We start from the raw sequence: 72,089 nt of genomic DNA on the forward strand, positions 1-72,089 counted from the left end.
CACTGTCGTTTGAAATAATCCAAGTTCACTCTGTATTCCCTTGTGGGGAAGGAAGAATGTCAGAATAATCAATGTGAAAAGTGGAACAAAGAATCTTAGACATTGGGGTGGGGGTGGGAAATCATTCAGCTTGGCTTAAGAAGATCTATCATATGATTGAGACTAAGTTTTCTGAGTCATTCTGTTAAAGGCAGAAGTTGAACTAGATGACCCAAGGCAGTGCTTCACAAGCACAACTGATTTTCAGAAAATATTGGGAAGTTGCTGAAGTGATTCTGATGGCCAACTGGGTTTGGAAATCCTTTGATCCAAGGTAAATTTTACATTAAAAATATTGATTTAAGCAGGATTATAACAACATTCATTTCAGCGATAATGTTCCTAACTAACAACCAATTAATTGAAAAACTGTGAGGGTTTTTAAACCAATCCATACATGCATTTTCAAAACTTAGAGGAATAGTTATTCTTATTTAAAAATTGTTTTTTATCCATTAGAAATTCTGGATCACGTTCAAATCTTCATTCTCAAATGAAGAATGTATTTGACTGAAATACATACTAAATAGCAGCTTTAGTACAATGAGGTCAAAATTCTCTTTGATATATTACAAAGTACTGTGAGTAATTCATTACTCAAGATTTGAATAGTGTCACTACCAAAAAAGGAGGAAATACTTTGTCATAGGATAAAGCTTCTATATGACTTTATAAGCGATTACACATTTCTTGCTTAATATAAGTTTTATTTTATATTCTCATTTATTTTATATTCTCATTGCTTAATTTTCAAAATTGACTGAGAATTTTTTTCCATTAAAATATGTTTTAAATTGTTTAGGTAGAACAATTTTAACTTGTTTGGGTAGAAGTATCTACCTTTATGGGGCTAACTGCTTTAAATCCTGACTTTTCAATCTATATTACTGTATGCTTCAGTTAAAAAAAAGTTTACCTTCAGACTGTTTTTTCTTTAATACTAATTTTTACACTTTAAGCTATTGACATATTTTTAAAACAGAAACCAAGAACTGTTTCTTCAAATATTCCTAAGAGGAACATTACAAGAGAGATAATAGGCAGGATAATGAGAGATGTTGCCCACACTTGCCCATCTTCTCCCATTAAGGTTCTAGGGTGTCACTCTTAGTTCAAGGCCCACACTTGCACTCTCATCACTGCCCTGTGGGAAGGACTGGGATCTGCACTGACAGAGAATGGCTTTTTTTCCTCCCAAGAAGTACCTGTAAGCTTGGACAGAGAAGACATCTATATCGTACAGAGTTAGGCTCCATGGGGAAAAGATTTCAAAGCACAATGGCCACAGTCTTCTTCCTTCTTAGGAAATTATGAAGGGCCCAGGTACTACTCTGGGAATTAACCAAACAACAGCTCATTCAGTGCAGCATCACGGGTTAGAGCTCTGTCATTTGGCGATGGCGTAGAGCTGATCTCTTGGTTGAATACCAAACTGAGCTCTGCCTGATTTCAACATGGTCCTGTATCTTCTTCATAAATACATTTATATAATTCCTCAAGTTCTACCAAACAGATGGAGGCACAAATTGACAAAATGCCCACCCTGTTCTTGGTGTTCTAAGCCTGTCTGACCCGAACAAGTGACAATCGGGGGTTGAGGACACCACCAACACCTGCACCGTCACCACCACCTTGGTCTCTCTGAATCTACAAAACCCAAATCTTTCAGCTCTTTGTCCTTAATCTTTATCCTCTAGTCCTTTTGAACTTGAGTTTTAATGTCTTTGACATTGGCTTTCCTTCCATCTTTGATTTGAATCAGACGTTCATCTATCAATGTTTCTTTGCCTCTGTCAGCTCATCCTCTCACCTCGCTGGTAGACAATTCTCCCTAGATCTCTCATGTTTCTGCCTGTCTTGTGACATATTTTGTTCTGCACTAGCTTTTCAAAGATGTTTGTTTAGCAAACAACCTTGGAGATAGACTATCTCCTTCCAGTTCAGAGGGCAGATTCTTTGCAGCCCAAAATAATAAAGACAATGGCTCTCTCCGGGGTAAGGATTGGGCAAGTTTGCTAGCAGCCCCTTTATAAGAATGAGGGTTTCCCAGCCTCTGAGTTCCTTAGCTTTGATGTACAACCACTGTGCATGTAGAATCTTTCTGGACCTGCCTCCCTATCATCCCTGTAGAGCTTAGGGACAGGGAGAACCAAAGCAAACATGAAGCTCATGCTGCCTGCTGTGGTATGTGTAATAAAGTCTTTTGTCTCTGATCCAGAAGTCTTGTGTCTTCTGCTGGCATCTGTGAAACTGTGGCAGGCTTGTGACTTGTGAGCTTGCAAGTAGAGTAAAACCTCAGAGCTTTCACAGTTCTTGATACATCTCAGTTTACATAAGCAGTATAACTGGCATTTTCTAGTTGGGGTTTCCTAGCACTTATTTCCCTTTCCTAATAACACCCTGATTCCCTCTTGAGAATTCTGTATTTGCTATTGGATACTATCTTCAAAAATATAATTAGATGTCCATCTTCTCCCTCTTAAGAGACGGGGATGTGACCCAGGCTAACCTCACTGGAACTTAAACAGAGTAACAAAGACAATGAAAGCAATTGGCATTTATTCATCCCTGCAGTGGCTCCCTAAACAAATATTTCCTGCTATTTCTAAACATCCTTTTTCTAGAATCTAGGGATAACTTGAACTCTGCCTATGTCCAGGCCAGGTTCTTCACATTTCTCATGAATTTTTTTAGTTTCTAATTTCCCCCAAATACATTTCCTTTGGCTTAAGTTGACACATTTTCTTTTACTTTCCACCTTGATACACATTTTCTTCTTCTATTTCACCAATTTTATTTCATTTTTAATGGGCTATATTCCCCACTGATTCAACTATTTCCATTTTAGCTTCTATTGGAATTTACATCAAATGACTTATTACCAGGTCTCAGATCGAATGCCTATATTATTGCACCAAAAGAACTTATGGTGGATTCTCAGAGAAAGGGGTGGTTAGCTGGGGGAAGTCATGTGTTGGCGACGTGGAATGGGGCTGACAACCCACACTTTTTTTTTTTTTTAATATTTTACATAACAAATATCAGGTGAAAATGTAATCTCAGTTCAAAAGTTTAACAATACTAAATTGATATAGTACCAAATAGAATTTTTAAAAATTTTTTTCTGTTAAAAATATAATCTCATATCCAAATTTCACAAGGAACCACTGTAATACGGAGAAAGGATTCCTAGGAGAAGGAGGCAATTTTGCTTGATGGAAAGTATCTGGGTTCTGAGGTTAGCAAGAGCTAAGTTCAAATCTGAATCAACTGTCCACACTTATTCTTTTGAATCCATGAAAACTGCTGGGTTTCCATGTTTGCTGAATAATTAAAAGGCACATGTATGTTTTCTTGACTTTAGTGACAGCTATTAAGTTCTTCTTAAAATAATTAACTGAATTCAACTTAATAGTCTCCAATACAAAGAGGTCAGGTCAGGTTATCAGCTAAAAGCAATCAAGCAGTCAATCACATATGTTCAAACTAGTAAGTGATGAATAATTGGCTTGTTCTTCTGTGGTATTCAATACAAACTGAGCGACTATAATACAAACAGATGGGAAAGCAGGAATAAGAAAATGCATACTATTTTGTACTGAGTTTGATCCCTCTTTGAGCTTGGTTAAGCCAAGAGTGTGTTTTAACAAGTGGCCTAAAATAGCAGGATTAAAATGTTTCTCAATACCATGCAGCTGTTTCTGAATAAAAAGAAACTGCAATAAAAAGAATAGTAATTGAACGCTTACTATGTACAAGACAATCTAAAAGGCACAAAGATGAGTAAGACTCAAGTCCTATCAAAAAGAAGATTACAGTGGGAGAAAAGAAGACAATTTGTTTAGCATAACGAAGAAAAAGAACAATAAAAAACAAAAAATAAAATACAACAGTAATGAAAAAGAAGTGTTTCCTGGGGCTTCCCTGGTAGCGCAGTGATTGAGAGTCCGCCTGCCGATGGAGGGGACGCGGGTCCAGGAAGATCCCACATGCTGTGGAGCGGCTGGGCCCGTGAGCCATGGCCGCTGAGCCTGCGCGTCTGGAGCCTGTGCTCCACAATGGGAGAGGCCACAACAGTGAGAGGCCCGTGTACTGCAAAAAAAAAAAAAAAAAAGTTTGACACCATTGCTAAGTAGTAGTATCATATTAGAAGTTTTCCCTAAAGGAAATTGAGTTTTCCACTTACTTGGAACAAACCAGCCAGCTTCTCAAAATGATTTGAATCTCCTTGAGTGTTAATGATTTGTGTGAGTGGATATATGAGTTTGATCTATCGTTATTGTACCTATGTGGATATACCCTCATGTTGAATGCATGTTTTGTGCACACCATGTATTATTTTCTGAAGTCCATGTATTGAGTTGAACATTCATGCACATATAACTAACTTGTGGTTTTTCTTCATATATAGTTAATCAAAGTAAAGAAAATTACAAAATTCAACTTATCTTGGAAATTCTGATAAAAATGTAATATTAGTATGAGAAATTCTCTTAATTATTATGGCTAATTTATCTCCTTTATCATGTTCTTGAATTCAATTTTTTAAAAAAATGTACCATATTAGTCAGTATACTTTAGAGAAACAGAATAATAAGAGAAAGACAGACAGAGAGATACAGAGTATTTTAATAAATTGGCTTATACGATTGTGGGACTGGCAAGTTTGAATTCTGCAGATCAGGCCAGCAGGGTAGAGAACAGGAAAGACTGATGTTTCATCTTGAGTCCGGAGGCATCTGGAGGCAGAAATTCTTCTTTCTCAGACGACCTCAGTCTTTTTCTCTTAAAGTCTTCAACTGATTGAATGAGGTCCACCCACATTATGAAGGGTAATCTGCTTTACTCAAAGTCCACTGATTTAAATGTTAATCACATTTTAAAAATATCTTCACAGCAACATCTAAACAGGTGTTTGACCAAACATCTGGGCACTATAGCCTAGCCCAGTTGATACATAAAGTTAATATCATATGTAATAATGGTGCTGTATGTGTCTAATATAAAACTCATCCTCAAATTCTTAAGAGAAAATGTTCAAAGTAATGTGCAAATACCCACTATGCTCCAATTCCTAAACTATTGAACTAGGCTAGGTCACAAAGGCTAGGTGTGGTTAAGAGACTGACAAGAATGATGAGTCATCTGTTTACCATTGTTTCCGCTTAGATTTATTACCAAATCAGTAAATAAGCAGTTCTGGAAGTACTCAAATCAAATATGTGAACAGACATGACTCCCAGCATCTCCCTTCCCTCCTACAAAAGCATGACTGATGTGATTTCAGCGAGTAGTGTGTTTGCATGCTCAGTGCTGCTCGGAGCCACACACTCACCTTTCACAATATTGGCCTTGGAGAAAGCCACATCCACATTCAGTGGTCCACCTTATTATAAGGAATTTCTTGCTGTGCCATTTCCATGTGATAATTCTTATAATGTCTGGCCATGGCTGATCTTTACATTTAAAAAGAAATAGTTCGAGATTCAGAGTGGTGATAATAGTCAAAACCTAAGAATCTGTTAATGTTAGATACATATCTAACACTATTATCACTAATGGGATTTTGAATAAGTCCACAAACACTCTTTAAAATTTCCTCCCCCAAATTATGTTATTGTTTTAACATAGTACATTATTAAATAGCAGATTTAAATATAAGTATTTTCATAGAGGTTAAAATTAGGTTCAGAGTGTTGAGTAAAGATAATCAGATGACTGAATGGAATCTTTAGGAAATTTTAAATAGGTTGAAGCAAGCAGGTTATTAGAGAATTATTTATTAAGAATTTTAGCCTAATACACTGAGAAAACATACAATATTCCATTTGCCATAATGATGCATTTATCAAGTGTTCATTGCAGCACTATTTATAATAACCAGCACATGGAAGCAACCTAAATGTCCATCAACAGATGAATGGATAAAGGAGATGCGACACATATATACAATGGAATATTACTCAGCCATAAAAAGAATTGAAATTGAGTTATTTGTAGTGAGGTGGATGGACCTAGAGTCTGTCATACAGAGTGAAGTAAGTCAGAAAGAGAAAAACAAATACCATATATTAACGCATATATATGGAATTTTAAAAAGTGGTACTGATGAACCTAGTAGCAGGGCAGGAATAAAGACGCAGACATAGAGAACAGACTTGAGGGCATGTGGGGGAAGGGGAAGCTGGTATGAAGTGAGAGAGTAGCATTGACAGATATACACTACCAAATGTAAAATGGATGGCTAGTGGGAAGCAGCTGCATAGCACAAGGAGATCAACTCAATGCTTTGTGACCACCTAGAGAGATGGGATAGGGAGTGTGAGAGGGAGGTCAGGGGAGGGGGGGATATGGGGATATATGTATATGTATAGCTGATTCACTTTGTTGCACAGCAGAAACTAACACAACATTGTAAAGCATTTATACTCCAATAAAGATGTGAAAAAAATAAAACAAAGAAATGAAGAGTGCCAGAAATGGTAAAAAATGGGTAAATACAAAGTTTTGGGTTTCTTTTAATCTTTAAAAATAGCTGAATTTCTAGAGCAAAAATAGTAAGAATACATTGTGGGGTTTAAGTCATGTGTAGATATAAAATATATGATAACAATAACACAAAGTGTGGGAAAGAGAAAATGGAAACATATTATTATAAGATTGTTAAACTATATGTAAAGTGTAATCTTATCTGAAGGAACACAGTGATAAGTTAATGATGTATACAGTAGACCCTAGAGCAATCATTAAAAAACAAAATTAAGAGCTATAAATAATAACTAATAGTTGGAATAACATGGAACCATAAAATGATACTCCAAAATAAAACAGGAAAACAGAGAATAAAGGAACAAAGAACAAAGGAGACAAACATAAAACAAGTAGCAAGACAGTAGACAAACTCAGTTATATTGGCTATATTAAATGTAAATGATCAAATATTCCAATCAGAAGACAGATTGTTAATTGGATAAAAAGAAGCAAGGACCAGCTACATACCATGTATAAGAAACCCACTTCAAATATAAATAAATAAATAGGTTAAAAGTAAAGGAGATTAGGATTGACATATATACACTACCATGTGTAAAATAGATAGCTAGTGGGAACCTGCTGTATAGCACAGGGAGCTCAGTTTGGTGCTCTGTGATGACCTAGATGGGTGGGATGGTGGGAGAGATCCAAGAGGTAGGGGATATATGTACACATTTAGCTGATTCACTTCATTGTACAGCAGAAACTAACACAACATCGTAAAGCAATTATACTCCAATAATAAAAAAGCAGAAAGTAAAAGGATGGAAGAATATACCAGGAAAAAAGACTTTGAAGAAAGTTGTAATGGCTGCATTAATATCAGACAAAAGAGACTTCAGAATAAGGAATTTTGCCAAGGATAAAGGGGTACATTGAATAAGGATAAAGGGGCCAATTCATCAAGAGGGCACAATGGTTTTAAATTCATATACAAAATCTGAAAGATCTGAAAGGAGAAAGACAAATCTGCAATTATAATTAAAGATTTTAGTACTCCTTGTTCATTCAATAGAACAAGTAAACAAGAAAACGTAAGAGCTGAACAATACTTAACCAACTTGACATAATTGATATATATAAACATTTCATCCAACAACAGTATAAGTGTTTTTTCAACTGTACATACGTGAAACATTACTAAGATAGGTGTATTCTGGGCCATGGAACAACCTCAACAAATGTAAAAAGATTGAAGTCATAAAAAGTATGTTCTCTAATGCCAATGGAGTAGCCAAGAATGAGTAATCAAAATGTATCTTTCCAGAAAAATCTGAAAGTATACCCAAATATTTAGAAAGCAAACAATACATATCTAAATACACTTGGGTCAAAAAGAGAAATCACAGGGTAATCAGAAGATACTTTTGACTGGATACAAAAGAAAAACAATACGCCATTTGTAGAATGTGGTTAAAGCAGTGCTTAGAGGAAATTTTGTAGCATTAAATTATTATATTTGAAAGAAGATCTCAAATAAATAATGCAAATTTTTTTTCTGTAAATGGAAAGATAGTGAGTAATTTTGGCTTAATGGGTCATACATACAATTTCTGTTGCAACTATTTAACTATATTTTCATAGTGTGAGAGCAGCCATAAGGAATATGTAAAACATGGGTATGACTATGTTCCACCTTATTGGAATCGAAAGTTCTTTGTCAGCCTTTAAAAAATTTTAGCCATTCTTGTGGATAGATAGTTAAATCTCATTGTGATTTTAAATTGGTTTCTCCTGCAAATTAATGTTGAGCCTCTTTTCACATGTTTATTTGCCATCTTTATATCTTCTTTAATGTAGTATTTTTGAATATTTTGCCCATTCTTTCAACTAGGATGAAATTAGGTTTTCTTATTATTGTGTAGTACAAGTTCTTTATTTTAGACACAAATATTCATTTGATGAAAATACTATCCTTTCACTATTGAATTACTTTGGCATTTTGTTGACAGTCAGTGGAACAAATATGTGTAGATCTGTTCATGAACTCATTTCTGTTCCATTGATCTATCTCTATCATTATGCCAATACCATACTATCTTGATTACTTTTACAGTAAATCCAATTTTTTTCTTTTTCAACGATATTTTGACTACCCTAAGTCCTTTGCATTTCCATGTAAATTTTCAAATCATTTTGTTAATATCCACACAAATACCCTGCTGGAACCTTGATTGAATCTATAGATAATTTGGGGAGAATGCACTTCTTATGAATATTGAGTTCTCTGATTCATGAAGACAATATATCACTCTATTTCTCTCAGCAATGTTTTGTAGTTTTCAGTGTATATTTGTTGCACATATTTTGTTAAATTTATCCCTAAGTATTTCAATTTTTTTCTGATGCTTTTGTAAATAGTATTTTTAAATTTTCTTTTTCCAGTTTGTTGCTAGTATAAATAATATTTTTGTGTTTGTGTACTGACCTTGCTAAATTCACTTAAATGAAAATGAGTGAATTCTGCAAGATTACCCATAAAAATTAGTACACTAACAAAGAACATGTGTAAACTGAAATTAAAAGCTCAATCTATAATTGCTTCAAAGAACATGAATTTCTTAGATATATACTTAACAAAACATTTACAGGATCTGTAAATGAAAAATTACAAAAGCTGATGAAAGAAATCAAAGATATAAATACATTTACTTAGCTCTAGACTAGCTAAAATTTCCACTGAGAGGCACAGGCCCTAGAAAATCTGAAAAAAAGTAATATGGGAGGAATCATGATACTTTATATTAAGGCTTACTGTATATCTACTGCAATCAAGATAGAGCAGTATTGGCAGAGTAAGAGACACACAATCAAATTCAATCAAATTGAATTCAATCAAATTGACACAATTCAATCAAAAGAACAGAATAGAGAACCCAGAAATAGACCCACACAAAGATGCTGAACTGATTTTTGACAAAGGTGCCAAAGCAAATCAGTGAAGGAAGAATAAACTTTTCAACAAAAGTTGCTGAAAGTAATTGGACTTTCATAGCCAAAAAAAAATGAACTCAACCTAAACCTAAATGTAAAATGTAAAAACTGTAAAACGTTTAGAAAAAAAGGACAAAAGTCTTCAGGGTCTAGGGCTAAGAAAAGAGTTCTTAGATTTGACAGAAAAAGCACAGTCCATATTGAAAAAAATTGATAAATTGGAGTGCACCAAAACTTAAAACTTTTGCTCTGTAAAAGAGTATACGAAAAAAATGAAGACAAGCTACTGACTGTGAGAAAATATTGCAAACCATGTATCTGACAAAGGATTAGTATCTAGAACAAATAAAAAACTCTAAAAACTCTACATTAAAAAACCCCAAAAAATCCAATTGGAAAATAGGCAAACAACACAAACGTTTCACTGAACAGAATATATAGATGGCAAATAGACACATGAAGAGATGTTCCACATCATTAGTCATTAGAGAAATTCAAATTGAAACATGAGCTACTACTATATATTTATCGGAATGGCTGAAATAAAAAACAGTGACAACAAATTCTGGCAAGGATGTGAGGAAATTGGAGCACTCGCACATTGCTGATGAAAATGTAAAATGATATAGTTACTCTGGAAAAGTGTGGCTGTTTCTTAAAAAATTAAACATGCAATTACCATGTGACTCAGCAATTGAAGTCTGGGCATTTATTCTAGAGAAATGAAACCTTATATTCACAAAAAAAATCTATACACAGATATTGATAGCAGCTTTATTCGTAACAGCTCAAAACTGGAAACAGTCCACATGCCCATCAATAGGTGAATCGTCAACTAAACTGTGGCATGTACACACCATGAAATATTCAGCAGTAAAAAGAAAAACAACTACTGACACACGCAACTTAGATAAACCTCAAGGGAACGCTGCTGAGTGAGAAAAGCCAAGCCAAAAACATTACATACGCTATGATTCTATTTATTTAACAATTTCGAAATAATAAAATTATGAAAATGGAGACTGGATTAGTGGTTGCCAGGAATTAAGAATGGAGGGGCTGGACAGGAAGCAGGTGAGTGTAGTTATGAAAGCAACACAAGGGATCCTTGTAGGCACGGAACTGTTTTGTATTTTGACTGTTGTGTTGGATATAGGAACATACACAAATGATAAAACTGAACGGAACTAAATGTGTGCACGTGCGCGTGCGTGCGTGCACACACGAGAACGTGTAAAACGGAAACTGGAATAAGATTGGTGGATCTTATCAATGATAATATCTTGCCTGTGATATTGTTCTGTAGTTTCCCCAGATGCTACCATGTGAGGAAATTAGAGAAAGGGTACATAGGGTATCTATTATGTCTTACAACCGCATGTGAGGCTACAGTCATCTCAATGACAATTTCAATTAAAAAGACTGACAATTTCAAGTGTGGGTGAAAATGTGGAGACACTGGAAATCTCATCCACTGTGGGCGAGAATGCAAAATGGTAGAGCCACCGTGTAAAGGGCTTCATTAATTTCTTATAAATGTGAAGGTATACGTACCTCGCAACTCAGCAATCCCACTCTTAAATATTTACCCAAGACAAATGAAATCATATGTTGACACAAATATCTAAATGCAAATAAGATATCTCTAAAAAGGCAAAACTATTAAGAAATCAGACCAGTGGTTGCCAGAGGCTGGGGGTGAGAAGAGAGAATTGATTTCCAAAGGGACAAAGGAACTTTATGAAGTGATGGAAATATTCTATATCTCAATTGTGGTGGTGTTGATATTGTATACATTTGTCAAAACTCATCAAACTAGCCTTAAAAAGGATGAATTTTATTGTATGTGAGTTATACCTCACATTAAAAAATTCAGCAAGACTTATGAATACATGATCAATATACTGAAATGACTTCTATATATAACAAATAGAAAATGAAATAAAAATACCATTTACAACAGCATCAATGAGCAACAAATTATCTAGGAACACATCTAATAGATGCACATACCTCTACACAGAAAACTAAGAGACATTACTGAAAATAATGAAAGATACACAAGTTCATTGATTGGAAGACTAAATGTATAAACAGATCAATTCACCCAGCTCCAAATTGATCTGCAGATTCAATGCAATCTCAGTCGAAATCTCTTGGCAAGTTTCTTTTTGAAATGACAACTGAGAAGCTGATTTTAAAAGTTCTATAGAAACGCAAAACAGTGCTAAGACGAGCCATGGCAATCTTGAAGAAAAGAGTGGGAGGATTCACACTACTAGATATTAAAACTTCTAAAGCCACAGTAATTAAATGTGTCTGATATTGGCTCAAGGATGGACAAAAATGATCTACCCATATAAGAATACGTGATTTATGACAAAATGATACTAAAATACAATGAGAAATAGATAATGCTGGATTAATTTGATAATTCATCAAGGTAAAACAAAAACCTATTAGAAGAAAACATAGGAGGCTATCATCATGACCTTGGGCCAGGCAAATATTTATACAATAGGACACAAAAAAGCATTAACTTCTAAAAAATATTAAATAAGAACCTCTATTAAAACATGCCATCATGAGAGTGAAAGGGCAAAGCACAGAATCAAGAGAAGATATCTGCATTGTATATATTATAACAAGGATTTATATCCAAAACATAAAAGAATTTCTAAGAACCAAGAAACCCAAGGGGGAAAAAGGGCAAATTTCTTCACAAGTCAGCATATACGAAGAGACAAAAATCATATGTAAAATGTCTAATTTCTTTAGTCATCTGGGAAATGCAAATTCAAACCTCAAATGCAATACTAGAATACAATCAAACAGAATGACAAAAAAAGAGAAAAGAAGAAAATTAAACAATACCAAGTATTGACAAGGATGTAGAGCAATAAGAGACTATTGTATATGGCTGATGTGTGTAGAAATTGATACAATCACTTGGGAAAATTGTTTGACATTATTAAAGCTAATCATACACATACCATAAGATGCAGTAATTTCACTCATCATGAAAAAGAAATGTACACACATGGACACCAAAAGTATGCACAAAAATGTAACTGCCTGCAGAATTTCCAAGAGCCCCAAACCAAAACAATCCAAATACCCATTAGTAGTAAAATGGATTTTTGAAAGTATGGTAAATTCACACAATGCAATATTATACAACAGTTTTAAAAGACAAACAATACTATAGCAACGAAAAGAGGTACACCACTGTTACACAGTGTGGATAAATTTTAGAAACATAACATTAAGCGAAAGAAAATAGCACAAAAAGGACATATTGTTTGATTCCATTTCTATGAAGCTTAAATAAATAGTCAATACTAATCTATTGTGAAGAAAGGCAGAATAGTGGTTTTCTTTGTTGGGGGTAATGTCTAGGAAGTGGCAAGGGAGGTTTCTGAGAGTATGGTTACGGCCTACTTCTTGATCAGGGCGATGGTTAAAGAGGTCTGTTCACTTTATAAAAATGTATAGGACAGGAACTTAGGATTTGTGTTTCTTGCTGTGTATATTTCAACCTAAGTTTACAAACAAAATAGGAGTAACAGACACTCATTAAAATTGCAGCATCAGTTCTTTTGGGACATACCTTTGTATCAATTTAGAACAAGAATAAGTAGAGAGCTAGATGTACACAGGGGCTTTTTCTAAACATTAAAAATATATTCTTCTAAGAATATGGTCATTAGAATGTAGCTAAATTTTGCCAGTGTGGTAATGACAGTGTGTATTTAAAAGTAGAAATCTAAATATGCAGTAAATTTCAAATGACTCCATTTTAATATTGGCTAATTCTAATTTTACTATATTAGCAAAACAAGCAAGCAGAGACCCTATCTTAAAGATGAGATTAGTGCATATATTTGCATGATGAATAAAATTTTCCCAGGTATTCGGGAATCTATGCCTTTGATATGTATCTCACTACTATTAGTTGGATTCCCTCCAACTGTTAGAGCAAAGGAGTGAAAACATTAGTCATTGCCAAGTTCCCAGTGTATTTCCTTGGACCACCAGCTAGAAAATTCCATGTAAGTTTATTTAGTCAACGAGTCTGTTTTAAAATTCCTCTATGTACATCACCCACTTGTGTTTAAAAAAAAATTATTAAAAATTTTTAGAGTAAGACTTTTATTATTCCAACAATTTTATAAAGAATGTGAGGTAATGACTATAGAACCCTGTAATTATTGTAAAATTACCTAACAGAACATGCCTTGTTGGCCCTTTTAGAAACCTCTGGAGTACAGACACACACACACAACATGTGTTCTGGTAGAAGAAGCAGAAGTTCTCGAAGAAGTGACATAAGTTTACTGAGTGAAGAATACATAGAAAATTATTTAGAAAATGACCACTGTTTGCAATAAAACCCCAAAATATCAAATTTAAGATGCCCATGATACTCTGAGGATCAAGGAGCACACACACATGCACACAATTTATTGGATTACTGCAATTTCAGAGGCAGGAAACCTGACATGGTGAGATACAGTATGTTTTTGGGAGTGGGAGGAGAATATTAAGTCCTTATAGAAATTTTAGGAAGATACTAAGGCTAGATCTTTTTGTTTTTCTACGTTCCTTTGAAAGGTTTTATATCTCATTTCTTTATGAAATGTTTCCAAAATTCATTTGCTCAGTATGTACTTAAAAGAAGTTAACTTAAAACAACTAGCAGTTGTTTTTACTGCAAGCACGTAAGAATCACTCCAATCACATGGATGTTCTGTTGGTTCAAGGATAAAATTAAAACAAGATATCCTCTGTAAAGCAAATATATTTATTATGCACTTTCATATACATAGGGATTTTTGCTTAATATAATACAAGGAATAAAATAAAACTTTTACAATGTGAAATTCAATGTACATTTTAGGCTATTTACATACCCCAAACCAAGGGAAAAATGAAAAAAGAAAAAGCATTTGTCTGAAACTATATTTGCTGAGAAGTGTAAGTGGAGGACATTAAAGTAAAACAAACATTTGCATAGGCAAACAACATTGGAAAAAGTACTTACTCCTGTTTTTTTAATCAGTGAACTATTATTGGTGAGGATCCCAGTAGGCATGGGGATGAGGGCGAAGGACATGATATAACTGGCTGTACTTTGCAGGACATACTGAGTTCTGGTCAATTTTCCTTCCAAAACCTTTCCTACAAACATGGAGATTTTATTTTTCATTGCTGTATTTTTTATCACTTCCTTTACTATCAACTCATGACTGTTAGGGAAGCACACAAGGAATGGTATAAAACTGTTATAAGCACATGGCATCATGGTTGTGTTGTGGCATCAAGTGATTTATCAAATTTAAACATTTTTATTTAAAAAATAGCTCTTTAGGAGTTTTATATTTGTGGGACTATTTTTACGCTCTTAGTGAAGCAGAAGCTATTGTCGGTCATGGTATTAAATAAATCCCCACAGAAACAAATAAGCAAAGCAGGGCATCTTCAGCCCCCTTTTCATCCATATTCTAACTGAAAGCCATTGCTGTTCTATTCCAAAGCTTAATTAATATAAAAACATCCAGAGGAATATTTACTTTTGAAAATCATATTTTTCCAACAGGTTCTCTTCCTACCACTGTTTCAAGTGTATATAGTATGGATATGAAAACATTTAGCTCTTCAGAAAACATAAATCCCTTATGTAATGAGTCATAACTTTGCCCTTTGGCCACAAGGTGCATTTTTGTAAAAACAATAAAATTAAATAAATATAATTCCAATAACTCAAGGTTTACTAGAAAAACTGGCAGCTTTCAGGGTTCTCTTTCTAAAGAAAAATACACCTAATAAGAAATTGGAGCTTCATCTTCTAAAATTACATAAATGTACTGTATTTGAGATATGAGTAAAGTTGGTTATAATAATAGGATGTGTTCATATTTATTAACAGAATCATTAACACTTTTAAGGCTACTTTGCAAGAGTCCTATTAAGCGTATTTAATAAATGTCCCATAGGGACAAAAATTCAATACTTGAAACATTCACATTCGAGTTATCAATATTGCCATGTCACCTTAATATTAATTGAACTTATCAACTTATCTCCTATTCTTGATTATGACTTACTGATGACATAAACACATAAGTTTTGCTGACTTTAAAAAACAGAAGCAAAAATAAAAGCCTTATAGGAAGATCAAGTGAAACATTTATCACAACCAATTATACATTTCTATTTCTGTGAACAATATATCATGTATATGTTCTTCATATATGAAGATGACATTACTGACCTCAGTTACTAAGACATTTTCTAAAGATTTTTTCCAGTAGTAGCAATGGTTTTGTGCTGAATCTCCAAATTCTCTTCCCTTATTCCTCCTTATGCACATAGAAAGAACAGAATTTCTGGGGTTTTTTTGTAAGATCCCAGGGCTTTTTCAAAGATCAAACCTACAACCTTGGTTTCTAAACAATAAATTTTAATCTTTCCAGACATGCACACAACCCACTAAGCTAGCTCAACTGGTTTAGAGTCCACCCAGGAGGCTAAAGCTCTGGGTCACATGCTCATCTGAGCGGTCAACTTTGTTTTCCTGGGTTACAGACTTCACCCTTAACCCTGGCATCCATCATTCTGGAAGCGATTGTCCAAAGAGAAAAACAGGAAAGAGTATGTGGACAGAAAAGTGCAAATCCATCACTACCATTTATCAAATAGCAGTTAAAAAAAAAAAATACACCTGTGCTATGGCCGATAGGTTAGTGGTGTCATCAGCGAAGGAAAACACGTATTATATTCATCAAGAATATTCATCCAACTAATCACTAAAATTGACCCAATTGATTTTGAGTGGGGGCTATTTTGGTCATGCAGTGATTTACAAAATAGAAACAACTGAGAGAGAAGCTACCATCACAATTTACAGTGGTAGATATTTTATTTAACTGGATGGAAGAGAGAAAGGGTAGTCAATGAATTGTTCAGGGATCAAAAATCTACCCTCAGATAGACAGGTGCTTCTCCCTCTACACACATGCCACTGAGGCCTGGCTCTGTCCCTGAGACTTTTCATGCCTCAGGAATGATCATCTGTCTTCTTGGAGGTGGAATGACAAGTGAGTGGAAGGTGAAACTGCATCCCAGTGAACGAAGCAGAACTTTATTCTGCCTATAGTCTGTGTGTGTGTGAGTTTTCTTTTCTTTCTTTTTTCTTTTCTTTTGCTTTTTTCTTTTTTTTTGACACCTTTAGCCGAAGATTAGGAGGATTCTACTGGGAAATCCAAATATAAACTACTTAGAGCAGATCCCTAAAATACTAGACATTTTAAAAATCTTTCATGAAACTTTTTTCACCTCGATGTGGCATTAAATAGAAACACATTTTTAACCAGTGCTGAAGGTGTAGTGAACATAAAATAGTTGTATGATTTATTTTATTGAGTGACATTTTTAAGGATACAGGAAACAAGCCATACACTACAACAAGGCAAATACAACGGAAACAGTATGCTTACGTTTTGTTTGCCACAGAAAGAAAAAAATAAATACAAAGAACACTGCCTTTTCATATATATTTGATCATGGCACATGCACATTTATCAAATCTTAACTTAAAATACTTTACTCAAGATCTTTTTCAGCTTTTATCAAGGAACCGCAGTATGTATCTGCATTTAAAAAAAAAAAAGTGCTTACTCTTGGGTAGTTAATACAAAGCACACAAAATGAAATTTTTTAAGTACAGAGGGTTACACTGAGAAGGCAGCCTTACTATTTAGGCACATTACAGTATTTAAGGTAACTGTACTGCAGATATCACATTCTTCATTTTTTTTTTTTCAGCAAATCAACAGGCATTTTATGTTTTCATCCAGTAGCTGAAGAATCACTCCAATCACAATGTCCTCTGTTTCACAGAATAGGAAACTAATGCAAAAGTTAAAAAAAAAATTAATTTCTATATTATACTTATTATCTAACTACATCTAGTTTTAAAACCCTACAAAAGAATATATACATATATTTACTATGTAAAGCACAAAAGTAGACCTTTTAGAGATTCATTATTTAACGTATAAATCACTTTTAAAGATTCCACAAAGTGTTTACCTTAATTCATATGTTTTACTGTATAATATATATCTATACTTAACCTTTACAAAAGATAGAATGAGTTGGAGGGCTGTACCATCAGAACTAAATATTTTTAAAATAAATCACATTGGAGAATGTATCCACTACTTTTAGACAAATTACTGTTGAATGAGATTTGACTAGTTGTCTGTAGATTCACAGTGAAGGGTGTTTATTATTAGAAGGTATAGGAAATGTATTTATAATAATGTTTTACCTAAAACATCCCTAAAAATTTATCTCCAAAGACAAAAAAGCAAAAGAAAGATTTCAAGTTTGTTAAAGAAAAGAGTACAATTTTGTTAGAGGATGAAAAATGATTAAGCAAAGTGGGATAAATATAATTGTAGTATAAGTTAGCAAAAATTCCTAGTGAAATCTGAATTTATCCTGAATATGAGAAATGTACTTCAGAAAAAGTATCCATAATATAAAATTATGCATCTGTTTTCCCATTAACTTCCCCTATGTAATTACTGTAGCATCCACTGTAGTGAAAAGGAGAAAGAAAAATGTTTTTATTTAATAAATATAACTTTGAGGTTTAAACATTTAATTCTAACGTCTAAATATACTGGGTCCTAAATACCCTCTTGCCAATACATCCATTTATCATCTTTCCACACCTATTCTTGATATGTGTAAATTTTACTTGGAAGATTCTTAAGGGATCTGTCATAATAAAAATTACCTTTCATGATTAAATCTTTTATTTCTTCCAGGGTGGAAAAAGGAAGGAAATTAACCTTCACTAACTACCTACTAAGCACTATATACACTACCTTATTCAAACCCAAAAGGGAATATTACTGAAATAGCCCCTGCCTCTGTTACCATCAGAGAACTTTTAAGAGGGGAAATGACTGTATAGGAAGGAATTCTTAATCTGAGATCCATAAATAGCATATTCATTCACCCACTCATTCATTCACTTACTCAACACATTCCTACTGAGAAACTACTATAGGTCCAAGCAGTATTCCAAGTACCTGGAATACAGTGGTGAACCAAAGAGATAAAAATCCCTACTCTCACAAAGCTTACATTTCAGTAGAGAGGAGACAAATAATAAACATAATAAATAAAATATATAAAGCATGTTAAATAGTAAGTACTGTGGCTAATGTAAAGCAGGAAAGGGGGAAAGGGAGCGCTGGAGGTGGGAGAATTCAAATTCCAAAGAGTGATGAGGGAGGGTCTTGCTGAGAAGACGACAGGAAGAGTGATGAGGTGGCCGTGTGGATTAGGGAAGAGTATTCTAAGTAGAGGGAACTACACTTTGGACATTTATTCTTTATGTTGATGAAATGTTACCTTTTATAATGGTGTTTCCTTTTTATAGTTGAAGCTTGGGTCAGAACCCTCAATCTGAAGCTTCAGGGCTTGTTTAAGGCTTAATTCCGTCTCCGAGGAAGGATATCCTTCCAGCACTTCCTGATGCCCTCTATCCTGTACTGTTCGTGGGACTGAAACCCTACCAAGAAAAACCTGGTTGCTCTGAAGATGATAATTTGGATTTGTCATTATTCCGTTTCTCTTCTTCTGTTCCCCACTTTGTTGGTGAATAAGAAACTGCTGTTGCGATCGACCGATTTCTTGCTGAGCTGAAGGTATAATTTTGCACTGCGATTCTGCTGGCATCTGTTTAGATGGTGCACTAGTCCCAGATTTGGCTGTAGGTCCTCTTTTATCAAACTGAGTCATTTCATATTCTAGAACCTTTGGCTGTGAAGAATTATTTTGTTTAGCTTTTTTCCCAGCTGACCCAGATTTGTTGGCATTTTCTGATTTCCCCCCTTTATTTGTTTTAGTTGACTTCAAACTGGGCTTTACTTGACTCCACTCAAACTCACTGCTCGGTGAATGATGGCTCTGTCCCAAGGACTGTGTTGTGGAAGACGGGGAAACAATTGACTGTCGACTTCTACTGCGCGGCAACGAATGCTGCTGAATTTGTTCTGTAAATGACAAGCTGTGAAAGCTGTCAATTGGCACTGTTTGAGCCGTTGCTGTAGATGAAGTAGTTCTCAAAGATGAATTTTTTGAGCTTTTCAGGGAATTATTTGACAATGACGACTTCTGCCGATCAACTGTCGAGTCCGGGGATTCTGAAGGAGAACTGAATGCGTGAGCTGGCCCATTCGGTAACCCGCGCAGCGAAGGCTGCACGTCCCCTCCACCAGTACTGCCAGAGCTATTTGATTTAATTGTTAACGACTGCATTTTTGAAGACACTGACTGTAGAGGCTTTTGCTCCATTGTGTGGACAGGGGATGGAGAACAGCCATTCAAACTGGATGCACCATATTTTTCTAATAATTTAATTATCTGAGAATGTCCATTTTTGGCTGCAACACGCATAGCAGTGCGTCCAAATTGATCAGCATGGTTTGGGTCAGCACCGTGCTCTAATAAAACCTGCACAACATCAATGTGCCCTTCCTGGGCCGCAATGCAGAGCGCAGTTGCACCTTGATTACAGGTATGGTCCACCATGGCGCCATGCTCGATCAGAAGCTGCACCACTTTTACATGGCCCTGCCAGGCTGCAGACTGCAGAGCAGAGCGCTTTTCATTGTCTGCAGCGTTGACGTCAGCATGGTAGGTGATCAGAACCTGCACCATTTCCAAATGGCCTTGCCAGCAGGAAACATGAAGTGCTGTCCTTCCTTCAGCATCACTTGCTTCTACATTTGCACCATTTTCTAAAAAATATTCAGCCATTGTAAGTTGGTTTTCTAAGGCCAAAATATAAAGAGTAGGCCTACCATCAGCATCTTTGTAGTTCACATCAGCTCCGTGGCTAAAAAGTAATTCAACAATGTCCCTGTGTCCTTCTAATGCAGCAACCCGCAGTGCATTTCTCCCATCATAACCTCTGTGATCAATGTTGGATTTGTTTTCCAATAATACTTGAACACAATCATAATGACCCTCTTGCGAAGCTAATATGAAAGGTATCCGCCCATCATTATCTATTTCATTTGTTCTAGCACCTTGTTCAATAAGTGCTTCACATATTAATCTGTGACCTTCAAAAGCTGCCATGTGCAAAGGTGTCCATCCCGCATCATCCCTGTGATTTTCATCTAACCCCCTATCCAGTAGAGTACGTACAACTTCAACATTTCCTTGGGCTGAAGCTATGCTGAGGACTGTCCTCCCTTCACTGTCAATGCTGTCCACAGCTGCACCCCAAAACAGAAGTGTGTTTACAACCGAAGCATGACCCATAGAAGCTGCTGCTAACAAGGGTGTACGACCATTGTTATCTGTGTGGTCGACATCTGCTCCCCCCTCTAGAAGCAAGTCAACCACATCGACGTGTCCTTCATAGGCAGCCACCAGCAGTGGAGTCATGCCATCTTTATCACAATGATCCACTTCAGCACCTCGATCGATTAAAAGGCTAACAACCGACGCATGTCCTTTACTTGCAGGAACACAAAGTGCAGCCACAGAGAGTGCAGTCCTGCCATCGACGTCCTCGTGATTCACTTCTGCTCCGTGGTCCAGTAGGTGTTCCACAATCTCTCTATGTCCCATGTAGGCTGCTGCTATCAAAGCAGTTCGACCTTCATTATCAGCTTTGTTGACTTCAGCACCATGTTGTAGCAAGTTAAGTACAATATCCTCATGTCCTCCCCAGGCTGCTGCTCTCAAAGCTGTTCGGCTATCAGCATCTGCACAATCCACTTTGACGCCAGCATACAGTAGTGCAGAAACGACCTCAGTATGACCACCCCAAGCAGCGGATCTTAATGCCGTCCAGCCATCCTGATCAGTATGATTAATATTTGCTCCACAACCAATCAAACAATTAACCACCTTGGTATGTCCTTGTCTAGCAGCTAGGGTAAGTGGCGTGTGCCCGTGAGCATCTTCTATCTCTAAATCTGCTCCCCTAGAGACGAGTAAATTCACCACATCAAGGTTGCCACTGTAAGCAGCATTAGCCAGTAATGTCCTCCCATTTGAATCACACTGGTTTACTGATGCTCCATTATCTAGTAATGTCCGGATGGAATCCTCTCTTTCCAAGGCTTGTCGGACTATGCATGATGTGCGATCATCTTCACTGTTGACGTGAGCGCCAGCTTTCACCAGCAGCTGTAGCACTTCTTGCTCCTTGGGTATTAGTGTGGACAGGGAGTCTCTGACAGGTGTACCGTTCCATATCATCCACAGAGCTAACTCAGCTGTCTCTAACTGTAAGTTTGAATTAATTAAGTGCAATGCAAATTCTTGTGCTTCCAATGGTGTTAAATTCTTGGCTTGACAGGTATAACTCATAGCCAACATTCGGTGTCCTTCTGCTGCATTACATAAATACTTCTGGGTGCAGTGTTTCACATCCAGGAGCCACTCCGCAAAACTATAGTGAAACAGTATTTTAGTATCTCCTAGTCCATCAACAAGAAGTTTGGAGAGGACATCTAACTTGCGCTGAAAGTCTTCCAAGCTTAATGACATACTTTTGGTCCACACTGCGTGATATAATTCCGTTATGGTCAGAGGTCGGCAGGCTGCAAGAATCACGTTCAAAATAGGCTGAACCTTTGCAAACTGTTTTCTTACAAAAAGTCTCTGACACAGCCAGAGATACAGACCATTTAGAGTTCCTGGGATGTCACGAATCTCTCTTAACATAATAAAATTTTCTACAACTCCATCGAGAACTCGTTCTAGATAAAGAAAGCATCCGCTGCTCTTAATGTGCAGCTGATTTAACATCTCTGCAGTTTCTTTTGTGAGGTGTTGTCGCAAAGCTTCTTCTTGATCTAAGCGATGAAGAATGTACTGCTGAACATCCTTAACGATATATGCCTTCCGAAGGTCATCTAAACTTATTTTTCGAAAACCTAAGGACAAAAAAGTAGATGTCAATTGAAAATGATTATCAAAGTTTCCATATAGTCAAAGAGAATGTTCAACATGTGACAAACTGAGAAGCAAATAGATCAATAATAAGTCAATTCATACTAATAAACCAGTCAATAGATACCTAGAAGTATATGAGTCAGCTTTCTTTTCCTTCTGGAGAAACACACTGATGGCAGATAAACGATTTCATTTTCCTATCCACAAATGGAACTATTTCTTATTCGTTTAGTGGCTCAGTGCTCCTCTCAGCTTCCATGATAAGAGATACTAAATGAGCATTAGACATCTTCCATACATAGCCAAGCACATCGGGAAGATTTTCTGATCCCCCAAATGATTAGGAAAAAAAGTTGCAGGAGACATAAATAAGGTTTGTTTGTTTTTATAAGCTGATCTTTTCCACGTGCAAAATTTACATATTTCTATCCACATAACTGAAGGTACACTAGTCTTAATTATGGAATTGAATATTTGCATACAGTTAGAATATCACCTGTCACTGCCTTTAAATTACATTATTTAACATTTAACTTGTTAACATTTAACTTGTTAAATGTTATTTAACATTTAACTTGTTAACAAGTTAAAATAATTAAATCTTAGATTGTCAATAAACAGCTTGAACCTGAAGATGCAACTTGGTCAAATTATGCTAACAAAATTTCAGCACTGTGAAAATAAAGCAACTTAATAAAATTCAAACCAACCTAAAACCATACTAGTTACAGCTATTCAAAACTCACTTTAAGTTCTTTAAAGGAAACCATATCATTTTCCAAAGCAAGATGATATCCTGTTTTATAGACATGGATATATATTATATTAGACAACTGTGTAATTCATCTTCCAAAAGAAAAAACTGCTAAGTGAATGAACTCTCTTAAGAGGAGTAAATCTAGAAATTCAGCAAAGATTAGTGATGGTCAATTAATACTGAGTAAAATACTCTTACTCAATTGAATAAAACAAATGTATATATCACCTACTATATGCCAGGTACTATGTGAGGAAATGAGACTCTCACTTTGTGGTGAGCAGTCAGTGAGGACCAAGGCAGACCCGCATTCTGAAAGACTTCTAACATCACTAAAGATGAACAGGTGGAGTCAACTCTAGAGGCAAAGCCTCTTATAGAGGCTGTGATAAAGTCTACATAAGAATCACTAGGACCTCACTGGTGGCGCAGTGGCTAAGAATCCGCCTGCCGATGCAGGGGACACGGGTTAGAGCCCTGGTCCGGGAAGATCCCACGTGTCGTGGAGCAACTAAGCCCGTGCGCCACAACTACTGAGCCTGCGCTCTAGAGCCCATGTGCCACAACTACTGAAGCCCACGCGCCTAGAGCCCATGCTCCACAACAAGAGAAGCCACCGCAGTGAGAAGCCCACGCACTGCAACAAAGAGTAGCCCCTGCTCACCACAACTAGAGAAAGCCCACACGCAGCAACGCAGACCCAATGCAGACAAAAAATAAATAAATAATTAATTTTAAAAAAAGGGGTGGTGGTGGTGGGAGGAACTGGGAGATTGGGACTGACATATATACACTAATATGTATAAAACAGATAACTAATAAGAACCTGCTGTATAAAAACATAATAATAAAATAAAATTCAAAAAACAAAAAAGAATCACTGAAAACCTCAACAACCAAAGCAGTAGCAGCAACAGATAAAAATAAAAGTTGGATCTGGAAATTACTAATAAGAGCTAGATGGCGTAGAGCTTAGTAAGTGTGGAGAAGGAAAGAGAACAGGAGTCAAAGCTGAGATTCTTTTGTGGTGTGGCCAAAAGCATGGAAAAAGAGACCACTAAAGGACAAACAACAGGTTTGGAGAGAAAGTTGAAAAATTCAGTTTTGTGACACTAATCTTGAATTACTTAGATGAAATGGACAAATTTATTGAAAAACACAACCTACCAGGAATGACACATGAAGAAATAACAAATTTGCATACCTCTAAATCTATATAAAATGGAATCTGTAATTATATATATTTACATACATTCAATTGATTGATTAGTCTCAACAGAATTAATTTCAAATGATAAATTTTAATTACGAAAAGACACTCCTGATCTGAAGAATTTAAAACATGCCTAGAAGTGTATAACATTGTACATTTATCAGTGATATGAGATAACTTGCCTCCAAACCTTTTTTGTGTGTTCATTTGCTTTTGACTTTATAAATTCATTAAAACAATTTAAGCTGGAAAACACCTGGCATGTTGCTAATAAAAAGGATTTTTAAAAATAATAACTACCACCTTACATTGTACAGTGTTTTAAAGTTTCCGAAGTGATCTTGTAGATAATGATTGACATGAAAGATCATATGGCCTATTATGAATAAATATCTGTAATTTAAACCTACATAACTAAGATACCATGATTGAAACTTGAGGTAATTAAGACAGAATCTAGGCTAACCCTCCACAGTAACAGGTTTGGTTCTTGGTTTGGTTCTGAAAGAAATATAAGAGATCAACATTTATTGACAGTCAATTATTTTTAAAGCAGCACTTCCAGTACTTATCATACATAACACTTCTTCTTATGTCAAGCCTGTGAGATAAGTTGCACCTGACAATTCTAATTTGGAATGCATACATCTCAATTCAAAATCCATATATTTCATTAAAACAACAGTAGAAAGCAGAAACATGTAGGACATAAGGAACGCTGAAAAATTTTTTTAATAAGTGAAAAAAATGCTATGTTCATGGACAGAAGGAAAGCATATTTTAAATGTCAAACTTTTCCTAAATTTTAACCAAATGTAATAATTTTGTTTACATCATTAGTAGTTATAATTTTTAAAAAGCTGTTCAAGTCAATCTAGTGGAATAAAAGTAAAAACACATATTTTAGGATAATATTGATGGCAAGGACGACTGGGAAGTAACTGTACAAGAAAATTTAAAATATTAAACCAATGTGACAGTTGCATAAAAACGCCAACAGACAGTTTAGAAGAGCAGACAGATGGTTTAGAAATACATCAATAACACACACACACACATACATGCACATATGCCTACACTTAAGATAAAAGAAGCACTGACAACTAGTGGTACAGGGAGTTCATAAACAGTGCTGAGAAGATCTGTGATTTGATAAAGTATCCAGATAAGAGTCTTATTTCACACCATTCGGTAGAATATATACTATAAGGATAAAAATCACTAAATGTAAAAATAAGAATATACAATAGTAAAGGACAATACATTAGAGTGAATATAAGGGACTTCAAAAGAATTACTACAGTTTTAAAAAGCTGAAGAAAATAGCTGCAAAGAATAAAAAAATATGAAATAAAAGCCCTCTTAAGAATCAATAAGAATATCACTAACTTCCTGGAGGAAACCTAGGTAAAGGTGAGAAAGTACTAATTCAAAGGAAAAAAAAGAGACAAATTGATAAGTTAAGCATAAGGGGGAAGAATTCAATAGTAAATAAGAAGTATAAATAAAAATGAGCTACTATTTTTCACACACTAAATCTGCAAATATGAAAATATATAATTCAATACTGGTGGAAGTTCCGAGAAACCAACACTCTCAGGTAGAAATATATGACATATATCTTTCTGGAAAGCAACTTGAAAATATGTATTCATAACTTTAGTAATATTCTTCAACGTTTACTACCAAATTCCAAACCTATCATCAACAGAGATGTGATCTGATGCTTATTACAGCTCAGCATTTTTAATAAGAAGGAGTATGGTAAGAGAACAAGACCATATTCAGTTCCTCCTTAGTCCTTCTTGGTTCACTGCTTTCTCCACCAAGACCTAGTTCAAAGAAACACAAATTCATTTCTTTGCTTTGTTCGAAGCTCTGATCTAGATGTTGAGGAGATACAGTGGTGGACAAGACAAGCAAATTTCCTGTTCTTATGGAGGCTGTATCTTAGTGGAGGAGACACCCAAGTAAGAAAACAAATGTAAAATGTAAACAATTTTAAACAGTAATAAGACATAGGAAGAAAAATGTGTGCCTAAGTAGTTGAGGTGGCAAAAATAGAAATCGGATAGAAGAATATGGAGAAGCCTGCAGGAGACTGGTATTTGAGAAGAGATCGAAATGTTAAGATAGTAAGAAGTTCAGGAGGAGGTCATTCCCGTCAGAGGGAACGTCAAGCGCAAGCCCCTAAGGCAGAAAATGCAGATCTGAAAATAACAAACGTGAACTGACGAAAATATAGAGAAAGGGGAAATCTCATGTGTTGCCGGCAGAGGCATAAATTATTTCAAGCACACCAGATAGCAATTTGGCAAAATTAACTAAAGCTCAAAACGTACACACTCTATTCTCTAGTAATTCTGTCTGGGTTTGTAATGTAAACCTTTAGCACACGTGCACAAGACGTGTTCGAGTACGTCCATGAAGCATTTTTTGTAATAATGAAAAACTGAAATAATTAAATGTCCATGAATAGGATAATGGAAAAATTGGAGATTTATTCATGGGAAGGAATAATATACAGCAGTTAAAACCAATGAACTGGGTTTATAAGTAGTAATAGGAATAGGGCTCAAAAACAATGCTATCAAACAAAAGGATATAGTGATAATAATAATAACAGCAGCAATACACTTATGAAGCACTTATTATGTACTAGGCATTGTTCTAAGTGCTTCACATGTAATTTGTCATTTAGACTCACAAAAACTCTGTGGGGAAAGTAGTAGGAATGTGTAATCCTCATTTTATAGATAAGGGCACTGAGGCACAGGTCATGTTGGTAAGCTGCATAAGGTCACATAGCCAGTAAATGGGAATAGCTAGGATGGTGTATGCAGTGTTTCATTTATGTGAACTATAAAAATATACAGAATGCAAATATGAGTTGAAAGGACAGAAAATAAACTAATAATACTGGTCGTCTCAAATGAGGAAGGGAAAGAAATGGGAGGCCATAGACCAAAAGGGGATTTAACTTTATCTGGACCTGACATACTAAGAGCTACATTAAGTATTAGCTGTTATCCTGTTAATCCCCCAACTTTTATCAACTAGATTTTCAATAACAACAGAACAGAATAGTATAACGGAAATCAAATCAAAAGTGCTGTTATTAGTAGCAAGGGAATCTAAAAGAGGGAATAAATCTGGATAAAGGAAACCATTTTAACAAATTAGTAGGGTTTCACCATTCTGTAAAATGTACAGAACTATTTACAAGTGATATGGCTAATTAACCAATAACTTAATTATCTTTCCAATTACACTATAAATCCTGTGATTTATTTATGATTTATTTATGCTCCTTTTACTTCCCATAGCACAAAGAAAAAAAGGGCTTTACATAATCTAATAGGAGAAACCACAACTTTATTGTGGTAGTAAAAAAGTAGAGTTGGGAAACAAGAAAAGTAAAGGAAGAAAAAAACCTGATCAGGTAGTTCTATACATTGTATAGATTGTTTTCTCACACATCAGAAAAGGGTTAAAAAAAGGATCTACTTCAAGAGGCATCCTGAATGGCTGTTGACTGTCTCTCCTCTTAGACCAGGAAACACGTCTTGGAGAAACTGCCACTGATTTTTAAATACACATATTCACTACTCTCAGTCTAGTTAGAAGAAATATCATAAGCTGATCAGGACACATCAGCATAAAAATTGCAGCCCTACAGATATAAAGCAGCTAATATGGCATGAAATACTCGTAACCTTTACTAAAGATGTTAGATAAAGAATCTTGAAAAAAAAAAAGGTACTATTAAATGATCTTAAAATATTCTATGGCTTGTTTTTAATACAACTTTTAAAAAGTACAGTTGAAAACAGCTGATAGAACAGATAGAACAGCTGACAGAATAGCAGAAGCAATGACCAGATTTTCAACTGAGTACTCTCCTCTAAGAAAGAAACACATGCATTATTTAGTTCATCAATGAAAAACATTTGAAGATGGCAGGAATTATGCTTACCGGTAAACATTTTAGTAACAGCTTTGCTCTGTTTTCGGGCAGAACAGAGAAGTAATAGCCATGGTGGAAAGAACTCGTGGTGACCAGCTAAAAGCTCTGCCACAGTCCCAGATAAGCTGGTAGACGTCTGTTCACCTTCCGTAACATTACACCCTTCATCCACTGAATCCACAAGCAGATAGAGGCTTTGCTGGGGAGGCTTCATTCCCAAGAGAGGGAGCAGGACACACCTGTGAAACACATCCATATGAGCATTTTGAATGTTACTGGCTATGATATTAAGGTTTATTATCCAAACACTAGAATTACAGGTTATAAATATTGTTTTAAGAAAAAAATTAATGTTTTAGAATAAAACTATTGTACAAGTTTCAATTCCTTACTTTAATGAGAATACTGGTCCTAAATAGTTCACATTTCCAATAACAACAACATTTTCCACAATAAAGTGTGTGTGTGTGTGTGTGTGTGTGTGTGTGTGTGTGTGTGTGTATTATTGATTCAGCATTCTTAAGAAGGGCAGTAGGAACCTGAAACAAGATTTCACTATTCCTTTCCTGAAATTTTTATCAATAATAAAAGCTTGAATTGTTTATCACAAAGCTAAAATGTATTGGAAAGGAAAAAGTAACTGGGGATCACTTCAGTAATAGAAAAGATATCAAGAGTTCTCTAGAATTTAGAAGATTTTATCATCATGTCTCTCACAAAATGACTGCACTTCATCTAGTTTGTCATACACAAGTTTTATTTTAAAAGACTTTTCAAAGATAAACTACAGTCTAGATTCCATTTGATGTATGTTCAAATTTCAATGTAAAGGATAAATTATTAGGTTTAATCCCAACACATTTCCTACTCAGATAATTTATACTGAAGTTGAATACAACTTTTTCATAACTGAAACAATACTCATTCATTTTCAACAAATATTTACATGAGCATTCCATATGCTGAATGAGGTACTGAAAGATACAACGGTGAAGAGGACAGAATCCATCTAATTATGAACACCAGAAACGTACAGATAATCCTCTCTACAACTCTCTTCTTAATCTTTCAATCCTGATGGCAACCAAGATCCAATGTATCACTAAGTCCTGTCAATGCTTCTTTATAAAAGTCTTCAAACCCACCCTGGTCTGTATCATCACCCTACTCCAAACTGCCGTCATCTCGTTCACCCAGGAACCACACTAATCTACATGCCTCCAGCCACTCCCTCCAGAGCTCCTACTGCAGCAGATCAAACTTTTCACAATGTTCCTCCAGCCATACTAGCTTTTTCCATGACTTTTACTAGATACAATTACACAAGGGCCTTTTGGTTTGCAGTCTCCTCTGCCTGGTCTGTGCTTCCCTTCTCTCTTCATGTAATTAACTCCTCCTTGGTCTTCAATGGTAAGCTTGAGAGTCACTTTCTCAAAACCAAGACCCTATAATATGCTTTCACAACATCAAGTATTTCTCTTTCACAGCATTGTCAAGTTTGTAATGTTAAACTTACTCAATGTCATTAATTCTTATTTCTCTCTTTAGAAGTTAAGCATCAAAAGAACGGGGACTATGTCAGTCTCGCTCATGAGTATAACCCCAGAACCTAGCAGTGCTGTACCCATAGGAGATCCTAAGTAAAGACTTCACACTGTTGTAGCCTATACTGGAAAACAAATAACTTCAATGTAGGCTGCTCAGTGCTACCAAAAAAAGCAGTAAAATTACTAACACAGTGGATAAGAAATGATCAACTCAAGGGAAGTAGATAAGAAGGGAAGAAAATGTCAGAGAAACATTCAAATATTAGGTGTTCAAGATGAACTAAGTTTTGAAGGATCAATTAAAATTCTCCAGGAATAGTAATAAATTTGCAATAAATTTTACAATAAAGGGAAGGCAGGGCCCTCCTGGCAGAAGGAATGTTATAAATTTAGGAAAATGTCCTTTATTGTACCTTATGTATATAGTTCCTCTACTATGAGAACAAAGAAGGCTGACGTAAAACCAGTGTTATATATTTACCTACGTATACAGTACATATATACATATACAGTATATATATATTTCTATATATAGTACATATAAAATATACTATCATAATATACTATTGTAATATCCTGTAATCAGTGCCACTTGAGAGAGACCATAACCTTAACTACTTTTTTAAAAAAATTTTATTAATTTATTTATTTTTGGCTGTGTTGGGTCTTCGTTGCTGCGCGGGTTTTCTCTAGTTGCGGCAAGCGGGGGCTACTCTTCGTTGCGGTGCACGGGCTTCTCATTGCAGTGGCTTCTCTTGTGGAGCACGTACTCTAGGCGTGCAGGCTTCAGTAGTTGTGGCATGTGGGTTCAGTGGTTGTGGCTCATGGGCTCTAGAGCACAGGCTCAGTAGTTGTGGTGCACGGGCTTAGTTGCTCCACAGCATGTGGGATCTTCCCAGACCAGGGCTCGAACCCGTGTCCCCTACATTGGCAGGCGGATTCTTAACCGCTGCGCCACCAGGGGGGAGCCCCCACCTAACCTGTTTTTGATCAGGATAGGGTAAGGGGAGAGATCAGCAAAGTTAGGAGAGGAGCTTAGTCAGGAGAAAGTTCGAGAGTAAGGCAACAGACACAGGAAAAAAAAAATCTAGTTAAGGCAGTAGGACACGCACAGGCTGGGGGAAGAGAAGGACCAGTGAACAACATACTGAAGAAAATTACTGAAAGAGTAAATGCTGGGACTTACAAAGTATTCTGAAATGTGAACTCTGACCTAAGGGTACTAAGGAGCCAGTGAAGTACTTTAAGCACAGAACTGATATGTTTATATCTGTGTTTAGAACGATAACTGGCTACAGTTGAAGGAAAGCCTGAAACAGAGTAAGTCTAGAAGGAAAGAGTGCGATAGGAGGCCACTGCTCAGAATTTAAGGGAAAAAAAGAAAAAACAATCTCCATCCTGAACTACTGTTACCAAGGCCATCACTGCTAACTTTAATTCAGTGCTTTACTGCATTTAAGTACTTCACATCTGCATCAACTCACTTGATTCTCACATTAAGTCTTTAAGGTGGGTACTACTGTAATACCCATTTCCAGATGAGGAAAACAAGGCACACAAGGAGAAGTCACTTATCCAAAGCTCAAGGAAGGGTCTGAAGTTCAGGGTCTGGCTCTAGAACCTACACAAGGGTAGAACATTCAGCCTGGTTTGCCTAGGACTTTACCAGTTCTAAGTGCTGAGAACCAGCCATTCCTCCTCCCTGTCCATGCCCCACACGCCCCACTCCTGGGCAAACCAGGATGGTCAGTCACCCCCTAGTCTACACTCTTACCCACGACGGTCTACTGTCTATCTAAAACCAATGTTATAAATAAGGTAGTAAGCAGCAAGGTCAGAATGAAGTAGACAGATCTGAGGGAAATTTGGTGGGTGAAATTGATAGGATTTGATGATTATTCCCCGTCTTTTGCTTACTCCAGGTTATGTGTTCTTCTTTTCCTAGTTCCTTATAATACAAACTGAAATCATTGTTTCATACTTCTAATATAATCCTTTAATGTCATGAATTTCCCTCAAGTATTTTCACTATCAACCAATTCAAAATAATTTCCCTTTGATTTCTTCTTTGAAACAGGTTACTGAGAAGTGAGTGGTATAGTTTTTAAATATTTGGGGACCTCCCAGGTATTTTATGTTCCTGTGTTACCATTATTTAAATTCAATTGTGATCAGATAACATACTTTGTATAACTTGCACACCTTTAAATTTATTAAGCATTGTTCTATGGTCCAGAATGTCTAACTTAGTAAACGTGTAAGCATTTGAAAAGACTGTGTGTGCTATTGTTGGATGGACTATTCTATAAATGTCCATTAGGTCAAGTGGTGATAGTGTTGTTCAATTGTTCTATATACAACTGACCCTTGAGCAACTTGGGGGTTAGGGGCACCGAGCCCCTGTGCAGTTAAAAATCAGGATACTGCTTGGAGAGGGTATGGAGAAAAGGGAACCCTCTTGCACTGTTGGTGGGAATGTAAATTGATACAGTCACTATGGAGAACAGTATGGAGGTTCCTTAAAAAACTAAAAATAGAATTACCATATGATCCAGCAATCCCACTACTGGGCATATACCCCGAGAAAACCATAATTCAAAGAGACACATGCACCCCAATGTTCATTGCAGCACTATTTACAATAGCCAGGACAGGGAAGCAACCTAAATGCCCATCAACAGATGAATGGATAAAGATGTGGTACATATATACAATGGAATATTACTCAGCCATAAAAAGGAATGAAATTGGGTCATTTGCAGAGACGTGGATGGATCTAGAGACTGTCATACAGAGTGAAGTAAGTCAGCAAGAGAAAAACAAATATCGTATATTAACGCATATACGTGGAACCTAGAAAAATGGTACAGATGAACCGGTACAGATGAAGCCGGGCAGAAATAGAGACACAGATGTAGAGAACAAACGTATGGATACCAAGGGGGGGAAAGTGGCGAGGAGTGGGGGTGGTGGTGTGATGAATTGGGCAATTGGGATTGACATATATACACTAATATGTATAAAATGGATAACTAATAAGAACCTGCTGTATAAAAAAATAAATACAATAAAATTCAAAAAAAAAATCAGCATACTGCTATCTCTGCCTCAAAAACAAAGGAACCCAAGGGCAGTAAGCTAAAACAGTCAGGTATATATTTTTTCATTTTTTTTTAATTAAGCTATATGTCTCTTTATGTATATTTGTCTTAGGTAACATATAATTAGATCTTACATTTTTATCTAAATCAGACAAACTGCCATTTATACTAGTGTATTTACCATTTACATTTAATGTGGTTATTCATATGATTCAGTTTAAATTTACTATATTCTTATACATACCATTTTAAAATATACAAGTATATCTGTAGGACATATTACTAGGATTAGAGTTGCTAGGTTAAGGGGCATATCTGTGTATATCTTCACAGATATTGTCAAAATACCCTCTAGAAATTATATAAACATACCCTCCCAACAGCTGCGTTAAGAGTGCCTGTTTCCCTAGCCCCTCCATTATAGCAATTAACATTATTTTCCACAGATATGCAGAAAATGGCATCATTATGCTTTTAGTTGACATTTCCTTATCATGAGGTCAATCTTATTTACAAATGTCTAGGAGTTTTATTTCTTTTTCTTTAAACTGTGTCTTCATATCCTTTATCCATTTTCCAAAAGATTAATGTTTCCCTTTTTTGGAGAGTATTAAGAAAATGATTTTGTTGCTAATATTTTCCATCATTTGTTACTTTTCTTTTGACTTTTAAAGGGTTTTTTTTTTTAAATGTACAATTTCTCTCTTTTTTTACTTTTATATAATATATCAGTCTTTTTTCTTTTATGAATTCTGAGTTTTATATGTTAACACATCAGTCTTTTTTCTTTTATGAATTCTGAGTTTTATATGTTTCATTTCTGAGGGGACTTCCCTACTCTAAAGGTTAAAAAAAACACTTCCTCATGTTTTCTTCAAAAGCTTTGAAAATTTTATTTTTTAATCACATTAGTTTTGACATAAGATGTGAACTAGGTTTCCAATTTTTTTCCCCACATGGTTCCACAGTTATCCCCAAACTATTTACTAAATTATCTTTCTCTTATTGACTTGATTTGAAATATCTCTCTTTTCACAGACAGAGTAAATCCCCATATATATTTTGGCTAAGTTTCACCTCATTCTGTTGTCTCACCATCTCTTTTCCAAGCACTTATATCTCTGCCTCATGCAACTGTTGAAGTCAGGCAATTGCTCATTAATTATGTTTTCATTTAAGACAATATGTTTGGCTACGGTTTTCTTTTTGTTCCATGGCAATATTTTTCTGGTGAGCATTTCTGGTGCTGTTTTTTTTTGTTTGTTTGTTTGTTTTGGGGGAGGAAGAGTAAAATGTAGAGCTTTATTATGCCTTCAAACTTAAGTTGTTATTCACTTAAAATAGACTGTTAAAAATATAAGATTTTTTTTTACTAGATCTTTATTAGAGTATAGTTGCTTCACAATACTGTGTTAGTTTCTGTTGCACAGCAAAGCAAATCATTTTTTACTAGCTCTTTATTAGAGTATAGTTGCTTCACAATACTGTGTTAGTTTCTGTTGCACAGCAAAGCAAATCATCCATGTGCATACACATGTCGCCATATCCCCTCCCTCCCATCCTCCCTATCCCACCCCTCTAGGTCATCGCAAAGCACCGAGCCAATTTCCACTAGCCAACTATTTTACATTCTGTAGTGTATATATGTTGATGCTATTCTCACTTCACCCCAGCTTCGCCCTCCCACCCCACATCCTCAAGTCCATTCTCTATGTCTACCTCTTTATTTCTGCCCTGCAACTAGGTTCATCAGTACCATGTTTTTTAATTCCATATATATGTGTTAGCATATGGTATTTGCTTTTCTCTTTCTGACTTACTTCACTCTGTATGACAGACTCTAGGTCCATCTACCTCATTACAAATAATTTCATTTCTTTTTATGGCCGAGTAACATTCCATTGTATATATGTGCCTTCTTTATCCATTACCAAAACCAGAAAAAGATGTCACAAAAAAAGAAAATTATAGACCAATATCACTGATGAACATAGATGCAAAAATCCTGAACAAAACATTAGCAAACAGAAGCCAACAGCACATTAAAAGGATCATACACCATGATAAAGTGGGGTTTATCCCAGGGATGCAAGGATTCTTCAATATATGCAAATCAATGTGATACACCATATTAACACACTGAACAATAAAAACCATATGATCATCTCAATAGATGCAGAAAAAGCTTATGACACAATTCAACACCCATTTATGATAAAAACTCTCCAGAAAATGGGCAATAGAGGAAACTACCTCAACATAATAAAGGCCATATACGACAAACCCACAGCCAACATCGTCCTCAATGGTGAAAAACTAAAAGCATTTCCTCTAAGATCAGAAACAAGACAAGGATGTCCACCCTCGCCACTCTTATTCAACATAGTTTTGGAAGTCCTAGTCTGGTGCTGTTTTTTAGACCCCTTCTCCCTACTGGTTTTGAGATATATTTTTACATATCTTGTGACAGCTCTTCAGTAAGGTAACTTCTTTCTGGATCAGCAACTGCAGGTTAGTGTGTCCAGTGTACAGGCTTCTAAGAATCTCCTTATGACTCAGAGTTATGGGCATGAACAACTTCTTTGCGCTTCTACTTCTCCCCAACCAATTAAGCTGAGAAGCTGTGGGGATGTACACAAGGCCTTTCTCACCACAGCCCCCTCGCCATCACCCCCATCTCACAGATGAGCTCTGTGCAGGATGTCTGACTCCTGCACAGAGCTCATCTGTGAGACTCATTCTTCCCAGCACTCTTTGTTCTTCCATTCTGCTTAACTGGGTCCAGGGAAACCTCTAGCATAAGTCTATAACCTGTCTCTGTGGTTCCAAATGAGGGTCTTTATGCTCTTGATGATGTTCAGGGTATACATTTATTTCAAAGAGTAAATGTTGTGTCAGTTTTGTCTGCATCTCAGTTTGGTATTAACTTCCACATTTATCTTGAGGCTGGGGTTTACAGGTCTCTCATAGTTTCACTTTCTTGCTATTAGACTATTTCCCGGGCCTTAGTCAGTCATGTCAAAACCAGAAGCCAAACTATGGCTTTAAAAATGTTGAGTAATTTTTTCTAGTCTTGACATCACCTCTAAACTTGAAACTGTCTGCTACCATCTCCATGTGGATGTCCTACAGGCGTCTCAAATTTAACATGTTTAAAGAAGCATTCTCTCAATTTACCCCAATAAGTTCCTCCCCACCCATTTTCCCCATGTCAGTTAGTGGTATCCCATCACCCCCCTAGTTTCTTAAGTCAAAATCCTAGGACTAATTCCTGAGTCCTCCCTTTTATTCCAGCCACTGGTCCCCCTTTCAGTCCTAACAGCAAGCTTTCCTCCAGTCAGGGCCTATGTACTTGGTACTCCCTCTGCCTAGAAAGCTCCCTGAGGCCGAACTTCTCTTCCTTCAGATTTCAACACAAAGTTTATCCCTGAAGAGGTTTTCCTTGGTCACCGTGTCTTAAATGGCCTTCATCGTGTATTACTGTTCCTCTAACAACTCATCCTGTTTTCTTCGTAGTGTTGATCCCATCCTCAAAGTAATTTATTGCGTTATCTCGTGTACCGCTTTCACTGTAAGGCTGGGGTGAAGCTCCTCCACTTCCGTGCTGCCTCCCCCGGGATGGCGCCCGTCCTGTGCACTGCTAGATTCCCAGCACTCAAAACCATTATTTGCACATCACAAACACTCAGTAAAATCTGCTTCGTGAATGAATGGTAATTAATAGGAAAACTGCTACTCTGAAACACTAGATAAAAAATTTTCTAGACTCAGAATTCCCATATTCAGTTTCCCTTTATTTATTCCATCAAAAGCACCATATGGGGATACCTACACCACCAAGTGACACACAGATCCACATCTCTACCAGATTACGTTTTATCATTTTATAAATGACAATCCCATCAAAGTATACACACACAAAGCAAGAGTGCTTTAGAAGTCTAAAACAGATTTTCCTCTGTTTGTGAATATATATGTATATATTATCTTCAAAATGAGATCATGTGATAGTATTAGATTATCACATTCAGACAAAGATAACCACCATCTTTAAAACCAGCAGTGTGCCGCAGGATTTTACCTGTGTAGATATACGTTATTAAATGTCTTACATTTCTTAGGTGCATTATTAAAATTCAGGCAATATATATTACATTAATACTTTTATGAATTTAATTTAAAGTCCTTGAGCTAGCTCTCCCCCCATTTTCAATTCTATGTTGAAAATAAGCGCTGGCAGCATCATGCTTCTGCAGCTGGCCTTCTGATTTTCAGGCAGAAAGGCAGCTAAAAGACCATTAGGGCAATTATGAAATGAAATCCATTTTTTTTTTAATACAGTGAGTTTACTTACTGCCTCTTTCTCAAGAGGCTAATTAACTTTTAAAAGCTCCTACAAGTATTGTAAGGAGTATACTATTAGACAGATACTATACGTACAATAGTTTCTTAAGGTTTTCACTGTTGAACATTGAGTTTCATCTCATTCTCTGGCTCACTCCCTCAGGAGTAGAGAACTAGTTAAGAGCCTCCCTCCCAGTCTTACAACAAAATAAGCCAGGCAAACTGCAAGTTCAAGACTTTTCATGAACCTACGAGAGTGCTTAGGTCACAGGGCAACCAACTAGCCCAAAATCTAAGGTGACACAGACATCTGCAGGCAGACATAGAACGTAAGCACTTACTTACCTGGGGCAGATGCACCTGGACACTGGAAAACAAACTGAATAAAAAATAGGCAAAAGACCTGAACAGACACCTCACCAAAGAAGCTACAGATAGCAGGCAAGCGTATGAAAAGAAGTTCAACATCATATGTCATTAGGGAATTGCAAATTAAGACAAGCTGCGACATATAAGTTAGAATGGCCAAAATCCAAGCGCTGACAACACCAAATACTGGCAAGGATGTGGAGCAACAGGAACTCTCATTCGTTGCTGGTGGGAATGCAAAATGGTACACAGCAAGTTTGGAAGACAGTTTGGCAGTTTCATAGAAAACTAAACATACTCTTCCCATACAAAACAGCAATTGTGTCCCTGGTATTTACCTAAATGAACTGAAAAAGTATGTCCATGCAAACATCTGCACACATGGTGTATATAACAGCTTTATTCATAACTGCCAAACTTCGGAAGCAACCAAGATGTCCTTCAGTAGGTGAATGTTAATAAACTATGGTACATCCAGACAATGGAAAATCATTCAGCACTAAAAAGATATGAGCTATCAGGCCATGAAAAGACATGGAGGAATCAAATGTATATTACCCAGTGAAAAAAGCCAATATGAAAAGGCTACATACTATATGATTCTGACTGTCAAACATTCTTAAGGCAAAACTATGGAAATGGTGACAAGATCAGTGGTTGCTACGAGGAGGGAGTGATGAATAGGCAGAGCATAGAGGATTTTTAGGGCAGTAAAACTACTGTGTATGATACAATAATGGTGGATACATTTATTATATATTTCTTAAAACCCATAGGATGTACAACACCAAGAGAGAACGCTAATGTCAACTATGGACTTTGGGTATTAATGATATGTCAATGCAGGTTCATCATTTATAACAAATGCACCACTGTGATGCAGGATGTCGATAGTGGAGGAGTCTGTGTGTGTGCAGGGATGGGAATAAATGGAAACTCTCTACACGTTTCCCTTAAAAGCAGTGAACCTAAAAAAATAAAGTCTGTAAATTTAAAAAAATAGTATGGTATTTGCAAAAGACAGACACATCAAAGTCTAGAAACAGACCAGTATAAATACAGGAAGTGATTTTTCACAAAGTTGCAAAGGGAATTCAATTGAGAGAGGAAAGTTTTTTCAACCAAAAAAAAAATTATACATAATATTACCAGATTACCCACTTTGAATTCTGCCGTCTAAAATCTCACTACTATCTGGTGAAATTTAGCATCAAAATATTATACATTTGAAGTTTACCTAGAAGGGTAATCCTAAATACCTAGCACTTTCCAAAACCATCTGGAAGTACAATGCTGACATACTGGCCCATCATTTTATTAATAAAATGATTAAATTCTTTCGAAAGGCTATGCTTTAAAATAAATGTTTTTTAAAAAGACGAGAAGTAGAAAAACTAAATCACTAATAATTCTTACTTAATATATCTTGTCTTAGGAAAACAAACACAGGTTTTACTTTTCTCTTTTTCTCCCATTTCGTTAAGATATATATTGACATATTACATTGTATAAGTTTAAGGTATACAACACATATATGTACATATTGTAAAATGTCACCAAAATAAGCTTAGTTAATATCCATCATCTCACAGTTAATAATTTTTTTTTCCAACTTTTAAGATCTAGTCTCCTAGCAGCTTTCAAATATACAATACAGTACCGCTAACTATAGTTGCCATGCTGTACGTTACACCTCTTATAACTGGAAGTTTGTACCTTTCGACCACCTTCACCTAATGCCCCCACCTCCTAACCCCTGCCTCTGGGAACTGCAAAGCTGATCTCCATTTCAATGAGTTGGGTTTTTTAGATTCCAAACACAAGTGAAGTCATACAGCATTTGTCTCTATGTCTGACTTATTTCACTCAGCATAATGCCCTCAAGATCCATCCATGCTGCCAGAAATGGCAGAATTTCCTTCTTTTACTATGGCTGAATTATGTGCATATATGCATATCAGAATTTCTTTATCAATTTATCTAAGTCAGTGGACACTTAGGTTGTTTCCCTATTTTCTTTCCTTAGGAATGAAATTACCCTCCAGTAAATTAAAGCATGTGAAAATGTGGAACAGGGTATAAGATACCTCAAACCAGTTAGGGATCAAATTTATATACTCAATAAAAAAAAATCTAATAAGTACAATTGATAATTAAAATCAGGTAAGGAGCTTGGCCAAAATGTAGGGGAAAATTTCCCTCAAAACTTTGACCAAGATATTGTTGTAACTTCATGCTTTTATGCACTGTTTCCCCTTTGCTAAAATATAGCAGGGAATGATGGAATATAAAAACAAAATGAAATAAGAAAAACATAACCAGAGTCAAAAATAAAATAAACATTTCAAAGTATCAGAAACAGAAAAGAAGCATAATGCTGTGAGTGAACCGAAAACTTCAGCTTGTCAAACTTGTCTGCAATGGCAGCCTGGGGATTAGATGGTGGAAGTAAAAGGGGCGAGGTAGTAGCCCTGCCTCTACTAATAGGACTCAGACTCACTGTATGAAACTAGGGGCTGGAACAGGGGCTTTCCTTATTACTAATGAAAGAAGGAAACAAAAAGCACAGACTACTGCCTAGGGCTATGGCTTTTAAGAAGCAGCAGGGAGGGCAAAAAATCAGCCTCCTTGGAGACAGGAACTGAACCTAAAATGATCATGGGTCAGTGACTAAATCTACAAAATCACTTGTATCGGCTTGGAGTGTGAGCTTTGTATCTCAATTACTGGCCCTCATCCTAGACTGCACTGAGGGTGCGGAGTGGTGGAGGCAATCAGCAATCAGAGCAAGGAGAGCAGAGGTAGAAGTGGTGAACCAAACAGGAGAGTGAAAAAAAAAAATTACAAAATTTATAGTGCTCAGAGAGAAAGCAGCAAACTCAACAATCGGAATACGTGTGCATGTCCAAATGAAAGTAACTTATAAAACTGCCAAAGAACGTAAAGAAAATGTAGTTGTGATATTCAGATAAATAAAAGAGGGAATAAAATCCAATTTTTAAAAAAGGAATTATTTAACAAGCAAAGCCACAAATCAAATAAAACAGGAGAGAACCAGAGAAATCTTCCTCATAGGGACTTCCACTGCCAGATAAAATGCAGTAGGTGGCAGCAGCCCAAAACTCCCGCTGCAATAGCTAGAAAAAAAATGTTATCCGTTACAAAATTTACGTTTTTAAAGATATGAGAAAGCTGTTGAAGCAAGAGAACAAAATGAATTAGAACTCCAGAGGATGGGAGTTGATCCAAAATGAGCAAAACAAAAACAAAAAACCAAACCACCTGCTGCTTTCTCCTCAGGGGTCATTTGCTGATTTGAGGCATACAGTGATTTTAAGTACGGACTGAGAATCAGGCTTGGGCCACCCTGAGGGACTCTACCAGAGGAATAAAATCAGCACAACTTTCAGAGGTCAGCTATGTCTCTTTCAGAGAAAGTGCAAATCTGAGGTGTCCCTAACAAGAGGCTGATTTTCTCCAAGGTACATTTGCTAAATTCTGGGTTGTATTTAAAAAGCTAGGGAACTGGGATGAGTGTGTCTAAAAGCCAGCATGAAATCTCCCGTAGTCTGTATGTTGGAGACAAAATTCTGCTAATGGGAGGGTACTTGCTTTAAACACAAAACCCATCCCCTTCAAGACACTTGTTAGAATTTGAAGGTATAAGGGGCAGGAAGTCAAAGGACTAAATAAATATTTCTTGGGGAAGAACTGAATTATCAAGTCCTTTTGGAACTCTCAATCAAAAGCTTAGAAGGTCCACACCAAAATAATAGGAATAAACTAGCAGTCTTACTAAGACTACAAAGGAGCCCCAGCCCACCTCCATCCTGATTATATCAGCCCCTCACTCTCTCTGCCCAAATGAGAAAAACGAAAACCTTCTCTGATGAAAGATATTATCTGGAGCTCCAGTCATTTAACACACTGTCTGACATACAATCAAAAATTATCAGACAGAAAAAGGGCAGAAATACGTGATTGGTAATTTAGAGGAAAAAGAGACAATAAATACAGACTTAAATAATCTAGATACTATTGTTAGCATGATATTCATGGATTAAGAGATTCAACACTGAATTAGGAGATACATTCATGGGTTAGGAGATTCAACACTGCAAACAGGTCAATTCCCACAAATTCACCTAAAGATTCAATGCAACCCTCATCAAAATCTCAGCCAGAATATTTGTGCACTCAGTCTCTCATGTGGCCTCCACTATACCCTCAAAAGAGAACAAGAGTGAAAAAACAAATGCTGTGTTATGTGTTAGTATTATTTTAAAAATAACTTTGACCTTGCAGGGGCCTACACCGCACTTGGAGAAACACTAAACCATCCATGCCCCACTTGCCTAGATGATATTTACACTTCGTTCTTCTCAAACCTCCATGATTTCCTTACTCCCCACATTCACTTGCAACTATTGACCTGGTTTCCTAGATAATAAAAAATTATTTAAATACGTATAAGTAACATTTAATATAAAAATGTGTGCATGCACACACACACACACACACACACACACACACCCTTCTAGGCATATATAATTAGAAGAGAACTTCCACAAACTCACTGGAACATCTACTCTCCCAACCCACCTGCACTTTGATCTACATACACTGCCTTCCCTCCTCTGACTATGGATGAACCATCTGTGCTCCTATCCCACCCACTCTAATAACAGATCCTTCCTTATCTTACCTTCTCAATGATTTATTTCCAGCACTTTACCCTTTCTTTCTCGAATCATCAATCTCATCTCTTCTTTATCACCCTCAAACACATATCCTTCTCCAGCTATTATTCAACTTTGCTGCTCCCCTTCCTTACAGCAAAATGCCTCAAAAATTCTGCCGATATTTACTGCCTATTTACTCCTCTCACTTATTCATGATCTTATTATAATCAAGGTTTATTTTCCACTCCACCTATACCCCAAGACCTCCATGTTACTAAAATCAATCCTCAACTCAGCAAATACCTGACTTAGCTTATCACTTCCTCCTTCTAAAGACACTGTCTTCACTTTGTCACCTGGCTTTCTGCTCCTTTCATACTAGCTACTTTTTCTTCTTATATTCTCAACCTTTGAAGTTGGAAGTACACTAAGGTTCAGATCTTGGATCTTCTCTATTTACATTCATTCCTTACATAAGCTACTTAATGCTCTTAAATACCATCTATATTCCATTGAAACCAAACTGATATATAGAGACAGCACCTCTCTTTTGAATCTAGCCTCGTAAATCTAACTGCTTACCTAACTTCAGACGTCTAATGCTGAACATATGCAAAACGAAACTTCTGACCTCAAACTCCACCTTGCTCCTGTCAGTCTTCTTCTTTTCAGTAAAAGACAACTCCATCCTTACAATTTCTCAAGCCAAGTATCTTAGAACCATCCTTTACTCCTCTGTTTTTCTCATATTCCACCTTCCAGCGTGCTATCAGGTCAATGTTAAAAATAATCAGAATACAACACTTCTCACCACCTCTACTTCACCTTAGTCCAAGTACACTCTCACCTTGACTGCTGCACTGGCCACTTACTGGTTTCCTTGCTTCCACATTTACCACGCCAGTTCTCAACGCAGTAGCTAGTGTGATCCTTTAAAATCATGTCATAGGATGTTTCATTCACTACTCTGTTTAAAAGACTTAATGGCTTCCAATCTCCTCAAAGGAAAAATGAATGTCCTTACAATGGCCTCCAAGTCCATACATTATGTGGCTCCTAACTACATCTCGACTTGTCTCACATACTCAACTACTTGCTCACTCTGTTCCAGCCACACAGGCTCCCCCTTGTTTCTCTTGGATAATATTAAGCCAACTCCCACCTCAAGACTTTGCACTTGATATATCCTCAGTCTGGATACTTCCTTCAAGATGCCCTAACCTCCCCTACATAAATAGCAACACTCCTCCCCCAACCTACTCAGCGCATCACTCCTACCATCCTAACTCTGCTTTGATTTTCCACGTAGCACTTACTGCGTAGTGATATGCTATGTATTATATACTATCTTCTTAACTTTTCATTTTTCTACTAACCACCCACCCCAACCCTCAAACTGTAAGCTCCATAAACACAGAGGATATTTGCCACTTCTTTTTTACTATTACATCTCAGTATTAAGAATGGCATCTGGCGCATTCCTGGTATCTAATACATATATGATAAATCAATGAATGAACGAATAAACCAAAGTAAAATAGAGAACTCGGAAATACGTGTGTGTGTGTGTGTGTGTGTGTGTCTCACCGCAGTGGTATTACAAATCAATAGTGAAAGATGAGCCATTCAACAAGTGCTGCTAGAATAATCAAGTAGAAAACAAGTTTTTAAATATTAAGACCCAAAAAGGCCAAAGTGTAAAGGAAATCATAAAAAGAAAAGATTGAGGGACTTCCCTGGTGGCGAAGTGGTTAAGAATCCACCTGCCAATGCAGGGGACAAGGGTTCGATCCCTGGTCCAGGAAGATCCCACACGCCATGGAGCAACCAAGCCCGTGCGCCACAACTACTGAGCCTGCGCTCTAGAGCCCACGGGCCACAACTACTGAGCCACGTGCCACAACTACTGAAGCCAGCGCGCCTAGAGCCCGTGCTCTGCAACAAGAGAAGCCACCACAATGAGAAGCCCATGCACCACAACGAAGAGTAGCCCTCTCTCGCTGCAACTAGAGAAAGCCCGCAGGCAGCAATGAAGATCCAACGCAGCCAAAATAAATAAATTTATAAATGAATAAATAAAATTATTAAAGTTACGAGAACTAAAACAATTTTAAAAAAGAAAAGATTGATATATTTGACTCTATTCTTTTTTGTACATTTCAAAACAAAAATTTCACAAGCAAAATTACGAGCCACAGGATCAAGGATATTTAAAATAAGGGACCATTTCACATTCACTTTCCAGAACATAAAGAACTCTGACATTATGGCAAGTATTGGTGACCTGGTAGAGTAATGGAAACTCAAATTACACAGTACTACAAGAGGATACACTGATGTAATTTTAAAGGGTAGTTGGTACTATCTCCTCAGAGTTGAAGATGGATATACACACCTTATAATCCAAAATTTCACTTCTAAGTATTCAACCTCGAATCACCCTTCACTATTTTATTCCTAGTATATGCACATCAGAATACCCAAGAATGTTCGTAACTGTTTTGTTAAATTGGAAAAGTTGAATACATCTTAAATGAGTATCAACATGACAACAAATGAATTATAGTATAAAGGATGACATTATATACCATATGGTAAAGTGAATCATGTAGATCCACATATAAAAACTTGGCTAAACATAAAAAAAAAGCGTCACACAGAAAATGTTGCAGAATAGTGCCAGCAACACAGTCCTATTTATACAGAACAATGGTTTCCACATTGTAGTCTGGGGATCCCTTGGAGTCCCCTATTCAGTGTCATAATAAAACTAAGATGTCATTTGCCTTTTTCACTCTTGTTCTCTCTCAAGGATAAAGTGGAGTTTTCTAGAGACTGCATGCAGAAACAGAACCACGATAATCCAGCTGTCTTTTATTAAGCCTAATATTAAAAAGATTTGCAAAACAATGTAAAACAACACCACTCTTTAAGTGGTTTTTTTTTTTTTTTGGTCTTGGACAGTATATTCTTTCATTAAAATGTTATTTATGTTAATAGATAAAGATTTATTATTAAATATATTAATACATATTTAAATATCAGTTTAAATTTTAAATAAGCAAATATTTATAAATACAACCCACATAAACAAATTCTTTGGTGTGTGCAATAATCTTCAAGAGTATAAAGGGGACCTAGAATAAAAAAGTTTGAGAATTGCTGATGTGGAATCAAAAATGTACAGAACTAGAGCATGTAACAAGTCTGTGTATATACATATATATCTCCCTATGTATATAAACTGGTCAAACTACATAGGCATAAAAAGTAAACTCACAGGAGGGGTCACCTACGGGGTATGAGTAGATCAGACTTAACGGCATACCTGGGTGGCTTCAAATGTGGATTATTTTTTCTTTAAAACAGAAACAGGAAACCCAGATTTAGAGCAAATATGGCAAAATGAGGAAGTACATGCATCTTTGTTTTTCAATTTTATTAACTTTCCTGTATAACTGAACCTTTGGCGGTAGGAGCAATCTATCATTTCCTCTGTAAATTTATTTTCTACAATTTCTTCCCCTTTAGTACCATTATTTTTTCCCTTTAAATTCCTGTGAAGGTCTCTGTTTGCAAGTTGCTTCTCTCCCTAAAGTAGCAATTTAACAAACATATTAGCTGAGATTTAAGCTACAAAAGTTTTTTTCTCCTTTCTAAGTGAATATGAAATTTAAATGACAATGGCTGAAAGAATGATAAGAATTCTACAGATGAAACTATGGATTTATGACCTCATATGACTCACGTCACATAACATAAATCTGATGCTATTAAAAAGATTTTCCATTGATAAAAATTAATTTCAATATGAATTGTTGACACTAATGAAATCATCAAAAATACTGGTTTTAGATACTTTTCATCTATAACTATATAATCTATATGTATAGTATTATTCCACAGGAAAATAGAATATTTCAAAGCTGAATATGGTTGAGCAATACAAATTATCAATGTGACAAAATTATAACGTTTTAAAGTAAAATACAGTTACTCATTAATTCAGGAAATACTGAGTCTCTGCTATATTCTAAGCCCTGGAGATATAAAGACACAAGACAGACAAGTACTCTGCTCATTCCAGAAGGCAGACAGAAAGTCAAAGTGAACAAATGCATAAAATAATTTCCAATCATGATAGACACTGAAAATTAAGAAATAAAGAAAACAAAGTGGGATGTTGTGATTTAAGAAAATGACCGGGTGGGGAGACTTGTAAAGAGTCAGTGGAGAAGGGAAGACCTCAGAGGAGGTAACATTAAAGCTGGTGCACTAAGTGATACCAGAGCAAGTAGCCATACAAAAATCTGCTGGCCAGAAGGTGACCTATTTCAGACCAATAATAAGAACAATGTGGATGAAGAACCAATGAACAAGGCTGAAAACAGTACAGGCTGAAGTCAAAGGCTAGGTAAGGGCTAGACCATGTAAAGCTTAGATTTTATTCTGAAGGTAGTGAGAAGCTAACTGCAGGTTTTAAGCAGAGAGTTAACAAGATCTGATTATCCTTAACTGCTTTGTGAAGATAAGAGGGACAACAATAGCAAGAAGAAGACCAGTTAGGACACCACTGAAAGGGATAATGGGAGTGACAGCAATGGAGATGAAGAAAAGTTGAGGTATTTGTTTTATCTTGGAAACAGAACAAAAGTACCTGACGGATTGAGTGTAGGGGGTGAGTGAAATTGAAGAATCAATGAGGACTCCTAGATTTTTGATGAAAATTAACGATTTCCTATTTGAAATGTTATTTCCTTAATTTTTGTATTGTTAGCTATTTCCACAACAGTGATGTACCACAACCACCCCAAAACGCAGTGGCTTGAAATAACAATCATTTATACTTCTGTGTCTATGAGTTCATTGTACTCCAGGCGTGGAGTCAAGCTTCCACTTGGGTCTGGTTTACTCCACATCTCCCTCATCTTCTTTGGACCAACAAGCTCGCCAGAACATGTTCTTCTGAAGGTAATGAGACACAAAAAGGACAAGCCCAATCACTCACGCACATGTTAAGCCTCTGTTTGGGTCACGTCTACTAACATCCCACTGGCCAAAGCAAGTCACATGGCTGAGCCGAAATCAAAAGGCAGAGAGGTACGCTTCTCCTCTAGCAGAAGGACTGCAATGTCACATGGCAAAGACCAAGGATACACGGAGAGAAGAAGAACAAAAGCAGATAATTCAATCCACACCAGTGTCTATATATTCAAATCATGAGTCACAACTGTAAAAGGTCACCAGTTTTTGGAATGTTCCAAATCATTGCTCAGGATAACCACAAGTAAGATATAATTAGTTCTCTTAATTAGTACCTATTTTTATTAAGTAATTACATGAACATTTTCAAATTCTACTTTATTACCAAAGACTATATTTAGCTACACTACATGTGTTATAGAAAAAAAATGACATTAGGCATATTTCTGAGATTAAGATGACATGAAAGAAAGAAACTGGTTTGAAATTTATTTTATTTTTATTTATTTATTTTTTTTCGGTATGCGGGCCTCTCACTGTCGTGGCCGCTCCCGTTGCAGAGCACAGGCTCCAGACGCGCAGGCTCAGCAGCCATGGCTCACGGGCCCAGTCGCTCCGCGGCATGTGGGATCCTCCCAGACCGGGGCACGAACCCGGTTCCCCTGCATCGGCAGGCGGACTCTCAACCACTGCGCCACCAGGGAAGCCCTGGTTTGAAATTTAAAACAATTGTATAGTATGGTCAAAGACATCACTAGAACAACTAGACAGTAAAGACAGGCAACCAATCAGAATACACTTCAAAGATTATTTTTAAGGGGAGAAAAATAAGTATTTACTTTATAAAATCAAACCATTTCATTGTATAGAAGCCATTATACTTTATAGATATTTCCTAAAAAGCAAAACTGCTAAAAGCAAAGTTGCTAAAAACAAAGGGCTAAAAAACAAACTAAAAAAAAATCTGCAAAATATATAACAAACAAAAGGTCCATATCCTTACTATGTATATCAAGTTCTTACTAAAGACTAAGAAAAATAAGACTATTCTTATCCATATCTCTTGTCGACTTTAACATTGTCTCATATGCTTAAAAATATTTCTTGAAAGAATAAATGAGCTTAATGTGTTCTGGTGAAGTTTGGAAACATGATACATACTTTAGATGGAAGAGAACCAAATTATGAAGCGCTTTTAAAGCCAAGCAGAGAAATTTAAATTTGTTGTAGAGGTTATCACAGGCTCAGAGGAATGACCTAAAGAAAGCACTGTTTTACTACAGTTAATTGGCCAACTGTTACCAAAATGAATTACATATAGAGAGGCTAAGGTTAAGTAAAGCACCCAGGACGTGATGAACAAAAATTCTAGATTAGGGGAAAAGAATTCAAGAACCATTCCAAGAAAAAGATTAAATACCGTAGAATAGAGAAATATAATAGAAAATAATCAAAGAAAACTCTAGAATCTAGCCTGGGCAGTGCTTCTCAAACTTCAATGTGCACAGAATTCACTTAGGAATCTTGTTAAAAGGCAGATTCAGTTCAGTGGATTCAAGATTCTGCATTTATAATAACCTCCCAGGTGGTGCCACTATTGTTGATCTTAAGATCATACTTTTAAGTAGAAAGGGTCTAGGAAATAAGAGTAATTATGGAACAACGTAGATAAGAGAGTCAGTTTTCCCAGAACCCAAGACAACGATCAAGCCTCATATTACATGCTTCCTTATCAGCCTGTGTCCCTCCTTCTTAGCACTTACTAAAGCTCCATTTTTACATTTATTTTTGTGATTATTTGTTCAATGTATTTCCCCCCACTGAGCTCAGTGTCCTGTTTGGCTCACCACTTTAGTCCTGGTATCTGGACATTAGCACACATCTGGCGCATAGCAGGTGCTGATTATTTGTTTAAGAAATGAATGCGGCTTCCCTGGTGGTGCAGTGGTTAAGAATCTGCCTGCCAATGCAGGGGACACAGGTTCGAGCCCTGGTCCAGGAAGATCCCACATGCCGCGGGGCAACTAAGCCCGTGTGCTACAACTACTGAGCCTGTGCTCTAGAGCCTGCGAGGCACAACTACTGAGCCCGCGTGCCACAACTCCTGAAGCCCACATGCCTAGAGCCCGTGCTCCGTAATAAGAGAAGCCACAGCAACGAGAAGCCCACGCACTGCGACGAAGAGTAGCCCCCACTCACTGCAACTAGAGAAAGCCGCTCACAGCAACAAGGAACCAAAGTAGCCGAAAATAAATAAATAAAATAATAAATAAATTTATATATAAAAAAAAGAAATGAATGAATGAGTCAACGAAGAGAAATGCTAAAAGAGACGCTGGATTGAACAGAGGAAGGTGACAGACACTCCAGTGAAAAGATATATGTTGATCAGAATGAAGACAAAGGCTGTTGATGTAGATCTGATTGCTATCACATTAGACATGAGCATTGGTAGCCATGTAAGTAAATAAAATTACTGAAGGAGCGTATATACAAAGAGAGAAGATCTAAGGAAGCTTTGTTGGACAAATGGCCAGAGAGAACCTAGAGGAAGGGCCACCAAAGAATACAGTCAGACAGGAGATTCTGAATGCAAGAAAGCACAAATAATGAAGAAAGTCCTAACATATATCATCTAAGGCTAAAGATCGACTGAGTAGTGGATTCAGAAGCTATTATGCTTAAACATCTTTCTGTGAACATGTAGACGTAGAAGTCAGATTTTAGTACGCTAAGATAAAATGAGGTGATAGGGAAGAAGTAGTAGTACTTGCATGTACAAATTCAAGATAATATAATAGCAAATTTGGGGGGAGATAAAAATTATAGTGTTTCTCTACTCAGAGAAATAGAAAACATGTTCACGTTTGCAAATGCCCACAGGAGCCAGGCTGGCATATATAAACAAACGAAGTAGTCTTGGGATAGAATAATAGAGAGTGGAGGAGACGGAATCAAATTAGAATGTGTAGGCCCCACATAAAGACAGCAGCTGACACAGTGCCACCAGATTATTGCTTCAAAAAAAAAATGAAAAGCTAATACCATCAAAATTTCCAATTTTTTTTCAAGAAAACCCCCAAATCTGGATAGGTGTGTGAAATTTCCTGAAGTGGATAAAAAATATATTCAACCTATAGGGCACTACTTTACTCTTTCTGATCCAAAATAAAGTCTGAGTTATCAAGAAGTAAATAAAAAAATGGCCAAGCAGAATTAAGAACGTGGCTGATGTTAAACAGTATAAATACGGAGCAATATGTTATGCCACTACAGAATTGATTAAATGTTGAGGACTAGTTCAGCAAATGACAAAGGTACCAGGAACCAAAGGAAGCAGCACTTAGACATGAAGAATAAAAGAGAGAGAAAGGCTAGGGTAAAAGGAAAAGATTTTAGGAAGGGAAAGTGCAAGGGTTTGAATGCATGGAAGTCCATATCAAAGTCAAAATAACATAAGAGCTGGAAGCAACAGACAACTCAGTGGAAACTGACACTATTACACTAAAAGAAATGTAGAATTTTGATTATGAAAATTATATTTTCATTTATTTTATTCAAAATGTGAACTGTAAAGACACCTTTACAAGACCTTTTAATCCGACAATGTTTAAGAATAGATAATGATGGTTATCTTAAATAGTCTTAGATATTCAAGACAGATAATGGAAAGGAAATATTTTGCCTTGAAAATACCCCACAACTGAGGGTAAGAAGGAAGCACACGTTCCAGTCCCATTCTGTTCTTTGCCCCTTTGTTGAGTTTGCCAAAAATACTTGGAGTATACTCTTAATACTACAGTTAAGACAGAAGACAGACATCTGGCCACGTAAAACTATCTGGACCAATCCACATTCATACATGCTAAAGAGCAGACAGCAGGTTAATAAATTAATAATCACTGTACCAGTCTGGTCTGCATTTAAAACTGACCTAAATGATATAACATTTCAATTTCCTTTCTTATGCAAGCACTTCAGCTGTCCTTCAATCAGGTTCAAGCACATTCTAGATAGGTAAGTAGTATTATTCACTCCTTCAAATGATAATCATTTAGCACTTACGATATGCAAAGTGCTGTTCAAAGCGCTATGGTAAGCATAAAATATTAATCAGTCATGAATAATGTCACGAAGAAACATATGCCTAATAGAGGAGATTACAGAACATGTATGCATAAATAATTACAAAAGAAGTTAAAAATCTAAAGAGATACCAGTGAAGAACTATAAAATGTTCAAGAGGGAGATAAAAAGATTAGAAAGAAAATTTCACCATTCAAGGATTCTTTTTTTTTTTGGTACGCGGGCCTCTCACTGTTGTGGCCTCTCCCGTTGCGGAGCACAGGCTCGGGACGCGCAGGCTCAGCGGCCATGGCTCACGCACCCAGCCGCTCTGCGGCATGTGGGATCTTCCCGGACCGACCGGGGAACGAACCGGTGTCCCCTGCATCAGCAGGCGGACTCTCAACCACTGCGCCACCAGGGAAGCCCAAGGATTCTTATTCAACATAAAAACAAAGGTCACAGTCCAGTCTTCCAACTCCCAATCCTTTTCTAACAAGCCATTGTTGTCTTTCACCACTTCTCAGATGACTTTTCTACTAAACTCTCAAAGTTTAGAGTCATTCATCCTTAATTCTTCATCATGATTTTATTCCATTTACACTTAATTTGTGGTACCACTGAAGATGTTTAATTAATTCCTATCAACATTACACAGAACAAAATCTTTTTACTCGTCTCGGAAAAATTGACGTCACACACAGAATTGACTCACACCTGGCCTTGCAGATTGTGAACCAGAAATAAAAGAGAATGATATCCACTAGGAACAAAGCTTTGTACTTCCATTCCACATCCGTCTAACTCTCCAAAAAAGGCCCTTGGGGGTTCAAGGACCATGATAGTAAAGTTCAGAAAGAAGTTTCTGGTTGAAAAAATAACCATCTTCAGTTGTGCTTCTAAACAAATCACACGATCTAAAACCACTAGCCCCTCCCTCATTCCATAACTTAGGTGCCTTGATTCTTCTGTCAAAAACAACTGGAATTTGTTTTACAGTTAGAGGACTACTAGGAAACTCTACCTCTGACATTAACTCTAGAAAAGACAATTCAACACAAAAGGCAAAGTTTTGCAATAAAAGCCTGAAGTGGGAGGCAGAATGAAAGAAATCAGCATTTGGTTCTCAAAACAAGTAAAAATGTAATTGTCATCAACTTAGTTCCACCAACAGAAACAGATAAAATATATATATTCTAAATGTAGTAACAATAGCTTTTCACTTTAACCAGCGAAGAAAAATGGAAAAGAACAAAAATAAGAAATTAATGTGTCTTCATTCATCATTCTCTTCAACAGATGATCTAATTCCATTTGTGTTAAAATGTTCACATGCTGCATCTACAGCAATTATCTATATATTGATACCCAAAGTATCAATATTATTTCTTTTTATAGAAATAAGATAAATATTGGCGTAAGAACTTAAAGCTCCATGAAGACAGGGTATTTTGTCTGTTCGGTTCACTGATTTATCCACATCTGAATTCCACGTAACACAAAAGGCTCTCAATAAACATTTGCTGTAAGAATGAATGGATGTCAGAAGAAATTTGACAACTAAATCTCAGAATCAACACACTATACTCTACCATGTCAGAAGAAAAAGAAGTAGCAATATTTAACATGAAGTTTAAGATTAACATAAAGTTCCTTTCAGTCTTTAATTATCGTGAAGAAAATGTGATTTCAAAAAACTGGTAATTAACAAGTTACCACTTAGCTACGTGACTTCATGTAAGAAGTTAGCTTGCCGCACTACATACTGTATCTAGTATCATTAAGGGGAAAAAAAATAGGGATAAAAAATTAGGAAGTAAAACTGAAGAAAAGCAGATAAAAAGCATTAATTACTGAATCACTCTGAAATTTCCCCAACTTTGTGGACCTGTGAAGAACTAAGATTTACCTTTATCAATTTTCTATTTCTACTAAATTGTTTCACACATGAATATATGAAGCCATCAATATTATCAAGTGTTAGATGTTAAGAAAGTAACAATACACAAACTGGTTTGGGAGGTTGTTTTTGTCAAAAATGAAAAAAAAAATACTTTTCTTTGTTTATATTTCATCTCCCATCATGTTATAATTACCTCCAGCTCTGTCTCCCTCAAAATATTGCAACTCTTTGAAAATAATTACCTTTTGCTCCATTGTCTACTTGTTGAATTACATCTAACCCTGCCTAAATAAAATTCCTATCAAAAATACATTCCTATCAAAACTCTCTAAAGGACTTATCTAACAAGTCAATCAGTCACTAATAAAACCCACAATGAAATCTTAACTATTTGTCCAAAAGCAGAGGCCTAGATCATCTAATGCCATAGACTATGTAGAAATATTTCTTTTTAACTTTTAATTATGATCTCATGTCTGCATTCGACTATGGTTATCTTACTGCTTCGCAGTCTTGAAGGAAATGTAGCTCTGTGAATTATCAGAACAGCTTCTCCAATATCAAAGTTACCTAATTTATTTAATGATTCATTACTTTAATGAAAAAGAAAGTGACCCAAGTTTTTGAAAGATCCAGTGGAAGATTAGTAAGAGCACCAAAATGGTCCAAGTGGAAAGACTAGGTTTTCCCTAACCAAGTACAGACTGGGAATACAAAGTGATTAGCTCCTTCTGTCAATCAGAAAATCAAAATTAATAAAAATCAATTTACACACAGCTCTATTTGCTTGTTATTCCCCTTCAATGAGTAACTAAAATTCACACAGGAAAAAAAATTACAGAAAATCCATCTGAGTAGAAGGATCTTTTTCAAGAAAATCTGATACTATAGAGAAAGATTTGCTTAGAATCAGTATATATCAAAAATATAGTTATCAGACTTGATTTTAAATATGTAAAGGTATTAGAAATTTACATAGCTAGTTCCAATAAGACAAATTGCATAATTACATAATTTAGTTAGACTAAGTTCAACTTAGACTATAAGCTCTTTGAAACATTTTCTAAGGTGTCAATAAATGCAGTTTATGAAATTACTTATAAGAAATGAAAACTCAGCTCTTCAACTAGTGATAGCATCTCCAGAAAAAGCAGTAAGTCAAGAGGAAAAGAGCTGTTTATGTACAGAGACTTAAGTCTCTTAAAAGTTAAGTTTAATATTAAAGACTGCATTATTGATTCCATACACAGTGATTCCATATTGAACACTGTCCATCAAACCTGGCATCTCATACTTGTGATACAGGTATTGCCTAACCTATTTCCTCATTAATTTAAGAATGATATAACAATTCTAACGCTGATTTTGATGGCTCACAGCAAAAGATAACAGATTTGCCCTGAATTTTACTGGACAGCACTTACACATTAAAAAGTCTGCAAGAATACCACACCTCTCAAATTAAGTTTCTTCAGTGCTTCGCATTCTGTTATTAAACAAGTAAAAGATATACTTTTAATCCATAACCTTACAATACAAAGCTTAAATTTTATTTCCTTCAACAAAGTAAACAGGTGTATTCATAACCACAGATTATCCCCAAATATACAGCGGTAGTAAAAGCACTGGCAAAGTTAAGAAACAAACACAAAAAAACTAAAAAAAACTTTAATTTTTGCACAGAAACCAGAACACCATGACATACTTATTGTTACCTTTTAAATGCTTCAGCTGGGTTTCTCTCACATTCCCCGGGCTGTAGGAGGCTTTGAACTGCTGGATCCCTTAGCTTGTCCTCATATCCTTGGAGAAGTCCACTGCGGCAGATCTGGGCAACCAGACCTCTAATAAACCCTCCAACACACAAAGTATCAGAGTCCTGGGCTTTGCAGAAATGAAAGGCCAAAGCCTGGCGATGTAAACCTCTCTGCAAGCTTGTAGGTGAACTTGGCCACAAGAGCTCAGTGCATAAGGCTGTCTTGCCACTGCCAGGCCCTCCTACCAATAACACACCCCAGGCAGCTCCTTTTCCAGAGACAACACTAGCATTATTCCCAGAATTCACTACAAGGGGTGGTGTGTTGACAGCACTGTTGCAGCAGTTAGTTTTCTCCTGGAGGCAATGCTGAAGCTTGTGGAAAACCCACTCCCTACAGTAAAACTGCTTCCCCTGCAGTAAACTCGTTTGAGCCATTTTGCAGACTTTTTCTTCCCAAGGATTAGTCATAATAGGTTTCTTAGCGTCAACATTTGCTAGAATCTGGGTACATCAACACAGGTCTTTACATCCATTAGGACGTAACTTGCATATTAAGTTGACTTTGAATGACAAGAGTAACCAGTTACAGTAAAATTCAACAGCCACATAGTCCATCTGCCAACAGAATGTGCATGACTTTATCTGGCTCTTTATTCCTGATCATCAGCAGAGAATATATTAGTTTATATGAATTGTTGAACTGATGGAAAACTGCCTGGTTCCGAACCTTGGCCAACACTTTTCCTATATCTTGATGGGTCGCAAAACTCCATGGTTCATCTGGAGTTTATGTGATTGTGGATGTTTCAAGTATGCAGATGAGACAATACATCTGGAAAACTGAAGAGAAAGCCCAATCTTTCAATTTGTACAAAATGCTTTTCCAGATCGCAAGCGTTAAGTCTGTATCTGAAAATTAGATGCAGAAAAGGTGTCCATTATAGTAAATGCTACCAAAGAGATTACATTTATACAGTAGATTGTTAGTGCTCTACTCCTTGTTGAAGTATAGTCACTCAAAGTACTAGACCCTGCCAGCTTTAAGTATATGGGCAACTGCCAGGGAGGGAACTGTTTCAGATTACTGTCTCTTATGTGGCAAAAATGGCAAACCACTGTTAACACCTCCTTAATTCAAAGCATTCATAAAATGCATTTTTCAAGATAGATTCTTAATGAACCTGTTCACAGGCTTCTCGGTTTAAGATGTCCAGGTAATCAATAATTCCCACCAGTAACTAAAATAAAACAAAAATATCTCAGTGCGAAATATCACATGCTAAATGCTTACTTATCAAAGAATACAATTTACCAGTTACAGTAATATCAAAAATCCATTCACTTCATCTTTGGCAGTTTCAAAAAGTTGGACAACTACCCCCAAATCATAACTACACTTTCCTTTCTGTATTTTTCTGCCTCTATAGTTAGGCTTCCCAAACAGCTACACTTTAATCAAGTTACCCTGGATTTTTAAAACCTCACTGTAGAAAGGAGAAGGAAAAAAAAAAAAGACTTTAGGCACATGCAGTAACATCCTTAACTCTAGCCAAAAAGGTCTTTCCAACCAGCTTGGTAGAACAGCGCCAGTTCAGGAAGCTCCATTAACTTGCACAGCCCAGCCAGTCAAGGACTCTGTTTACGCGACTAGCCACACTTCTTTGTTGATAGTTTGCAAAAAACCTAGGGGATGATTATCAGGGTTGTGGCTAGATGGGAATGGATTGGAAAGAAAAAAAGGCGGGTGAGCTTACATGAAAGATAAATCCAAACACACGTACTATGGGAATCCTTCCTTCCTCTGAGCCGAAGGGGGGAACGTTTCGGAGGGGGGTTAGGAATGAAATCTACTACTGTGGCCGGAGAAAAGGCTGCATGCACTCCAGGCAGGAAAGGGATAAGGAGCAGAGGGCTTCAGGACTGGTGGGTGTTCGCCTACAGTTCCGGCCTCTAGTTTCAGCTGATAGACAAAAGGAACTCCGGGATTCCCAGCGACGGGAACCACCTTTGGTTTCAACAGCCCCAAGGAGCCACAGGGGGGCCACCTTGGAGAGGCCACGGACGGAGGTGCAGCCTCCACACCGAGGTCTTCCTTCCAGAAGGCTGGGAACGCCTCGACACCCCGCCCCGCCCCGAGGTCGGGGTGTGTCTTTTGAAGGGGGAGGGGGTGCCCGACGTCCTTGCCAATCCTTGAGGAGGGGTCGCCTCCGGTCGGCGTCCAGCTCCGCGCCCCTACCCCGGGCGCCGCTCCCGCCCCCGCCCGGCCCGCGGCGGAACGACGGGAGAAGTCGGGTCTGGGGCCGGAGGCTGGACAGGGTGGCTGGCTGGGTGGGTCAGGTCGTAGCCCCAGGCACATGCCCCCAAGAATCCGACCTGAGCGTGGGGCCTCGCTTCCACCGCCGCCGCCGCCGCCCCTCGGTTACCTCGGTCCCGGCCGCCGCCACCGCCGCCGCCGAGGACTCTCAGCTTCAGACACTTGCTTCGCTGAGAAGCCGCCGCCGCCGCCAGCGCTCCCCAGACTCCAACTGCAGCCGCTTCCTCCACCCGGCCCGGAGCACGCTCCGGGTTCCAGATCCTCCTCTTGGCCCCCGGCAACTGCCAGTTCCAGCTGCCCCAGCAGCCTTGGCTGTGCTCCTCCCAGCCCCCAATGGCCAACCGCCGCCGCCGCCGCCGCCGTCGTCGTCGTCAGGGCAGTGACTGTCTCAGGCAGCCCCGGACCGGCCGGCTCCGCCCCGCCCAGCAGCCCCGCCCCTTCGGCACAAGCCCCGCCCCTCCCGGCCGCCAGGCCTTTCTTCGGCCGCCGGCTCCGCCCCCTTGCCTCGCCCCTCCCCCACCGCGCCGTCCAGTCGCCAACCGTGCCTGGGCGTGTGCAGCCGCCTGGGACCCGCTGCCTGCGCCGCGGGGAGACCTTTCTGGGGGCGGCCTCGGGGCTCCGCCTTTCTCGGGGACGGGGCGGAGAAGGGGGCGGGGGCTGCGTTCTCGCGTCCCCAAGCTCACGCGAGTCGCTGCCCCCCCCCTTCACCAGTCGGCCCTGAGCCTTCCTTTGTCTTCCAGGCTGAGGGACTCCGCTGGCTTTGGGGGCCGTGTCCGATGCTAGGAGGGGCAGTTGAGCTGGGAGAGTTGCCCCTTGCCACTCCCTTAACCCTCTTGTCCCCAAAGGCCACTCCAGGCCCGTTGTATTCCTGTCATCCGGGTCCCCTTTCAATCTATTAAATTCCAATTTGTACAAAACGATGCTTTAACTTTCTCAGTCTGGGGCTAAGAGAAGCAAGTAAAGACCGGGTAGAAGGTTGTAAAACTAAAAATCGTAGGGGTGTGGGCGATGTTCCCACCTGCCTCATGTGAAGGACATGGCCAGATGGAGGTTGAAAGCAATCACGATTGGGTCTCAGGCCCCTGCCCTTCTGGACCGATTGATTACCCACAGAGGCCACTATATGAGAAAAAGACCATGGTCGAGATCAGAATGCAGAATAACATGAACTGCCCTAGAGGACCTGACCACAGGGCAGTTACTTTTGAACTAGACAAGCCAGTTGTTTGCATTCACGTGGACCTGGATTAGATTCCAAATTTCTGCTGGGAAAGTACTGTCAACTGATGGAGTAGGAAATGTATCTTTATTATGTTATTATTTATGCTAAAACCATGAGCTTTCCTCCCATTCTCCATTAATTTAAATGTGCTTATTTCTTAAATGTTGAGCCAGTCTCCCATCTGTTTTCAGGAATTTCAAAGTTTAGTTCTCACTCTTAACTAGAAAAATGGATTGTGCTTGTGCTTACTCTTCCATTCTGTTTATTCCCTGGCTATCCATGGCATTTGAGGTTTGTTGATCTTAATCTTTAACTTTAACACATTTGTTGCAAATTCTGAGGTTCTTTTCCAAAACACAAGCAAAAAAGGCAGAAGAGTATAAATCCTCAAGAATTAGAGTGATGAAAATTGATTTTTAAAAAGATACAATTTTGATATTAGTTTGCTTAAGCAATTTTAATTACCACTTAACTTGTTTGCCATACATTATTGTCATTGGAAAAGTTGACTCCTTCAGTTTCATGGTTGTAAAATTATATGCTTAGAGAACATTTTAAATAAGAGATATGTACATCGTTTAATCATTTCCATTAAACTATTTGCTAATACAATAATTAAAATAATTTCTGCCCAATAGGGAGAGAAGTTACAGAAACTTGATTTAGTGAGCCTATTTTTTTTAAGGTAACTAACCATCATGGAAAGCTGTTCTAAATAACTTCAGCAATAACTAAGCTGTAATTAATCTTCAGACCCATTTAGAATTTTTTTTACTTTAAAGTTTATTTCACGTTTCATTTTTATGGCTTTTTGCTTTCCCTAATAGAAGAACTTCTGAAAAGCAGGGACTGTGCCCTTCACACCCCTGTAGGTATGTAGCAAGTTTCCTTGCATGTAAAGCATGTCTGTTCCTTTTTGTCACACTCACTTACTTAGAGGCTTACTACAGGTATGGTATTATGCTGGGCATAGTGCTAGGTTATAAAGATGGATGGACACAGATGGCAAAAGAAACTTGGGACTGCTATAGCCATTCTTTCTTTTCAGAATATCCATTTATCTCACCAGTTTTTGATATGAAGCAATGATATTTTGTAAGCTTTTTCCAACTCCGCTCGGCCAAATTACTGTCTCTCTCACCAAAAGTCTGAAATCTCCACTGTTTTTTTTAAAAAAAAAAAAGTCTGGCTTAGTGGGCCTATTTATTGACCAAACCAGGGCATTTTTGAGAACAAAAAGGAGACAATAAAAACAATTAAAATTGTATAATTCTTAGATATACTTATTTATTGACTGAAAGCTTGGTTCTATTGTATTTGACAGAGATATTCTATTTAAACATTATTTTTCAAAAAATAACAATAAAATATATATTAAAACATAAATATATATTTACATACCAAATTTTACAAAACATCTTTTTACCAATTACCTGAATGCTAAAAATGACATAGGCAGAGTATTTACGTATTTACTCTCAGTGCATTTTCACATACTTTACTCAATTTCTTAGCATATTTTCTCCACCATCAAGTACTGGTATTTTTCTAAAGAATGCATTTTCTTAAATATGATTTTCCTTATTTTTCATTTGTTCATAAAATTGCCTAAAATCTTCTTCACGGTTGCATAAATTTGAAATTATTGACGCCTTCAACTAATGCTTCTCGGTGGACCATAATAATTATAATTGAAAAATTTTCCTGTAAGTACTGAGGTACGTAGTAAGTTCAAAGCAAACTCTGATAAAGACAATATATTCTTATAAAATACATTCTAATTTCTGTTTTTCAGCTCAAATGTACAATTTTTTCAGCTCAAATCTTTTTTGAGGTGTGTGTTTTTTAAAACAGAGTAACATCTTTCAACAAAAATTTTTACAAAACAAAGCGCCTCATATAAATTTTCTTTATGTATGTTTATGTTGATGGTTTCAATTAAATTTAGATACTGCAAAATTATGTCTTCTGATTTTTAACCCATTTGGATACAAAATATCATTTTATCCAATTAAAAACAGCAGCTCCGTCAAGATTCTCCCCACAAGTTGAGATAATCCAAAGCCCAATTATAAATTTGAAAACGGGTCTTTTATAATATTTGTACTCTCATCAAGTAATACATTTAATTCCGTCTTTGATTGGTAGAGATAAATTTCAGTATCTTCTCTTTGAAGCCTTTGTTTTCAGTAATTACGATACTTTAAAAATCTGCAGAAGACGAACACTTTGATTTTGGAGTTTCAGTGATTCTCAGTGAAATGCTGTGAAAATTTAGAGGACTCATTTTAGTCCTCTAGTTTAACTAGTGTAGGTCACTCAGGTTTATTTACAGAGTAATCCATCTCTTTTAATTGAAGTAGAGTTGATTTACAATATTATATTAGTTTAAGTGTACAACGTTCAATATTTTTATAGATTATACTTCATTTAAAGTTATTACAGAACAATGGCTATATTTCCCTGTGCTGTACAGTATATCCTTGTTACTTATCTATTTTTTACATAGTAGTTTGTGACAAAGTAATTCTTTAAGTAGTTATCACTGGCAGTCTTTCAGATTATGTCACAAATTTAAAGAACGCTGTTCATTGTAAAGTCATTCAGCCTACTTGATATATGCTCTATTACAGGGTGACTCAGCCTCTGTTTCATGTATTTCAGATATACCTTACCTTTAACTTTCCGCGTTTGCCACTGATTCTCAGAAGTGGCAGCCTGGTGAGTTCATGCGTGTCAAAGGCAGCAGCAGCAGGCCAGGTCACACCTGGCTAGCACACCAAGGACCTGGTAGGATCAGCAAACTTGAAAGTTTCACTGACTACTACCAAGACCAGGAGTTGGCTATACCTAGCCTCTCATATCAAGCTGAATTTTGTTTTTTCAGCTAGTATCCTGCACACTATCCTTGAGAGGAAGGGGTTAGTTACTTTGCATCTGGAAAGAGTCCGGAAAAGAGTTATTGCTGGCAGTCTTTCAGATTCCCCTGCAAATTTAAAGAACTCTGTTCATTGCTAATGTGTCTCACACACTATGAAACACGACCATGGTAGAAGCTGGAAATAAATATGAAGGAAGGTCTACTAAACCTATTCCAGATTATTTTAATACTACTAATAGTAACAGTGCTTGGTTTACACAAACATGCACAAGTTATGTTAGTTATGTTAATTGGACTTGATGTGGTCCTAGACTATAGAAAGCCTTTGATTGACAAAGTAAGCATAATGATAGGAACATCCAGCTATGGCTGCCCTCTTAAATACCCTTTTTAAAAGAATGCTTATTTAAGCCTTACATGTTAAAATTACTGTTGCCAGCTGTATTTGTTCCTGTTCTTGAAGACAAGCCTAAAAAGAGTTTTTTACTTACAAAATGTGTAAGGTATAGGCCTTTCTTTCAAAGAATTAAACAAACTCCAAAATAAGATCTATTTTGCAGAATTACCAGCCAAGGGGAATTCAGACACACTAGCCGTGGTTACTGAGTAGCTGCTTACAAGGCTCCCCACCTTATCTACAATCTTTTAGAACAAAAACTCTCAATAGACTCCAAAATTACACCTACGGTACACATGACAGAATGAATCCGGAATTCATCTTCTGGTCCACCTCTCAAATACAGCGAGGAATTTAAAGAAGCAAATTAGGATCCTCTAAAATGTGTCCCTCCAATGGATTCTTATAATTGCATTTTCCTACTTTTTCTTCTATGAGCCCATACCCAACCACAGAGCCGCCATCATCCTCTTATCAAATCTTTCATCCTAATAAAAGTCACTCATGAAGTAGTCTCTGAACCTCATTTTAAACATAGGAGGACAATCGAAACTGATTTAGCAATATTACCTTCCTGACTCCTATGTCACATGGTTATATGTAAAAATAGCAATAATTAGATATAATTATAGTAACTTGAAACTAATGCTAAATGTCATTGATCAAAGTAGACTTGCATAACTTTATTATGTCCACTATGCATTCTTTGACCAAATTACAGTGAAATATTAATATAATTAATCTCGATTTGCTGTACATAGTTATTAACTTGATAGGTTCCCAGATAAATGAGAGATATTATTGTCCTCTGCTCTTCTAGGAGCATTCCTTATTTTGTCTTTTTCCAGGTCTGTTACTCACTAGGCCAACATGCCTTGGTATTAGCAACCTCTGAGAGATAGGTTTGTATTAATTTGGAAGATAAGTATTATATACTAGAAAGCATAAAAATAAGCTGAACGAAGTGTCTGTGGGAGTAACTCATCTTGGAAGGCATTTTTCGAAGGTCACAGAGGCTCCTGGGAATCCCACGCTTCCTATCCCACACACGTTACCAGGGAACTCGTTTATATTAATGGTGATGGTGCAGGCAGAGACAGTTGTACAATATAGCAGTGCAGCGCCAAGAGGCCCATGGCAGGGCAATTAACTTCTCAGAAAGCTCGTTTGTTTTATTAGGCTAGATGTCAAATGACCTCCGAAAGGTAATTGATAATTTCCTTAATAGTCAGTTTTATCTGGGTGACTATATTTCTTATTAGCACTCTTCAGTTACCCTAAAATGTGATCATTCCTTTAGCTCATCCCTTACACGTTCATTTAATTTTGAGTAAGCCCTCTCTGTTTTTAAAAATTCTTCTGACTGAAAAATGTGACTAAAATCCCAAGTCTGGAACTGAATTGTTTGAGGTCCACCATCTGCCAAGTCTTTTAACCATGAAACACAGCAAGCACCCTATCAGAGATGATCGCTATTCTAGAACCATACTGAAAATACCATCCCAAATTATTTTCCGAAAGGCACGTGTATAGATCCCCATGCTCCTGAAAAAGGAAGCAGTGTTTTTATGCCTTTCTTCCAACTGTTAATGCTACCAGTCCAGAGTATGTAGGACAGAGACACCCCCAAGGAACCATACCTGATGAAATTTACACGCTTAAGCAGTTGTCTCACCACTGTACCTGGTCTGACCTGTGACTTGCATTAACCAATGGAATGTGGCAGAAGTGATGTTATATTCACTCCAGACCTAGATCTGAAAAGGACGGGCAGCTTCTGTGTCCCGTCTTGGAATGCTCAACTTTGGGAATCACTGTTGAAGAAGTCTGGCTACCCTGCTGAAGAGACCATGTGGAGAGACCACACAAGAAGACCACATGGAGAGGACTTGAGGTCAGATGGAGATGTGGAGAGGTCCAGCCAGCCCAGCATCTTAGTTGGGCCTCCTGATGACTCCAGCCCCAGCTACCATTAAATGCAACCTCACGAAGAACCCCAGGTGAGCCCACTGGCAGCATTGTCCAGCTGAGCCCAGTCGAACCACAGAACCATAAGAGATACCAAAATGATTGCTATTTTAAGCCTCTAAGTTGTGGAGTCATTTGTTATATAGTAATAAATAACTAAAACACTACCTGATGGAAATAAGAAATATCCTAGTGTTCTGCAATTATTACGTTATTTCTCTGTCTCTCTCTTCATCTAGTCTTTTGGGCAATTGAAGTAGTTCTGAAGAACTGAAACATTATTTATACTATCCTAGTTTTCTATCCATTTGAGAACTAGAGAAATGAGACAGAAATGAACTTTTTAAAATTTTATAGACTGAATGAGAAATTATATTTATTTCCAAGTTTCTTTTCTTCCCACTGCGTGTTTCTTATCATATTAGAAACCTTTACTCAACAAGAACATCTCTGATTCTAGCCTGTCAGAAAGCCATATGATATTTTCAAACAAAAAACATCTGGTTCTAGCAAAGTGCCTTAAAATAAATGAGAATCAGAAGCTGCCCTCTCAATTTGCCAACATAGTTTTATATATAACTGGGATGGTGTGTCAGGGGGTAATCTAAATCAGAAGCACATAATCTCAATAACGTTGATTTAATTTCTGAATGCCTAGAGATTGACTACTTCAAAATTTAAAACGAATAAAACATTTTGGTTTAGCATTAGTCTTAAGTAATAAAAAGGTTTTGTTTCATTTCTGTTTCTTTTTTCTTAGGGGATTCTATATTTTGCTAAGAACACATAATTAAGAAACTTATGCAGATAAAATATAGATCTAAATTTTGGGTGAACAAACTCATTAAAAATCAAAATTTTACTTTTAATACTAGAATATCTAACACGGGGACAAACTGGTTTACCCAAGGATCATACCTTTATGTGAGAATCTCATCAAATTGGTTGTTATAATCAAAAAAGGATAATAAAACTGAATATTTTTCAATAAGATCAGGTGAACTGAGAGCCCAGAGGAGGTGGGAAGAGAAATGACCAACTTTATCCTGGGAGAGGTACACTTTGAGAAGGAGAAGTAATCCTTTTTTCTAAGAGTTCACATGGAAGAAAGAAAGGGAAATGGTTTGGAGATATTTTGAGAAGGAATGTATCTGAAAAAGAGGATTGTCTGTAAGGTCAAATCGTGGTTAAAACATTAGGAGGTTCATGGCTTTAGGGAAGTATAGTTTGGGTAAGGGTCACCAGATACAGCTGCATAGGCTGTTCACTGCACAACTGCAGGTTACACCATTCAAGTGCACTATGATCCACTTCAAACGGACCAGATTGTATCAAGGTAGTGAGTGCGGTTAGAGATTGTGTCTGAGCAAGTGTAACAGAACCCACACCCAATGGCTTAATACATAAGGGCTTGTTTCTCTTGTGTAATAAAAAGCCTGATGGCATGGCTTATATAGTAGCTCAACAGAACTCGGGAAGCCCCCTTCATCTTTCTTTCTGCCATCCTAAGTATCTTTCACTTCATTGTCAGCTCATGGTAGGATGACCAACCTGTCCTAGTTTTAACACTGAAAGTAACACACTGAGAAACCTCCTTAGTCCCTGGTAAACCAGGACAATTGGTGACCCTACATAGTCTCAAGATGACATTCTACCTCCAGCTTCTCATATCCATTGGGGCCAGGAAGAAGATGAGGAAAGAATTAGGGAATAAGAAGTGGGTGACACCTTTATCAGGAAAGCAAAACTTTCCCAGTAATTCTCAGCACACATCTAATTTACCAGAACTGCAGAAAGTAGGCTGGGAAATAGATTGTATGAGCTAGACACATTGCTGCCCTGAAAAAAAATCAGGGTTCTATTGTAAGAAGTAGAGACAGTTCATTGTGAAGACACTTAGCAATATCTGAATAGCTTTGTGACTTTCTCTAGGACTGCTCAGCATCCTTGGAGCAAGAATGAAGAAAGCAGACAAGGAGGGGCAAACCAGGGCTGGGGATTGTCAAAGAAAAGTAGCAGAAGGCTAAGGAAACGCATTATTTTGGTACATGCATGTCATTATTGAAATGGCCCATTGTGCAGTGCATACTGGGGAAGAAGTTCAATAAAGCTAGGAAGGACATCACCTATTAAGAAAAATGATAGAAGACTAGAAGTTTATAATAAAATATCAAGATTCTTTTTAAATCCTAGGAAAAAAATTGACATGAGAAAGTCAATAATTTCTTTCATTTTATTGGCATCAGATTATTTCCCTTCAACTTAATATTCACCAAGTAGTTCTATTTTATTTATTTTAACATTCTGAACCTTAGGGAGGAAATTTTACTTGAATTTGTCTTAAAATTATGGTATTTCTGTTACACTGGTAATAAATCAATAAAGACATTAACAATGAAAATCTAATATAAAAACAGGTGGTGAGTTGATAACTGAAAGATTTTTTAAAATTTTATTTTAATGAAAATGCATGAGGAAAGCTAAGCATTTTAATGTCACGTGACAACTGAATAAATCATGGATTGAAGAGCAACACCATTTATCTGTAAACCATCAGTGACAAGTGAATTGAGATCACCTTCTATTTAAGTTAGACCACATTTAAATTCATATTCTATGCACTCATTCAGACAGGGAATAAACAGGTCAAAGAAGGTATAGAATAAATGATCTAAATATATAATTATTTTTGAGTCAAGACACAGTGAATGTAAAGTGATCAATTTCTCAGAGGGAGAATTCTCCCCTAAGAGAGCTTTTAAAAGTTCAAATTGGAGATTCTATATGTTTGCATAAAGAAGGTCAAGAAATTCCACTGACAGTGTTGTAAGAGTTTGGGCTGAAGAAAAACAACAAGGTAAGTTTACTAGGCCCCTTAAAGAAAGCAATTGCCCGTCAATGTAATACGTGTATCCTGGTTTGCAGTCTGCTGAGGCAGGTAACCCTTTTGCTTCTCAATCTAGAGAACAAGATTTCCTAGATTTGGGCTCTATTTCCTACACTGGCATAGATCAATTTTACCCCCACAGAATTTCTTACTTCTCTGTGCCAAGGAGGAAAAATCAAGAAAAAAGAGAAATCAGGGACTAATAGGGCAGAGCAAATATTGCCTGCAAAAGTGGCTACCTAACCCTGAGAAGCTGAATATGAATTTAGGCCTGTGAACTCTTGTATTGATAAAATGATCCTGGAAACTTTGACTTCTTCAAAGGAAACAAAATCTATATATAATGTTTACTTAATAAAATTTATTTTTAAAATATATCTATATATATTTTGCAAAGGAAGGAAGGAAGGAAAGAAAGAAGGAAAAAAGAGGGCCCTTGCTGAGAACAAGTGATTTCTGACCATAATCTACTCCATTATTTGTTTCCAATATGGGCAGTAGGGTGGTTTCCATTTCCCATTAAATATATTTTTATTACAAAATATTGTAAAATAATACATTTTTCTGAAACTCAATGTTAAGTCCTTTTGACTTCGAGAGCAGAAGAGAGAGATCATCAAATGTTGATAAATAGTCTCCTTTTTTAACACATTTGTCCAAAAGTCTCTGTAGTAAAGGGAAAAGTATTTCAAGGTGAACTCGCTTTTTGTCTCTAAACCAGTTTTTTGTGGAGTGTTAGATTTTGACCTAACAGTTATCTGTTGCTACATCACATACCCTAACCTAAGAAGTGGCTTAAAACCACACTAATTTATTATTTCTCACAATTCTCTGGATCAGCTGAGTGGTTCCTCTGCTGGTGTCCCCTGGGCTCCCTCATTTAGGTGCATTCAGCTGATTTCACTCCCATGTTTCGGTCATCATTCTTTGGCTGCAGAGAATGAGGTGGCTTTCTCGCCAGGCTTCTTCATAGCAAGGTGGCCTTGGAGTACAGTGAGAGCTAAGGCAGAATCTGGAAAGCCTCTGAGGCCTTGCTCTGGAACTCACCCAGCATCCCTTGTGCCAAATTTTCTAGGTCAAAGAAATTCACAAGGACTGATTCAAGAGGGGGGAAAGACTCTACCTGTTGATGGGATGGTCCTGTTTCTTTAAGTATGACAAATAGAAATCTTTAAGAATTTGACAAATGACATAAACTCTCCACCAGAAGAAAAAAAATGTACACATAGACAAAGTCTGTGTTAATTTTAAAGGAATGATACCCTTCTATGTCCTAGGACTCCAGATTAAGAAACTAAGAAATTCTGATTTAAACGGCTTCCCCTAAATTCAGTGTGCCACCTAACAGGAATAAACAGGAATACAGTCAAAACAATTTTTTAAAGTATGTCCATCTGCACTGACATTTTTCTCAGTGTTAGGGTTTGTATTTATAAAAAATTATGTTTTTACCCAGTAGGACTTTGGGGAGTTAAGGCGCAGAAAACGTGAATATCATAGTTGAACAGAGACTGATAATTTGTTTGACTTCAAATGGAATGTCACTTATATAAATTAATACATAACAAAAGACAATATGCTCTTTTCTAGTTCTATAGAGATGTTCTTATTTTAATCAATTTGTCATTCTATCTCTAAATTATTTTACTCTAAAAATGTTAAAAGCAACTTAATTTTATCTTCTTTAGTCATTGGTGGTTGAAGTTCCCTCAAACAGGAAAGTGAAGTAGAATTTTTGCTCAGTATCAGTCTTTGCTTAGTTTAGTTAATTATTAAAAAATTAACTGCTGTGTGTTAAAAGATACATCAACGTGAACATTTTTCAAAAATAACTTCACACTAAATAACTGACATCAACAATATCTTCTCAAGATATTGAGAAATATTTCTTATTTAACATAACCTTTGTAATATTAACAAGTATTATAATACATGGTAGTTTAATTTGGCTAACTTCCAATTAAAGTGAATAAAGAATATTTTATTTTTTACTTGTATTTGTTTGTATACATTCATTATTTGCTTCCAGAATAATTTAGAAATGTTACATAAGTAAGTACCTGGCATTCAGTTTATAATCTGTAATTGATAAGATAAAAGCAAGACTTTCAGATAGGTACACAGGTTACATAAAGGAAATTCTCACACAGTTCCTGAAATTCAAGAGGAACAAGGTGCTGGTTATTTGATAACAAGAGTAAGAGGTTGGAGAGAAGAAACTATTTTAATCAAGGTATGTGCTCAGGCCAAGGCAGAAATGATTATTGAAAAGTTCACATGGGGAGGTTACATTAGAACTAAAGTCCACAAATTATACACTAAATAAAAATGAAACATCACAGTTGAAGCCTCACAGTAGAACTAAACCCAACCATAGGTGATTATTTTAAGGTAGAACCTTTTTTTTTTTTGATACAAAAAGATTGAAGTAGAAAAGGGTTTAATACACCATTGTTGCCTTTGGAGATGGACAGGGCCATGTTCAAGGATTTAGAGAGTGGCTGCAAGAAGCTGAGAGTGACTCCTGGCCAACTGCCAACAAAGAAATGGGGATCTTAGTCCTATAAGTGCAAGGAACTGCATTCTGCCAATAACAAGGAGGCTGGAGGAGAACTTTGAATTCCAGATGAAAACACAGCCACTCGACATCTTGAGTTTAGCCTTGAATTCCTGGAACCAACTTGAGCCTGCCTGGACTTCTCATGTACAGAAATTGTGAGGTAATAAGTGTATGTTGTTTTAAGCTCCTAAGTTTGTGATCATTTATTTTGGAGCAATAGAAAACTAATACAGATTTTGGTACCAAGGGTGCCACCATAACAAATGCCCAAAAGTGTGGAAGGGATTTTGAAAGCAGGCAGTGAACTGAGGCTGTTAGAATTGCGAGGGGCATGATAGAAAAAGCCTAGACTGCTTGAAAAGACTGTTCATAGAAATATGGACACTAAAAACGCTGCTGGTGAGCGCTCAGCAGAGAATGAGGAACGCGTTACTGGAAACTGGAGGAAAAGAGATCCTAGTTATATAGTAGTGGGAAGTTTAGGAAAATTGTTTCCTGCAGTTATATAGAAAGCAGAACTCGTAAATAATAAACTTGGATATTGAATTGAGATGGTTAAGCAAAAAGGAACCAGGACATGCTGATTTAGGACATTCTAAGCCTATAGAGATGGCAAAAGATGCTAAAATTAAGAGGTTGCTCCTGGAAGTGTGTACAGAGTAAAAACTGTAGGTGTGGCTATACAACCTTTTGCTGCAACCCTGAAAAGATCAAAAGTTCAGGGTGTTCAATCACCCGAGGTTAAAGGTGTGCTTCATAGATCTCAATCAAGCCAGAAGACCTCTAAGAAGCTTTACTGGCAGTGTGCTTCAGCAATCTCAGCTGAAGCCAAAAATAGAAAAGAATTATCTCAGGAAAAACATCTGTGGATGAGCCTTTATGTGGAAAGCCACATAAAGCCACAAGGTACTTGGGAATATTTTATCAGCAGGGGTGCTGCCAACTGAGACTGTAAGGGACAGAAAGAGCAAGAAATAAAAGGAGACTCTCAGCATCCCCAAATTCTCCTGGCAGGAAGCAGGGTTACTACTCAGCTGCAAATAGCATCTATCTTTCATGATAAAGGAAGGATGACTCACAGCTAAGATCTCAGAAGGCAGGGAGGAAAGCCACTGAGGATATTCCTGGGCCTTGAAACCTAATGGAGCCTTCCCAAGACTTCCAAGCAAGACTGATTCCATTTTCCCTAATTGGGGGGCAGAATGTTTATAACTGTATTCGTTTTCTATAGCCATGTCACAAATTACCTCTAATGTAGTAACCTAAAAAACTCAAATCTATTGTCTCCCACTTCTCTAGGTCAGAAGTTTGGTATGGCTATTCTGGTCTTGCTTTTTAGCGTCTCACAAAGACAAAATCAAGGCGTCAGCCAGGCTTGCTCATGTAGAGCTCTGAGGAAGAATCTACTTTCAAGCTCCTTCAGATGGTGGGCTGACTTCAGTTCCTTGCAGGCCCTCATTTCCTTGCTAGCTGTCAGCTGGGGCCCTGTCTTATCTCCCAAAGACCACCCACATTCCTTTGTATATGACCCGCTCTTGCTTCAGAGCCAGCGAAGACACAGCAAGTTCTCCTTGTGCTTTGACTCTCTGTGCCTGCCTCTTCCTGATTGCAAATTTTGTCCTGTTATTTGAGTGTATGAGCCCATTTTAATTGTAGACAATCAGAAGCTCTCAATACCTCAAGGATACATGTAAAATCTGCCCCCTCAATTGAAGTCCGGAGCACAAGCCAATATCTCTGCAGGAACCACCCTTTGATTTTGTGTGTCCTTTCCCACAGACACACCTTCTTTACTGAATGTAATTTGAAGAGAATTGATGAAATGAAGTGGCAGAGTTAAGTTGTATTCTCTTTTATTGGCCACTCAGATACAATTGTTGGATTCTCTGAGAAAGCAAGGTCTATCAGAAGAGTAAACTAGAAACCCAGAGAGCAGGTTTCTACTTCTAATCCTGGGCAAATCAAATGAGTTATCGGATTCATTTTTCATCGTAGGATTCTTTTTTCATAGTAAAAGCCTTAGAAAAAATTATTACTAAATAAAGGCAAAGCAATGTATTATTACTAATTATTATTTCTGTAACACTGCCACTGTAGCCTTTTTTGATATAAAAGTCGTTTCCACATTTTTTAAAGATCTCTTTCATGATGACCCCACTGGTATTCTCTGTCTCACCTGTTATGTACTGAATATACACTACCTGAAATTCCCTCGACAGGCCGTTTGCTCTCATGCCTCCTGACCTTTTTACTCTGTCCTAACCTACAATATCATCTTTTTTTCATCTGCACTTTTCAGCCTTTGGATATCAGATCACTAAATCTCTGACACTTCACTTAATATTAGGTGCCCTTCTCTGTGCTTTTTATAGACTAACTGTGTCTCCTCCCCTCCCCAAATTCATATGCTGGAGTTTTCATCCCCAATGTGGCTTTATTTGAAAATAGGGCCTTTAAGGAGGTAATTAAGGTTAAATGAGGTCATATGGGTGAAGCCTTAATCTGGTAAGACTAGTGTCCTTATAAGAGGAGGAGACACCAGCGATGTCTAAGAACAGAAGAAAGGCCATGTGAGAACGCGGCAAGAAGGCAGCCATCTGTCAGCGAGGCAAGGAGGGAGATGTCACCAGGAACCAACCCCACCTGCCAGCACCTTGATCTTGG

The 72,089-nt window shown here is 37.0% G+C and overlaps 1 protein-coding gene across 2 annotated transcripts; it reads right to left on the bottom strand.

Annotated features, from left to right (window-relative positions):
• Positions 1–16,870: 16,870 nt before the first annotated feature.
• On the bottom strand, positions 16,871–57,849 carry ANKRD50 (ankyrin repeat domain containing 50). Of its 2 annotated transcripts, none has more exons than XM_060012957.1 (5): positions 57,620–57,849; positions 55,153–56,105; positions 28,453–28,682; positions 18,940–22,487; positions 16,871–17,418 (listed from the first exon to the last, which is right to left on the bottom strand). In XM_060012957.1, exons 2-4 carry the CDS (start codon positions 55,662–55,664, stop codon positions 18,943–18,945), a joined length of 4,287 nt encoding a protein of 1,428 aa, XP_059868940.1. In that variant the 5' UTR covers positions 55,665–56,105; positions 57,620–57,849; the 3' UTR covers positions 16,871–17,418; positions 18,940–18,942. The 2 variants fall into 2 exon arrangements, with proteins under 2 accessions (XP_059868940.1, XP_059868942.1); XM_060012959.1 differs by having other exon boundaries at positions 57,570–57,849.
• Positions 57,850–72,089: the final 14,240 nt, after the last annotated feature.

Source organism: Delphinus delphis, chromosome 5, assembly GCF_949987515.2.
Source record: "Delphinus delphis chromosome 5, mDelDel1.2, whole genome shotgun sequence".
Taxonomy (NCBI): domain Eukaryota; kingdom Metazoa; phylum Chordata; class Mammalia; order Artiodactyla; family Delphinidae; genus Delphinus; species Delphinus delphis.

Coding starts and splice junctions, on each gene's coding strand:
- ANKRD50 (XM_060012957.1), bottom strand. CDS start 55,664: ATGACTAATCCTTGGGAAGAAAAAGTCTGCAAAATGGCTCAAACGAGT. Junction 28,683..55,152: donor CCAGCTGAAGCATTTAAAAG/GTAACAATAAGT, acceptor TGTGTTTCACAG/GTGTGTCCTGCTCCCTCTCT. Junction 22,488..28,452: donor TGTTACTAAAATGTTTACCG/GTAAGCATAATT, acceptor TTTTGTCCTTAG/GTTTTCGAAAAATAAGTTTA.